This window comes from Salmo salar, chromosome 06, assembly GCF_965601325.2.
Source record: "Salmo salar chromosome 06, fSalSal1, whole genome shotgun sequence".
Classification (NCBI taxonomy): domain Eukaryota; kingdom Metazoa; phylum Chordata; class Actinopteri; order Salmoniformes; family Salmonidae; genus Salmo; species Salmo salar.
In genome coordinates, this window is record NC_138296.1 from 41330247 (window position 1) to 41399511 (window position 69265).

The window sequence follows — 69265 nt, forward strand, 5'->3', positions numbered from 1 at the left end:
TGTACTCTGAAAAAGAAAGCATGTTTTGGAATGGTACAGGCCCAGGCGCGAGCCCGGCAGGCGTGTTCCTTTTCAGCTCCCAGTTCCAAGTACAAGATGAGAGAGTAAATCGATTAAACGCCTTTAACAGGAAAACCTTTGGATGAGCATGTAAAAGAGTTGCGATTAATGCATAGTGAAGTTATAGGACGAATAGAGGGTAAAACTCAAGAGTAGAGTCCTTCAACATGTCCATACAGATAGCCCTGAGAGGAGAGAAATAAGCCTGGGACGCCAAACAAGAGCACTGGGTAAGGGTACACTGTTAGCACCTTTTTTTCTATCCAGAAACTAAAAGGTTTCTTCGGCTGTGTCCATAGGAGATCCATTTGAAGAACCCTTTTTGGTTCCAGGTAGAACCCTTTTGGTTTTGGGTAAAACCATGTAGAGCCCTTTTTCTGATTGATGCTCTAACTTTGTCAAAGCCCAGTTTGTGCATGTGCCAATAACTCTGTACAGGAAAATAAAACTATTAACAAAGTTGTCTGTTCATCCCTGAGGATGAATGTTATTTTTTTAGGCTTCTACTCACATTTATTCTGTGTCTCATACTCCTCTGGAGTACATTACAGCCTAAACCCCTGGAGTATGAGAAGTCTGGAGCAGATCAAGCTCTGGGCGATAGAGTAATAACACACCCACTTCCATCACCTCGCTTACTACACACTTTTAGATTTTTATTCACTGCTAAAATGCACTTAAAATCAAATTAGTTATTTTCTCATGAATGTATGGTTGGGGAGGGGTGAGAGAAAGAGAAGCATTTCTTGCTTTTCAACTTTTGTAGGTCAGCAATATGAATCATGAAAAGTTATTACAAATAATTTGTATGGAACAAAGGAAATGTGAGTCCTTTTCAATTCACTCGCAGGCTCGGTAATATACTTTGCGCTGCCTGAAATTCCATTTCTGTTGAAGAATTTAGCCCTCAAAATTGAAGAGGAAAAATGTAACTATTGTGTACGTTGGTTGTTCTTCACTCTGCTGGAAATCCTTGTAGACTAAATTATGATTAATTATGAATACATGCATTATAATGACAACAGTTGAGATATCTACGAGGAGGAATAAGAGAAACAAATAACTCAACCCGCTGAAGATGCTAGCTCTGCTGAGGACCGAAAATAGCTACTGTAAATGAAATGCTGGATCATTGCTGCATTGCAAAACTAAACCCTCCTGCAGCTACTGAACTAGATAGGCCTGCCTTTTTTCATCAGACAGATAGAGAGCTCACTGTGCCCTCTGGATGAAATGGATAGGGGATAGGACTGACCTGGATAAAGTTGAGCAGGAAACTGATAGACTTCAAATATGTCCTGGATTCCAGGAGAATCCAGCCGTGGGTGACTGTGCTAATTAGACTGCAATGTGAAAAGTACTACAGTAATGTAGTGATCCGTATCAATCACGTAATGAATTCTATAAGCAACAGTATTATTCACTTCCTTTGGTGGGCGAAGGAGGACTAATTTCCATACGAGTGCTACTTTCAATTACTGACTGGTACTTTCAATTACTTGGTTCAAAATAACATTTTGAACCAAGCCCTCTAACTCAATACTAGTCTCTTGTGACTGACGAAAACATTTGGTTCAGGTTGCCGAGATTAACCAAACAATAACCTAATTGTTATGATTTGACTGTCACTGCATTAACACAGTTCTTTTGTCAGATTTTAAAAGACAAATCCCTGTCATCATACTGGGAAGACAGACACCATGCTGTCGTCGACCAGTATGTCATCCTGTTGGTGCTCTCCCAGGCCCACAATGACTGGTATCAGACCAGGGCAGAGTGATCAACTGCTGCCATAGTAAAGATACCTTAATAGAAAATTACTCAAGTTAAAGACACCCAGTAAAATACTACTTGAGTAAAAGTCTGAAAGTATAATGGTTTTAAATATACTTAAGTATCAAAAGTAAATATAATTGCTAAAATATACTTAAATATCAAAAGTAAAAGTATAAATCATTTCAAATTCCGTGTATAAAGCACACCAGACGGCATCATTTTCTTGTTTTTAATTTTTTTACTTAAAGATAGCCAGGAGCATGCTCCATGTGTTTAGTGAGTCTGACAGTTCAGGACCAGTAGGGATGACCAGGGATGTTCTCTTGATAAGTGTGTGAATTAGGCAATTTGACTGTCCTGCTAAGCATTCAAAATGTGACGAGCACTTTTGGGTGTCAGGGAAAATGTATGGAATAGAATGTACATAATTTTCTTTAGGAATGTGGTGAAGTAAAAGTAGTCAAACATATTAACAGTTGTCGTAGGGTAGAGCGGACCAAAATGCAGTGTGCACTCATCTTCTTTTATATAAATGGACAAGAAGGTGAACCAAAACAACACGTACACAAAAAAACCACAACGACTAATAACAGGCCGGTAAGGCACAAAGCTATACACAGCACAATCTCCCACAAATACTAATACAAACACATACCTAATTTATAGAACCCTCAGAGGCAACGAGAAAACACCTGCCTCCAATTGAGGGTTCAACCCCCAATTAACTAAACATAGAAATACAAATAACTAGACTGAACATAGAAATACATAAACATAGAACAGTGCCCAAAACCCGGAATACTAAATCAAACACCCTACTAAACACACAACCACCCCGAACCACAAAACAAATTCCCCCTGCCACGTCCTGACCAAACTACAATAACAAATAACCCCTTCTACTGGTCAGGACGTGACAACAGTAAAGTACAGATACCCCAAATAACTACTTAACTAGTACTTTACACCACTGTACTGCGGTCTCACACACCAGAAATCCCCCAAATTATCCTCAATGCAGACAGTCTAAACCTAGATTATTTGTACAGAAACCCTGGCATTTAATCAATGATCTGTGTTCACAATGGTTTAACCCACATTACTGTAATTTCACACGAAGAATATTTAAATGGCCAAACATGACTATGCAATCTACTTAGCCAGCAGTGGAGTTCGTTAGTCTTGGTACATTTGGTTTTATCTCATTTTGCAAATCTGTTTAGAGAGGTCCCTAAACACCTGATTCAGTGTAAATAGAGTATCCCAGGCATTTTTTTTAAAGACAAGGTCCAACATAAGGTGTGAGTGATAAGGACAGTTTGGATCCTCTCAGTAGAGTTGTTTTTTTCTTTCATGTCATGTTCCCAGCGCCTGCTTCTGTCCGAGCCAGGGAAACCGGCCCAGAACTCATATCACAGGTGGACGGACCAGGGAGGGAAGTGTAAAGAGAACGTTAGGGCTCCATGACTAATCTGCTGTCTGGAGGATGACATTTCAGGACATTTTGTGCACAGAGGCCCTCAGACCAGTGGTGGAGAAAAGTAAAAAGCCCAAAGTGCCACATATTCAACCTCCTGCCTGCAAAGACCTGTACTACAATAGAGAGATGTAAAGCTCAGTGCTACGATAAATATTTGATTCACAATCAGGATCTGTCAAGCCCAACTTTTTAAACAATCATGAATCGGGTCCTTGGTGTGCAATTGCGGCAGCTGTGGAATGTCAATGAGGTGAAGGAGGGCAGGAATCAATGTGTTCCTGCCCAGGACACAGACAGGCAGACAGGCAGACAGGCAGACAGACAGGCAGACAGACAGACAGACATCTTAGCTAGCCATGGAACCGCTGGGACACAATGTGATTGATATGAGTGGTGATATGATAAACCACACCTCCTTGTTAAAAAGCAAATGGCATGAAATGACTTTAACCCCAAAATAAAAACCTAATAACAGTGAGACCACCGGGCTATGCACAGGACAGAGACAAATAATGAATCTAAAATGAAGGATGTAACAGGATAAACATCTAGCATAATTCATGTTTTAAGGTTGCCATCTAATCAATTATATTCATATTTACAAAAATACCAACTACTGACCATCAACCATCAAGTTTGGTATTTACAACAATAACATTTATTTACAATAACAACAAAAAAGTTAACATTCAAGGCCGTGGCATATTATGGATATTCGGCTTGAGGGAGTTGAATATTGGTACAGCCATGACAATATGTATAATATAGCATGGCCTTGAGGGCATTATCAGTTCTATAAAACAGACCCGCCAACAATTTCTTTCTAATGACTTATTAATTGTGCCAATTTATTCAATTTCTTTATGACATCTGTGAAGAGGTGACTCCAGAATGCTGGCCTTCTAGGCAGAGTTGCTCTATCCAGTGTCTGTGTTCTTTTACCCATCTTAATCTTGTATTTTTATTGGCCAGTCTGAGATATGTATTCTTCTTTGCAACTCTGCCTAGAAGGCCAGCATCCCGGAGTCGACTCTTCACTGTTGACGTTGAGACTGGTGTTTTGCGGGTACTATTTAATGAAGCTGCCAGTTGAGGACTTGTGAGTTGTCGGTTTCTCAAACTAGACACTCTAATGTACTTGTCCTCTTGCTCAGTTGTGCACCGGGGCCTCCCACTCCTCTTTCTATTCTGGTTAGAGCCAGTTTGTGCTGTTCTGTGAAGGGAGTAGTACACAGCGTTGTACGAGATCTTCAGTTTCTTGTCAATTTCTCGCATGGAATAGCCTTCATTTCTCAGAACAAGAATAGAATGACGAGTTCCAGAAGAAAGTTCTTTGTTTCTGGCCATTTTGAGCCTGTAATCGAACGCACAAATGCTGATGCTCCAAATACTCAACTAGTCTAAAGAAGGCCAGTTTTATTGCTTCTATAATCAGCACAACAGTTTTCAGCTGTGCTAACATAATTGCAAAAGGGTTTTCTAATGATAAATTAGCCTTTTAAAACTATAAACTTGGATTAGCTAACACAACGTGCCATTGGAACAAAGGAGTTGTCACGTCCTGACCAGTATAGGGGTTATTTTGTTATTGTAGTTTGATCAGGACGTGGCAGAGGGTATTTGTTTTATGTGGTTCGGGCTGGTTGTGTTAGTTGTAGGGTGTTTGATTTAGTATTCCGGGTTTTGGGCACTGTTCTATGTTTATGTATTTCTATGTTCAGTCTAGTTATTTGTATTTCTATGTTTAGGTAATTGGGGGTTGAACCCTCAATTGGAGGCAGGTGTTTTCTCGTTGCCTCTGATTGAGGGTTCTATAAATAGGTATGTGTTTGTTTTAGTATTTGTGGGAGATTGTGCTGGGTATAGCTTTGTTGCCTTACCGGCCTGTTATTAGTCGTTGTGTTTTTGTTGTGTTTGTTTTGGTTCACCTTCTTTGTCTGATTAATAAAAGAAGATGAGTGCACATTTCCCCGCTGCGTCTTGGTCCACTTTACCCTACGACAACCGTGACAGGAGTGATGGTTGCTGATAATGGGCCTCTGTACGCCTATGTAGATATTCCATAAGAAAAATCTGCCGTTTCCAGCTACAATATGCCTAATAATAGTAATTTACAACATTAACATGTCATGGAGATATCTTTTATTTATACACAACAAAATGTGGAATTAGTCAAGGGGTATGAATTCTTTCCGAAGGCACTGTATATGAAGAGACTCTAGTATTATGTAACCCTGGAGAGGAGTAGAGAAGAAGACAGAACAAACACCGGAAACAGCATCACACTTCACCTGAGAGACAAGAAACAAGAGAAACAAGTCAGATGTATACATCAATGATGTCACTCTTGCTGCTGGTGAGTCTCTCATCCACCTCTACGCAGACGACACCATTCTGTATACTTCTGGCCCTTCTTTGGACACTGTGTTAACAACCCTCCAGACGAGCTTCAATGCCATACAACTCTCCTTCCGTGGCCTCCAACTGCTCTTAAATACAAGTAAAACTAAATGCATGCTCTTCAACTGATCGCTGCCTGCACCTGCCCGCCCGTCCAGCATCACTACTCTGGACGGTTCTGACTTAGAATATGTGGACAACTACAAATACCTAGGTGTCTGGTTAGACTGTAAACTCTCCTTCCAAACTTCGGTGATGTCATTTACAAAATAGCCTCCAATACCCTACATCAACTGGATGCAGTCTATCACAGTGCCATCCGTTTTGTCACCAAAGCCCCATATACTACCCACCACTGCGACCTGTACGTTCTCGTTGGCTGGCCCTCGCTTCATACTCATCGCCAAACCCACTGGCTCCAGGTCATCTACAAGACCCTGCTAGGTAAAGTCCCCCCTTATCTCAGCTCACTGGTCACCATAGCAGCACCCACCTGTAGCACGTGCTCCAGCAGGTATATCTCTCTGGTCACCCCTAAAGCCAATTCCTCCTTTGGCCGTCTCTCCTTCCAGTTCTCTGCTGCCAATGACTGTAACGAACTACAAAAATCTCTGAAAGTGGAAACACTTATTCTCCCTCACTAGCTTTGAGCACCAGCTGTCAGAGCAGCTCACAGATCACTGCACCTGTACATAGCCCATCTATAATTTAGCCCAAACAACTACCTCTTCCCCTACTGTATTTATTTATTTATTTTGCTCCTTTGCACCCCATTATTTCTATTTCTACTTTGCACTTTCTTCCACTACAAATCTACCATTCCAGTGTTTTACTTGCTATATTGTATTTACTTTGCCACCCTGGCCTTTTTGCGTTTACCTCCCTTATCTCACCTCATTTGCTCACATTGTATATAGACTTACTTTTCTACTGTATTATTGACTGTATATTTGTTTTACTCCATGTGTAACTCTGTGTTGTTGTATGTGTCGAACTGCTTTGCTTTATCTTGGCCAGGTCGCAATTGTAAATGAGAACTTGTTCTCAACTTGCCTACCTGGTTAAATAAAGGTGAAATAAAAATAAATAAATAAAAGATACATCTCCATAACATGGCAATCACAACCCTCAGAAAAAAAGCAAAAAGGGATACGACCAGAATTAAAAGCGACATGACAGTTAGTCTCAAAGGACTGAGCGATTATCAACAAAAGCCCCGTTGTTGACAGCCAGCCTCAGACAGACAGAGCTAGTCCTCCTCGTTTGAGCTCACAGACACTTTCCTCTGTGCTCAGTGCTCGTGTCTCTTCATTGCCCTCAGGGCTTTTGTGTTTGAAGCCATTTTGCATTGTCAAAGTCATTACCTTCTGCAACTTCTGCCCCCTGTACATTATGACTAGGCTCCATGCTCATCTAGGTGGTTCTAAAATAACCCCAAATCAAACTAATCCCAATTGATGGGTAAAACAAGTCATTTTACAAATGTAATCTTGTTACTTTGAAGGAATGGAAGAGACTGGTAATAGTCTACCTTTATGCCAAAACAATGAAAGTACACTTATGCCATGTAATCCACAGCTTGTTCAACAGGAAGGCCCTCTAGTCATTCAATATAATGTTTTTATAAGTAGTGGGGATCTACTGTTCACAAACAAAGACACATTTGGAATGAAAGACGAAACTGTTGGACTGTGTTGCACATCTACATCATGTGGGAATCAGAGAGCTGAGTCATGAGCTAGTTTGCAACATAACATCCTGGCTGAATCTGTGAAGCCCAGTGCTTTATATAGGACACAGCTCGCACACAACGCCCACCGCAATCCTACATGCTCCATGGCTCTCCTGAGCTCAGCCCGCCAAGTGACATCTTAGCTTTTCTGTTAACATAGAGGGATTTCCTGCTCAATCACATTTACCAGCTAATTTGTCTTACAGTAACATGGAACCTGAAGAATAAAAAACATAAAAAACATGAAAAAAAACATAAAACAACAGTTTAACCTAATGCAGTCCTAGAGTATGCATGGACATTATATGGTAAATAGGTTTGCTTAATTTAGCTCTCCGGGTTTCTATGGAAATAGCAACTAGGTTAATAAGTATACCCTATTTTGTATGGTCAAGGTGAAGCTTCATTCAGGTTTACAGTCAGAGGAACAGAGTAGGCCTTTTAGAATAGGCTGACATTCCATAATCAACCTGCTCAGGATAACCCTCTGTAGAAGCTGTGCAGTGGGTAACTTCCACATGAAAGAGTGCAGGGGGTAATTTTCACATGAAAGAGAATGAAAAAGTGGACGGGGCACAACATCAAATCAAAGGTCAATCAAAAGGATGTCTGCCAGCGGCTGAATAGCTCTTGACAGGCCCAACTGACAGTAGCTTGGAATCATGGGATACCATAACAACTGGTCAGCATACAAAGAGAGAACACATTGGTCCACTGGAACTACTGTCCTGTTTTTGAGAAGTCAGAACTCAGAGTTGTGGCAGTCAGGACTGAAATCAGGTGGTAGCTACCACTCATGGACTATTTAGGACATGAGTAAACATGGTAACTCGTACACACAGACACACAGACACACACACACACCATATCACTTTCATGCTCTAAAAAACTGTCTTTGAAGGTTGAGGCGTTATACAGCTTTCTCCTCATGCATTTCAATATCACTGATAGTAGAAAGAGCCGGGGGCAAATTACATTAGTCTTGAAAGGAGAAAGGATGAAGTGTGGGGAAGTCATTAAATATTCAGGCCAGGGCAATAGGCAGGAGAAGATCAGAACTTGCTGCACACCTCTCTGTACCCCGTCTTTTCTTGGTATCGGTACGACAGTGAAAACATGACCCTGTTGTTTATTAACCACATGAGACCCCTGATGTGAAATTGAGCACAGAGAAGAGCATGAAAGGAGAGAATCAATCTAGCTATTCAAAAGGAGACACCCAGGCATCCATATTGTTAAGTTCAGGTCCAGATTGTGACGTTGAAGCTTTTTAAAAACCTGTTTTTTCACAACTCCCTAGCTCAGACACAAAGGATGCAGGTACTCAGGTGCGAAAGTAGCCTCCTTCCAGCTACCTGAACGCTGCTCCAAAAATACAGCCTCTTCCTTCATGGAGTCATTTTATTTTAAAACTCACTTTTTTTACTGCCCGTCTTCTCCTGACAAGTTTAAAAAAGACAGGCGCACCGGGAAAAAGCCACGGTGAAGAACTGTTGCTTGTTAATAAAACGAGACGCAAGTGTGTCAAAGGCACAAAAGAAAATGACATAGTTCATAGCACAGCTATTTCTGGAGCAACATACACATGGAGCAGAAATGCTGCTGACAGCCATTGTAACATAAAAACAGAGGAGCCATATGTTGCCCAGCTATAACAGGTATTTTTCTAGACCCCAGTGTCATCCTTAATTGTTGTGAACTGTGTGAATGTATAGCTATCTAGACAATAAGAAACATCATACTGCTGTTGGAATACTGGTCGGGCAATGTACTGTATCAATAAGAAACGTCATACTGCTATTGGAATACTGGTCGGGTCATGTACTGTATGCCTATGCCATTTCAACACCTTACTTTGAGCTATCAAAGCTCATAGGCCTAATGCTAATTTTGACATCCATGAAAATCATCTTTGCAACCCACGATGTACACAAGAGTATTCATCATAAACATAAGTGTTACTCTGATGAATTTAATGTGTTTTGATGATTGGGATTTTTTTTTTTTGCAAAAGGAGTGTCATATAAACTGTCACAGTATCTAACGAAGGTGGCGCCCCTCCTCGGTCGGGCGGCGCTCGGCGGTCGTCGTCGCCGGCCTATTAGCTGCCACCGATCGTTGTTTCTGTGTCTTTTGGTTTTGTCTGTCTGTCTATCTCGCACCTGTTTTTGTGTTTGTCATTAGTGGGGGGTTATTTAGTGTGTATTTTCAGTTGGGGTTCTCGTGCGGGATTGTTTATTGTCCACTCAGGACAGTTGGGATTGTAAATTGTCATTGTCGATTATTATTGCCGGGCTGCGCCCCGTGCGCTTTTTGTTTCCAGTGCGCTTATTTTGGGAAGGTGTTTTTCCCCCCTGGCAGACTTCGCCACGCGCCTGGTGCCCTACGGCTATTGCGTGTTACTAATATTATTAAAACACAGTTGCTCCGGCCCTCTGTCTCCTGCTCCTGATTCCACCTCTCCACTGGTCCTAGACAGTCGTGACATAAACATGACAAAACTGAACAACTTAATCAGATACCTTGATGTAGAAATACAAAAATGCAATATTATCCAGGAATTATAGGGACCTACCAATAGCTGACTTGTGATGCTCAAGCAGCAGATAAAACACACACCACAGTTGTTTTTCAGATGTCATGTGAAGCAAATGTGTACGAGAAGGCCTCCTGCTATACTCTTAGATCCCTGTGCTGTCCCATCTCCCAGTGTGTGTCCCACTGTGTGTCAAATAGAGTCTCTGTGACACCAGGCCTGACACTAGGCCTGACACCAGGCCTCCCAGGGTGCTTTTGGGCAGGAATCAGAGGGCATGGAGCCTTTGAGGGGCTCCGGGTGGCTGGGCCGGCCGTTGTGCAGCCCATCGGCAGTCGTGCAGAGCTGGCCCCCTTTATCTCGTTATCTGAGCTCCTGCTGTGCACCTGAAGGGAGGTCAGATCAAAAACCCAAAAGCGTGGAGCCAAGCCTCTTTGCTGCACAGCTATTCACTGCTTTAATACCCTCCGCCAATGACAGCATAGACATTCACACAGCATACAGGCTTGGACTTAAATTATACCCTGGGAAACATGAGACAAATTATAATACGAAGAGCTGGGAGAAGGTAGAAATGCAATCATGGAAGTAGGACAGAAGTATTCTTCCATTGTAATCCCATTGCTGAGACACATTTGTTGCTAGGGGGTCTCTAAGGTGTATGGACTAACAGACATGATCAGAATAAAAGATAATGTAGCTGCTACAAATGCATAATCCAGAAAATGTATTTATTAAGAATCGTTAGAATAAAGAGGGTATGCAAGATTAGATCATGTGCAATGTTTTTTTCCCCTCAACATCAACAAAAATGTACACCCAGTATGACACTGGTGACAGTGTCAGTCTCGCTCAGTGTCTCAGGTTGCTTGGCAAATGCTGTAGACTGTAATGTAAGGTGTCTTTCACACATCCTACATGTTGTGAGACAGTGTGGAGAGACAGACTGTAAGAAACCCCTGAATTAGCACTCCATGTGTTAGTGAATCAGTTTCCATTTTTACTCCAGGTTACACTGTCAGAGCGCTCCTCCTCTTGCCTGGCTACTCAAACTCCTTGCTCCGGTCAAATATTATGCCATTCCCACGGACTTTAGCTTCTGCTCCGCAATGAGTCTGGATCTGAGTCCCTCCCTGACGATTTCTAGAACGCAAACACATTCTAACCGTTCTGATTGGTCCCAGAAACCAAAGGGTTAGGTCAGACATCAACACAAACGACTTCAGCAATGGCAGTCTCAGACTGAAGTACGTAGCGAACATAGAGCTGCGGAAGAATTCAGTTCGAGTCATCAGGCAACTACTCCACATCAGACAACGCAATCATCTTTCTTATTTCCTGTCCCTGAGCCCAAACACAAGTCCAAAACAACCACAAGCCACTCTTTGAAGTCACATTAGTGCTTCTGAAAGTCCAGGGAATCTTCATTTAATGCTCTTACACGTTGCTCTAGGCACGCTCAAAAACTTAGAAAGTACTCACTAACTCCTTTGCAAAAGCCCTATGGCTGAAATGCCTACTGTTACATTTAAGAATGCACTTTTAAGTGAAGGGTGGGGACTCAAACTGCATGCGTGTTTTGAACAGCCTTAGGTGAACAAAATACTGTATCCCAATGTCTCGTAATTATTCCAGTTTTCAAAGTGAGAAACAAATAGGTTTCCGTCAGCAGAACAGCAGCAGTGAATCCCTGGACTAGTTAGCCTGGCTGGGTCTTGATCAAAGAACCAGATGAAAAGGGTAGAGGGGGTGAATGCAGGTTCCCCAGAGTTCTGTAACCATCTGAAAGCACATTAAAGTCCTATTCATTGATAATGAGCAGACAGAACCCAGAGAATCCCTCTGTGGAAACGTGATACCAGCCTGACCTGTGATCTTTCTCACTCTCGCAGATAATACACCTATTCTGTTGAGATGCACAACTAAAGGTTATAGCACACATTTGAACCCACCCACCCACTCCACACACACACACACATGCAGACACACGCACAATTAAAAGTACCCTGTAAAAAGTAGTTTTGACAGTTGCATGTCTTGGATGATGGTGTAAAGGCTTTATGCCTAAACAGAGAGAAGCTTACCACGTGTCCATAGGAAGATTAGGTTATTTCTGGGGGACAGACGGCTGACTCCAAGACTGAATCCCACAGCATCTGTTCTGTTCCCGCTCAGAAACACTGCAGTACAACTTATTTAGTTACAATGCCAGTGCATTCGTCATCATTTAGGTTTTAGGCATTCTCACCATTTTGAGTTTAATGATCTCTAAAACGTAGACCTACCCTGCTATAAAAAGTAACATTTCCTTAGTCTCTCCAACAAAGATGAACAGAAAGCTGTAAAATCTGGAAGGACAGGTAGGTAGGTGTGTTGAGTCATTTGGCATTAGACAGCCTAATTTAGGCTTAATATTTTGTACATCCTATAACAGAGTGAGACAGCCAGGTGCCTCTTACAGCGCTCTGTTGACAATCTTTCTTATTTTCCATTTTGCTTGTCAAGTTGTGCAGAGTCTAAACTCATGCTGTTTATAACAAATCCGACCCTCTTAAGAGCTACATTCACCTAGTCAATGCGGTCACAGCTCAATGCGGTCACAGCTCTGAAGTTCTTACATCGACCACTTTCACACACCTACCTTGAGCAAAAATCCTTATATGCATTTTCCCACACACTCAACTGGGCAGGGAAAGTTTTGAGATTGGTATTTGTTTACATCTAGGGACAAAATCAAAGAAAACACTAATATAGAACTTTATGATTAAAGTAGAAACAATCTTCTCTCTTTTTGGTAACAACAAACGCAATCCATGCCATCTGAATGTACTGTGCAGACTCTACATGGCAAGCTTCTAGCTCTATAATGGATCTCATGGCCCACGTTGCGTTCTGTGTTTATTTTAACCCCGTTCCTCTCAGTTTATCCCTCAGCAGATGGGCGCTAGGCGGAGGAGATTTGCTCCCACACTGACTCATCACACCTGTCGCCCGGCAAGGCGCCTGCCTGATACCCACAGATGACACCATACGTTGTAACATGGGCGTCTCCCACCAGAGCCGGGAGAAGGACTCTCCTGGCTCCACGCCCATAATAGCATACAGAACTAGGCCTATTCTTAGGTTGCACCTCCATCACTCGGTGGCGTCATGCCATTGTTATTAACGTTCCCAAGCCGCCTTAAAGTCGTGATAAGACCAGTCATTCTGGACGGAAGCTAACTACTGTTTAGTCTAAATTACACTATAGTGCTTGGAAACACAATGACATTGATAAAGTAGTCAAATGTTTAGAACGAAACAAGTTTGTCAGCATTATCATGTCGTCAAATTTACTTTAGACAGATGGCAATGTTGTCATTAGCTAGCAAAGTTCGTCAAAAAATAGCTACCAAGGCTAAAGGTAGCTAGCTAAAATCCGGTGTCCTCCCCTGAAACTTAGCTAATTAGCTAACATTATACTGCATCTAAAGTCAATCTGGCAACATCAAAATGATGACAAAAGGTTTTCCTTCTAATTATTTGCCTCCTTTAGAATGGCATTGTATTTCCAAGCCACTGTAATGCACTTTTGATGAAATCTTCATCAGCGCTCATTGACAATGCATTGAGTAGAATGCTCAAGTTGGGCATCAGTCCAAAATGAACGTTCAAAACAACATTGTGACGAAACATGCAACCCATGAATAGGATCTCTGTGACCACACATCCCTCTTGTCCCAGACCTTTCTGGAACTCCGACCTCAAAGACACAACCCAGGATCAAGGGCTAACACACCAATATCGTTTGCTGGCCGAGAGTACTTAACACATCTGAACGTAATTTGCGAACCAAGTGTGCACGGATTTTATATGTAGAATCGCATCAAAAATGTTGGCAGTCAGACATTTACAGTGGGTGGTCCTTAAAGCACAGGGTGCTGAACGATCGGCAGAAGAACACTAGATCAACATTCGGTGCGATGTGTGCGAGCCTTAAGAGAATGTTGAGATTCGTTTGGGATCCAAACTGACATATTTAATGTTGTCTAAAATGATTAGATATCATCAAAGACCACTCTTCTCATGTCTCTCTCACAATTGTTGTCCATGTCATATATCACCCTTTGATCTTACAGTTGTAGGATCTTAATTTGAGCCAGTTTGCTACAGCAGGAAAATAATCCTGCAGCAACAGGAAATGTGGACATTTATGTAGGGTTTGATACATTTTTGTAAGGGAAACGAAGTCTGAAATCTCAAAGGGGAAATTACAAACTTCAGAAGCCTTTTAAAACTTTAAATACACTACTGCATTGCAGGAAAGTTCTCCTGCAACAGGCTGATCAAATTAAAATCCTACATCTGTATGAAGTTCAAAGCCAGCCGGCAAATATGTTCCTAGAAATGTTCTCTACACTATTTGAAAGCCCCGAGCCTGCAATGTTCATCAAGGTAGTGAGAGTTGGGGACTGTATGAAACTGTCTGACTGAATCTGTTCCCACAGCATATGAGCCAGTCATAACCACTGACTCTTGTGTAACATCACAATATCTATCCATCAGGGATATCCACCAGTAGGTAGAGGGAAAGATGGTGACCCTGACAAGTGGTCCCCTTCAGTGTGTGATTGGCTAATATCCCCTGATAAGCACTTGTAGCCACAGGGGGCTTAGTGGGTGCAAGTGGCTCCAGTGCTGCAGCCTGGCTGCAGATCCCCAGGTAAACTCTCTCTCTGCTCATTAAATGGAATGAATAATGAGACTCACAGCTAGACAGTGAAAGAGTAGCAGCTACCGCCTGCCATTCTCAATTTCTCTCTATTTCTTGCCTCCGAGTGCCACAGAATGAGCCTGATGCACAATCCTTGACTTCAGCCTGGCAAGTAGTCTAAACAAGGCCCCAACCTGCATTTGACACTGACTGCGAATTGTGTATGTGTTTCTCTCTCTCTGTGTGTGTGTGTGTGTGTGTGTGTGTCTCAGCAGAGAGAGATACACAACACAGAGAGAAAATATTTCTTCACTCTACAATTATACACTATCGCTGTCCTCTCAATCACTTCTATGATGATTGTTGGATTAAGTTCAATCGTGAGTCACAGTGATTACGTACTTCAATTCACAAGTGTTTTCATACACTGGCGCTGTGGTTGACTACAATAAGAAATGTCACGAGCAACCTTTTGAATCAAGGGATGTATTCATGACCTGTAATCTCCCCCCAAGTAGGAGAACACAGCTTTCCTGACAATGCCATCATGGTAACCAACATGTGTTATCATCTAGCTCGACTGATGGGGCTTTTTGATTATCAGTAGCAAACTCACAGTGAGTGGGCATCTGCTGTTGCCGGCTGCTCAGTGGGTGACATATCACGTCTCCTGCTCCTCCTGCACACGCCCCCCTTAATGGCACTATGACAACATCTGCTTACCTCACACTCACACACTGACGCATACACTGAGACAACATTGAGACAACACTGCCATCCTGCCCCCAGGCAAACCACAGGCACTATATCCCCATAGGAGGGACCATGTTGGGGAGCAGAGATCCAACTTCTAGCTAGCCTACTAGTTCAACAAAACGGCTTGTTTATAACCACGGCGCTGGACCCAATTTTATTTAAATAGGTCACATCAGGGCACCAGATTTGCTGAATTAGGCAAAAAGATGGAATCCATTTGGAGAGTTGTACTAATGATTAAAATGACTAGCATTAAGGAAAGGTGGAAATGGCTGCATCTGTCATTGGGGGACGGAGGTGATGGGTGTGTGTGTGTGGGGGGGGGGGGTCAGGAGTCAGGATCAGATCTGCAGCTGGACTGTATGGAGTCACTCCTCTGATACTGTGGTGCTGGTGGTAAGGGATGAGAAAAGTTGGATGGACGAAACGAGAACATTTGGGCCTAGATATGTTTTTTTATTTCTGTATGCTTTCCTGATTTACAACATCAGCAGTGGAAACAGCATTGTCAAATATATCTACGGTTTAAATGAGCATTTTACATTTACATTTACGTCATTTAGCAGACACTCTTATCCAGAGCGACTTACACATTGGTGCATTCACCTTATGATATCCAGTGGAACAACCACTTTACAATAGTACATCTATATCTTTTACTTCTTTTTTTTTGGGGGGGGGGGGTGGTTAGAAGGAGTACTTTATCCTATCCCAGGTATTCCTTAAAGAGGTGGGGTTTCAGGTGTCTCCGGAAGGTGGTGATTGACTCCGCTGTCCTGGGGTCATGAGGGAGCTTGTTCCACCATTGGGGTGCCAGAGCAGCGAACAGTTTTGACTGGGCTGAGCGGGAACTGTGCTTCCGCAGAGGTAGGGGGGCCAGCACGCCAGAGGTGGATGAATGCAGAGCCCTTGTTTGGGTGTAGGGACTGATCAGAGCCTGAAGGTACGGAGGTGCCGTTCCCCTCACAGCTCCGTAGGCAAGCACCATGGTCTTGTAGCAGATGCGAGCTTCAACTGGAAGCCAGTGGAGTGTGCGGAGGAGCGGGGTGACGATTGAGAACTTGGGAAGGTTGAACACCAGACGGGATGCGGCATTCTGGATGAGTTGTAGGGGTTTAATGGCACAGGCAGGGAGCCCAGCCAACAGCGAGTTGCAGTAATCCGGGACGGGAGATGACAAGTGCCTGGATTAGAACCTGCGCCGCTTCCTGTGTAAGGCAGGGTCGTTCTCTGCGAATGTTGTAGAGCATGAACCTACAGGATCGGGTCACCGCCTTGATGTTAGCGGAGAACGACAGGGTGTTGTCCACTTTTAGACAAACTTACAAAATAAAATGCAGGCAGCTGTTTCCTCTAATGAATAATTAGAATCATTTATTTGATCGTGTTAAAGTCAAAGACTGCTTTCATGTTGAGGGCTCATATTGTTCTCTCCTCTAATGTTCCAGACAATAACCAGATCCCCTGAGATGCTCCAAAGTACGTACTGACTGTCTGGATAGAAATAGATCAAGTTACAACATCTGAAAATCAAGAGTTAAACTCTAGGTTAAGTGCCAATGCAGTCGAGTAATACTTTAATAATAACCTGTTAATAGATTTAACATTCACAAAATAATAACTAAAACCATACCTGTACAGTCCCAGTAAAAAGTTTGGACACACCTACTCATTCAAGGGGTTTTCTTTATTTTTACTGTTTTCTACATTGTAGAATAATAGTGAAGACATCAAAACTATGAAATAACACATATGGAATCATGTAGTAACCAAAAAAGTGTTAAACAGATTCTTCAAGTAGCCACCCTTTGCCTTTCCTTCTTAATGCATTTGAGCCAATCAGTTGTATTGTGACAAGGTAGGGGTAGTATATAAAAGATAGCCCTATTTGGTAATTATGGCAAGAACAGCTCAAATAAGCAAAGAGAAATGACAATCCATCATTACTTTAAGACATGAAAGTCAGTCAATGCGGAAAATTTCAAGAACTTCAAAAGTTTCTTCAAGTGAGTCGCAAAAACCATCAAGCACCATGATGAAACTGGCTCTCATGAGGACCGCCACAGGAAAGGAAGACCAAGAGTTACCTTTGCTGCAGAGGATAAGTTCATTAGACCTCAGAAATTGCAGCCCAAATCAATGCTTCACAGAGTTTAAGTAACAGACACATCTCAACATCAACTGTTCAGAGGAGAGTGTGTGAATCAGGCCTTAAATGGTCAAATTACTGCAAAGAAACCCCTACTAAAGGACACCAATAAGAAGAAGAGACTTGCTTGGGCCAAGAAACACGAGCAATGGACATTAGACTGGTGGAAATCTGTCCTTTGGTCTGATGAGTCCAAATGTGAGATTTTTGGTTCCAACCGCCGTATCTTTGTGAGACGCAGAGTAGGTGAACGGATGATCTCTGCATGTGTGGTTTCCATCGTGAACCATGGAGGAGGTGGCGTGATGGTGTGGGGGTGCTTTGCTGGTGAAACTGTCTGTGATTTATTTAGAATTCAAGGCACACTTAACCAGCATGGCTACCACAGCATTCTGCAGCGATACGCCATCCCATCTGGTTTGTGCTTAGTGGGACTAACATTTGTTTTTCAACAGGACAATGACCCAACACACTTCCAGGCTGTGTAAGGAATATTTGACCAAGAAGGAGAGTGATGGAGTGCTGCATCAGATTTTTTTCTTTATTTTACCTTTATTTTTCCTTTACCTTTATTTGACCTGGCCTCCACAATCACCCGACCTCAACCCAATTGAAATGGTTTGGGATGAGTTGGACCGCAGAGTGAAGGAAAAGCAGCCTTTGAAGAATCTAAAATCTAAAATATATTTTGATTTGTTTAACACTTTTTTGGTTACTACATGATTCCATTTGTGTAATTTCATAGTTTTGATGTCTTCATTATTATTCTACAATATAGAAAATAGTAAAAATAAAGAAAAACCCTTGAATGAGTAGGTGTGTCCAAACTTTTGACTGATACTGTATATGTACTGTTATCCCATTATACCAGGCCATTACAGTTGTAATATGGAACCTAACATTAATGCCCTGCAGGGTGAATAACACCTTGGGGAAAAGGGATCTCTTAGAGATCAATTCACAGGGGTCAACACCTCAGGCAACATGTCACCAGGGACGGCTAGATAAGATGTTGGTGGAGGGCAAGGTGAATATATAAATGGTTCATTTGAATTTCTAACAGGATACAAATGTTCACGGTAACTAAAATCAACCTGCAAGGAATTGCTTACGGGCCACTGCCATCTCACCTCACCACCACTCTCACTCAGCAGACATTAAATTGCAGGCACACTCACTCCATTTGTGCCACCACCAGCAAGTTGCCCAATATAACAAGCACCATCTCAACCCTGATTACTGCAACACTCTCAACCCCCGCTGAGTCCTGTTAACTGTATCTCCAGGAATGTCTGCTTCTATTACATATTCAGACGGTGACCTCTATACACATGCACGCTTTCTGACTTGACAGTCGAAGGATGCCGTCTGAAGATAAGTGTACGCAACAACCACCTTGATGATTCTTCACGGGACTAGACGATGAAGAAAACCCTGAGAGAGGAAGGAGAAGGAGAGGAAACAAACCCAGAAAGAAAAGCAACATCATTAACCCCTGGAAATGAAACAGTGGGAAGAAGTGTTTACAGGGATTTACCTGGACGGGAGGCACTTGGCTCAGCTTCCTTCACAAATCATCTGGAATAAATACAGAGAGTTTGGGGAAATTATTATCAATATGGTACAAGATGAGGGAATTTCCAATCTGTATGAAGGTTTTGAGGTGTTTGGCTCTTTCCCTAACCACATGTGGGAGTAAACAGGAAATAAGAACAAACTCTCTGTATTTACCCTTTCATCAAACACATGCACATTGTAATAACCAAGGAAATTGAGAAAATCACTTGATTTGTGATTTGTATAGACCGAGGAAGGGGAGAAAAGCACATCCTAGTCTACATTGGAAATATACCCATCAATCTGTGCCGTACATACACTGATGCTCTGTTCTAACTTAAGAGTCCATTAGAAAGCAGGTGCTGATGAATATTCTGAAGCCACTACCTGCTAGTTCCGATTGTGATCTGATTGGCCATTGATGTATGCCGACCATGAATATTTATAGAATCAGACACAATAAAGGATGAAGTCTTCAGCCAAGCTCCTTTGTACTAAGAGACAGGAAATAATTGCAAAGAAAGTAAGATCAATCAGATTTCATATTGTCTATAGACGTAAAACACAGACAAAAGTACAAAAGGCTAGAATTGTCTAAGAATGACTTGATGCAGAACCAGTGGAAAAGGATGCAGCATAACATGGAAGCGAGAGTTAAGCTTTGATGTGAATCTTTTACTCTTTAGTAAAGTTCTGAAAGCACACCAATTTAAACATCTACAAATATGTGCAATTCCAACTTGGCACATTTCCCCCAAACATTTTTCCCAGCGATTCGTCTTCAACAAACTCTTAACCCCAAAAACATAATTTTTCTATCAGCCTCATCTCTCGCCTCCTCACTCAAGAAATCATGAATATGTGATTCACCTCTGAAAAGCTGCAACCACCGAGGTCAGATACCATGCCACAGCAGCACAGCACTGAAGAATACACAAGACAGGTACACACCACCATTCAATATTCAGACTGAACTGTACTATAGTATGGCTCTTGCACCAGAGTCTACCATGGGGACCATCCCCAGCACATCTCATATCTGATACATTGAGAGTACATGAAAATACAGTTTTCAACGCAGTCACCCATTGAGTCTATTTATGGTGTGACTTTGAAACAAGACTATAGAAAAATTGGGAATTAATTATAAGCATGAAGGGAGCTAATTAAATGGGGGACGAGAGAGCTAATCGGTTTGTTACTCCTGCTCCCATCTGATTTATTGGCACGCGTTGTATCTACAGGAAGTGTTTAGGCCACAAGACACTGCTACTCTGTGTCTCTGAGAATGGAAAAGGCAGTGTTCATTCACTCTCTATTCTAGTCCGTCATAGTGCCTTATCTACTAGATTTATTTTCAACAAATTAGCCTTGCTGCAAAGTGCACAACCACAAAGTGCAACAACATTGGTGATTTCCCTCGAAATGCAGTCTATTGTTTCCTTTTGAAATGATGTGATGTTAGGTATTGTGTAGCACGGGAGTAAGGAATCATGCTTACAATACTATTAATTAAAAATGAACTATTCTGTCATAAATGTTACTTTTTGTGACCTTCTTTTACACACAACCCAAACTATACAGTAATTTCAAAAGTATACGGTCTAACTACTGACAGTCATTAATGTTAAAGGGTTGAAAGAGAAATATAGGGGAAGGTTACTTAACCGTCTATATCGTCAGTAGCTACTGTTCTTCACGCAGAGAAAAGGCACTTACATTTAGTAACAGGGGGTGGTAATGTTCCTCTTGTGCAGACACAGCTGAGCTAAATTTGGAAATAAAGAAAGCTGTAATTATTGTCAGTCTCTCATGTAGCTCCCCCTTAGCTAAACCTCCCGACCCACACAGCAGTAGGGAACACTCGTAAAAAGAAATATAAAAAAATAACAGTAGCTTTCCACAGGCTATGTTTCTTGCATTATTCCTTACACTTCACTCCCTGAACTACAGGAATAGATCAATTCACTTGAATATTTCATCATTATATACCACAATGCACAACACCCCAAAAAAACCTGCCTACAAATGCAACTTAATGGCACGTACTGTAGATCTGATTTACCCTTTGAGAAGCAGTCTCTTCCTGGACGATGTACTTTTTCAGTTTAAAGTGAATCCAAGTTAACTATCCAACTAGACTAGAAAGAGGAGCCATTTTGCTCTCGGTGTTACTTTCGTTATTGTCAGAAACCTGTACACATACATGGATACGCTTAGTGGCCAGTTTATTAGGAACAATGTGGCTTGCTATATAAAGCAGGCAGACAGGCATCCAGTTACTGTTCGACGAATGTTAGAATTGTCAAAAGCGACTTTGATCGTGGTATGGTCGTCAGTGCCAGGCGCGCCAGTTCCAGTATTTCAGAAAAAGCTGGCCTCCTGGGCTTTTCACACACGACAGTGTCTAGGGTTTACCGAGAACGGTACAACACACAAAAAACATCCAGTTAGCGGCGGTCCTGTGGGCGAAAACAGCTCGTTGATGAGAGAGGTCGAAGTAGAATGTCAAGAATCGTGCAAGCTAACAGGCTGGCCACAAACAGGCAAATAACGTTGCAGTACAACAGGCATCTCGGAACGCACAACTTGTCGGTCCTTGTCATGGATGGGCTATTGCAGCAGACGACCACACCAGGTTCCACTCCGATCAGCTAAAAACAAGAAGAAGTGGCTCTAGTGGGCATGCAGTCACAAACACTGGACAATTGAGGAGTATAAAAACATTGCATGGTCCTTCGAATCCCAGTTCCTGTTGCGTTATGCTGATGGCAGAGTGAGGATTTGGTGTAAGCAGTGTGAGTCCATGGTCCCATACTGCCTGGTGTCAAAGGTACAGGCTGGTGGTGGTGGTGAAATGACTTGGGGAATGTTTTCCTGGCACACGTTAGGTCCCTTGATACCAATTGAGCAATGTTTCCATGCCCCAAATAATTCAGGTTGTTCTGGAGGCAAAGGGGGGTCCGACCCGTACTAGATGGGTGTACCTAATGAACTGAGAATATAGGGTAACCATTTTGCATAATTGACGCCATATACCCATAATTCCAACACATTGACTAACAAAGGATGGGATTGCATCAACAGCTCATTTGCTGTAGTTTTAGTTTCATGTCCCCTGCTACTTGTGCTGTCAGACTCCCTCTTTGATCCGTCTCAGTGAAACTCTCTTTCCTTCCTGACTTCTGCTGAGGTGGGCTTCCTGGGAATAAAAACAGTCTTCTATGCAGAAACGGCAGCATGCAGGGTGACTGGCGTTATGATCGACATCATTGGGAGCGTGGGGAGAGGGTTGTAGTGAAATTAGTGAGGACTGACGGGGTGGGTGGTCCTATAGGATGGTTTTAAATGGGCAAGCTGCATTCTAGAGTGTCACACTATTGTTGTGAGGGCCTTGAAGGGAGAAAACAACAATAGTACCACAGAGGGAGGGTTGTTTCTCTATTAATTGGCCGTGTGATGGGGCTGACGTGTGACCACCATCACCGTGATAAGCTCATTATTACCGCATGCTTTAGTTTTGGGCACGCCAGCCAAATGACTGACACTGTAATCACATTAACATAATGATGACTAAAGGAGCTACTGTATAATGGTGAGGTAGGAGGAAAGGGATGAGGAGGATATGGTTGATTTTTGGATAAACATATCTGAGTGGATGGTGTGAATGAGTGACAAAGTGACACACTGTATTAACTTCTAAGTAAAGATTATCCATTACACAAGCCCTGTGACTTCTAGCATGATTAGGTCTTCTTTATAGGTTAAAGCCGCAATATGTAACTTTTTGGGCAACCCGACCAAAATCACATAGAAATGTGAGTTCTCATTGAAAACAAGTCTAAGAAGCTGTAGATCTGTTCTATTTCTATGCTTCCGTGCTTAAGTTCCATTTTTGTGTCTTTTCCTTTCGGTTTTGAACACCAGCTTCAAACAGCTGAAAATACAAAATGTTTGGTTATGGAAAATATATTTCACAGCGGTTTAGACGGTACAATGATTTTCTACACTATACTTTCTTGTTTTGTCACATAAACTGAAATTAGTCAAACTATTAGAATTTTTGCAACCAGGAAATGGCGCAGGTAGACGATTGGGTCTTAAGGTATAAGATTGCGTCTTTCTATGTTTAAAAGCTTTGGACTCAATATAAATGGGTTACGGAATCATAACAACGGTCTGTGTTTTATGTCATCCAGGAGGGGGTCGGCTCAGTAAAAACATAATGTAATGTTATTCATCACCCTGGGCAACGAGCTGAAGGGGGGGGGGGGGAGTAGAGAGGGGAGTGCTGCGTTTGATAAACAGGCTAAGAAAGTAAATCATTTTCCAGCTCGCTATGGCATTAATTATAACCCTTCCAGCTCATTCAAGTGCATCCCTCTCCATACACAGCGGTGGCCCTGAATATTCATACTGTTCAGAAAACAGCCTGCCTGATCATTGTGTTAGGCTGCCAAAAACAACACACCACATCAGGTCTGATGGTAGGATATTAGGATGTAGTCCAGCCAGGGCAAGCACTGGGCCCTGCCACTTTCTGGGGGCCTACAGGCCTTACGACTCTCACTACTGCCCTCTCTTAACTTACACCCCAACTTGACTATGTTTCATCTGAGGATCTGCCAATATGACATTACAAACAAGATCCTTCCTTATTCCATTGCACATCTCCATGTGTAGCCTGTGTAGCATCAGATAGATATAATGATGAAGATTTCCATGATCACTGTACCTTCTTCCACTACACATTAATGTGCCTGTCTGCCTGAAGCAACCCAATAGGGCTGCCAGGACAAGAGGAGTAATACAGTGAGTATGTAGGGAGAGCATATGTTCAGACAAGCCGAGCCACGGTACCACACGGCCCTGCCGTAGCCACAAGGGATGCAGGGATATTCATTATCATGGTTGGAGGTTTCGGAGTCGCTTGCTGGGATGCTAATAAGCCAAGAGATCAAAGAGAGGATGCTCAGTGAGAGTGGCTCCCGCAGAACTCTGTGGCCCATATAGCTGCTCTGTTCTGGGCTCCCACCTGCTCCTCTCCCCCTCTCCCTCCACCTGGTCCCCCCAGCCCACCACACACACACAGGCTACCAGCCAGGATAGAGACAGCCATGCCAGGGGCACCCAACAACAAGCAATCCCTAATTCCCTGTGCTAACAGGGTAACCTGGGCTGGAAACACAACCCATTTCCACATGAATAATAGCGCATTTGAGGTGGTTTCAGCTCTCGTTTGAGGGATGAATATTGACCCATAAAGTACTCTGTTTAATACCCTGTAATGTGCCTTGTGTACCGTACCTTTATAACCTCATTGAGTCCATTTGTGAAGTTTGAGCCACTTCACAGTTTTTTTACACTTGTGTTCTGAAGAGCTGCAGCACTTGCCTAATGACAGGAAGAGGTCTACACATTCCCAGATAGCCTACAAACAGTCTTATCCACCAAAGCTTTCATCAAGCACTTGCACCCTCTGGTGAGGGGATTAGACTTTTTCTGACAACAAAACAACATTTATATAAATAGCAGGAGAAAGTGAACACAGACGACTGGAAAGTGCCAGAAATCAACTGGAAATAAACTTTAATAATACATTGTAAGATGAAATTTGTTCAAAGTTCAATCTGGATCAAAACCACTGAGTTACTGCACTTAAGCGAGACAGAACCAATTTTCTAGGATGTGGGCCTTGGATAAGTCTTTGTCAGATCAATGCGCCGTTAAACAAATCAATGCTCTGCTGACTTAGACATGAAGGGTGTAAAATAAAAGCCTGTGCGTGTGTGTGTGTGTGTGTGTGTGTGCATATTGATGGGTCTTAAAGATAGAAAGGTGGTTCAGCTGGTTGCATTTCACTTGAACTTTGTTATCAGAAACATCAATGGCAACTTTCCCTTTACCATGGTCATCCATCTGTCTCGTTGGAAATTACATTGCATTTTCAAAACAGACTGTTTGCGAGAAAAAAGACCGGCTCTAAAGAGAACTGACGTCAGCACTGAACATGATGAAAACAAATATTCAGGAATTCAGAAAAATCTGTAGCAAGATTTAACTGATACAGCCCAAAAAACTTGGTTGGAAACAGCACACCCCTTTGGAGGGCAGGGCTGATTGTGTATAGGCTAGTATACATAAGTAATGTCGGCCTAAGCAATGTTTCAGTACTGAAGAATTGAGAAACTAAATGTCATACTCCAATTTGATATTTTTTTCTCTCTAGCAGGTCTGTCATCATAATGAGGGTCCGGGACAAGGGATGACCCTGGCTTTCCTCTAACATCATCATTCAACTGGTGTACAGCACGGATTCTGTGCTGCCTGGTTCCACAGAACAGGCATTTGCATTAGGCCAATATCTGAATTATTCCTTGTCTGTGATTTGACCTATTCAGACATGACTCCCTAGTGTCCCTAGTTCACTAACACATTAGTGAGTGTGTCTCTCTGTGACTCCTCAGAGGTTCCCTTCTCACTGACAGGACAAGCGTGTTAAGTGATTCGACAGCTCGGTGCATATCAGATGAACTTCAGTACATGGTGCTAAAAGGGGATAAAAGGGTCTTACTGGTGAGCTAAATGAGTTTCCATTGCTCTGTGTTAGTCAGTCAATCTTTCATCGTTAGTGAATAATTGTTAGCGTTAAAAATAAAAATGTGTTTATTAGTTGTAGTTCCTCATGTCCTGACTGAACTGGAAATGGTTTAGAGCAGTCCGACCCTTACTGGCCATAGGAACATGACACGTTTACTTGGTTGGCTGCCTCTCTTGGCTGGGTGCCAATCATAGAGGAACGCCACATGTAAACTAAGTGTTTGTGACATGAATCAGATAATCCTGTCTCACAGACACCCTCGTCATTTTACAACTCAAGTCAGCTAGGGTTGCTAGCCAAAGGGACACTCACTCCAGGAATATATCTCCAACTGTCAAAACCTATTATCGGCATGTAGGAACAAGATCGATTCTGACGTAAGGCATGACACTGGCTTAAGCTGAAGGACAGGAGACAAGCAAATGCAAGGACTGGTATGAAATTACTGTGCGACGTGTGTTACACCAGATAGAGGGAAATTCACATTCACCCACGGTCACCCTATCTTTTTAAATGTATCCTGAATAGTAAGCAATCTTCCCCCATAGAGAATATTCCAAATGGCATCTAGGAGTGGCTCTTTATTGAGAAAAGAGTGGAAATAATGTCAACCATTTAAGCACGCACAACTCATTTACTCATTAATTGAATAAACAGATGGCTTAATAACGGCCATACGTCTGGGTACACCCATCAGACACGCTTCACTTGGTAGATAAAGAAGGATGAGCGATTTCTGAAATTGCCCTACACACCTTGGGATGCTTCAAATAGGCCTACCCATAATGCAAATGTCCTTCCAGAACTCTTGGAGATAACTCATCTGAATAAATGTATGACTGAACTGGAATTGATTCCTGTCCTATTTTATTCTGTTCTATTTCAATCTAAAAATAGGGTACGGCCATGTTTTATGAATCAGGTCCTCTCTCAGGTCTAATTTGAATAAGAATAGTCCCCTTGCCTGTGGGTGTTGATTGGAAATCCAAGACGTTCAGGTCACTCGTAGTGATAACAGACTCGGAGAGAGCTGAAACCTGGAATTACTGAGCAAGACTGGTAAATATGAGAGGGCAACTTCAACCATAGGTATCTGAAAACTGCCTGCGACCAAATTCAATTTCATGAAACACTTTCTCTAAATTGCCCTGCCCACCAACATTCAAAAAATATTTGAAGGGAGATTGAAATTACACAGGGTTAAGGGAACAAAGTCTAAAGTAATTTCCAAACCTTCTTATCTTTACTGGTAATTCATTTCCCTCTTTGAAGTGAAATAAAATTCATATTTTCAGTGACTCACTCCTATAACAAAAATGTGTGAAGAGATTTACACACTGAGACAAGCATCTAAAGTGCACAAAGAACATAGAAACACATTGAACATTCAAACTATAGCCTTATACCGTAACTATAATCAGAATAGCCTTTCAATTTTGAGGGGGAAAACGTGTTCCATATATTTGATGACAGGAGAACAAATTTCAGATGCTGAAAGAAACACTATATAGACGTAGGATCTTAATTTGATCCAGTTTGCTACGGCAAAAAAATAAAAATAGAAGTAAAATAATCCTCCTGGGGGAGCTGAGGAGTATTTTGTCCTCTCTGCTGACCAGTATTTTTCTCCACTCATGAGTAATAAAGGCCTCGATCACACATTTTGTGGAAATGTTTCCACACATAAAACCCCAGTAATCTCAGCTAAACATCATCATAAGGTCCATGTTTGAGTGTTCATAAACAGATAGCAAATGGTAAAGCATCAAAATCTATGTAAAGCCTTAGTCAACTGCAATCTTAAATCAGTATCGTGTTGACTTACAAATGTAGGGTATAGCCTAATCATTACTGACGTAAACCTTATATCACTTGTGGCCATAACAACATCTGCATAATGGATTATTATCTGCTAACAGCTGCCCACTGCACTGAAATAGTCCTCTACTGTAAAGTTGAATGAATCTACTGGCCCTGTTAGGTATGGAAGCCCCATCCTGCAAAGCAGATACTCCACTGGGGATAGAGCACAGTACATCACAGCCCTACCCAGACCAGCCTGAGGGTGGAACAGGGGGAAGAGAGCTACTCTCTCTATGTATTAGTCTCATCTCAAGGGTGTTACACCAGAAAGTAGCACCACAGGAAACAGTGAACCAGTGTCTGTCAAGTCAGATGTGGAGAGCGTAACAAAGTTCCACCACTGAAAGGACCATGATGAGGCTTGGCGCCTCTGGGCAGGTATAACTTTTTATCTTCCTGCTGCGTAAGCCAGCGCTGAAATAGTCTGATCAGTCTCTGCCTTCTTTGTCAGATTTCTTTAAGGATGTATAGGTGTTGACATAATTCCAAGGTACTTCCAGATCAGAAAGGGAGCTGCAAATAAGATGCTCTATTCTAGGTGGTGCCCAAACTGCTTATTATTGATATTAACACATATTTTACTTTTTCTCCTGGTCAATTGCATTATATTTGCTATGCTTTGAAACAAAACACAGAAGTAAGAATGATTTAATCCGGCGTTTCTACTTTCCAATGCTGCAAACGAAATCCATGTACTGCCCATCTCCTGAGCAGGAAGAGATGTCAGGGATGCATCCTCTCCCACACAGCTAATTGGCCGATTCAAGGGTCCTAATTGGGTCCTCAGCTGCGTTGATTTGCTGTGGTTACAACGATCCGAACGGCTGAGTTCCGGTGCCTTCCAGATGTCAAGACAAAGCCAACGCACATCTCTCATTTCCTGGAGCTCTCCTCACCAGGGCTGGAAGGGGGCTGAGACGGGGTATTTATATCTGGGTGACAGCGCTGCAGGGGGGGGGCGGGAGGGAAGGGAGGGGGGTCTTTAACTGTCAGCGGGACTGAGGTGGTACTGTATGCCAGGGTTTAGACCAGCTCTCCTTAACACGATATTGGAGCGAGAGTTACTTAGATGGTATTCTAATCTAAAATACCTCCTAACAGTGGATGGCACTGTTGATCTGGTGGTGGTGATGCATAACAAAAGAGAGAGAAATGGGTAAATGGGTTATGGGGGCATTCAAAGTCAACACTGACAGAACAGAGAGGACTCAGAGCAGGAGAAGTTTCCCCACATGGTTTTACATTGGTTTTGCTGTCTGTATAAGACTCCTTGTGTCTCAGAGCACTGTGAAGGCTGTAACTGTTTTCCATTTCCTACTCGTTCTTTGAAGTTAATTATAGCAAAATTAACATAGGGGAGATTGGGGTAAGTTTAGCCATTTTTTACATTTAGCATCACTCAGTCAAGGGAAATATAGTATTCTTTCTAACAAAGATATCTACACATGTTTCAGGAAATTGTGTATCCCAGGAAATGATCAGAATTCATGTAAACATTACAGTTTAAAAACATAGCTTGTCCAAATAGTGGTCTCTTGGCAAAACTTACCCCACCTTGCATTATGTCTGGGAAGAAAACATTTCAATTTACTCATCTTCCCATTGGCAACATCTTAAAATGATCTACTTTCGTTTGATACAAGCATCATGAAACCTCTAACACAATAAATTAATTTGGCTTGGTGAAAATCAAGCTTACCACTTCTTCTATATGGTTTCTTCCTTCACAGACTCCATGAAATGATGACCTCATCCTAAATATTTGGTCAAATTATTCATTTTGTGTATGGTTTCTTAGACACAATGGTGGCTGCTCAAAAAAGCAGCAGCAACAGACAAGCACTAAACTCAAAAGAGTGCAAAAGAAAGAAATGTAAAAATGTATCATATCTAGGCCTCATCCTTGTTGAATGCAATGACATGACTCTTCCGATTCTTCTGTGTCTTCCACAAAGGCTTCATTCTACTGGTGAAACTGCACTGTTTTCTTCACACTTTTATGACAGAGCAAGGACAGAAGAAAACAATTAAACTAAATCCAACCACGGCAATAACAGTGGAAAGGAAAAAAACAGGTCCTCTTTGTAGCTTCGGGGGAGGGAATAAAATGGCGCCGGAAGAAATGGCAGCAGTTTTACGGGCACCTAACCAATTGTGCTATTATGTGTTTTTTCTCACGTTATTTGTAACTTACTTTGTACATAATGTTTCTGCAACCGTATCTTATGGAAAAAAGAGCTTCTGGATATCAGGACAGTGATCACTCACCTCAGATTAGACAAAGATTTTTTCTTCAACAAGCAGGACGCACAGGACATTCTCCGAACACCCGACAAGGCCAACATCCCAGTTATTTGCAAGAGGAAGAGACGCAGGTACAGAGGACGAAGAGCCGGGTGCCTCGTTAGGATCCGCAGAAGGCGAGTGGGAAAGCTTCCATTACCGTCAATACTACTCGCCAACGTGCAATCATTGGACAATAAATTAGACGAGATACGATCACGAATATCCTACCAACGGGACATCAAAAACTGTAATATCTTATGTTTCACGGAATCGTGGCTGAATGACGACATGGATATTCAGCTAGCGGGATATACGCTGCACCGGCAAGATAGAACAGCACACTCCGGTAAGACGAGGGGGGGCAGTCTGTGCATATTTGTAAACAACAGCTGGAGATTTTGCTCGCCTGAAGTAGAGTATAGTATGATAAATTGCAGACCACACTACTTGCCTAGAAAGTGTTCAGCTATACTTTGTGGCTGTTTATTTACCACCACAGATGGATGCTGGCAGTAAGACTGCACTCAGTCAGCTGTATAAGGAAATAAGCAAACAGGAAACCGCTCACCCAGAGGCTGCGCTCCTAGTGGCAAAAATTAAAGCAGGAAGCACCAGTGACTCGGTCTATAAAAAAGTGGTCAGATGAAGCCGATGCTAAACTACAGGACTCTTTTGCTATCACAGACTGGAACATGTTCCATGGTTTTTCCCATGGCATTGAGGAGTACACCACATCAGTCACTGGCTTTATCAATAAGTGCATCGAGGACGTCGTCCCCACAGTGACTATACGTACATACCCCAAACAGAAGCCATGGATTACAGGCAACATTCACACTGAGCTAAAGGGTAGAGCTGCCACTTTCAAGGTGCGGGACTCTAACCCGGAAGCTTATAAGAAATCCTGCTATGCCCTCTGACGAACCATCAAACAGGCAAAGCGTCAATACAGGGCTAAGACTGAATCATACTATACCAGCTCCGATGCTCGTCTTATGTGGCAGGGCTTGCAAACTATTACATACTATAAAGGGAAGCACAGCCACGAGCTGCCCAGTGACACGAGCCTACCAGACGAGCTAAATCACTTCTATGCTCGCTTCGAGGCAAGCAACACTGAGGCATGCATGAGAGCATCAGCTGTTCAGGACGACTGTGTGATCACACTCTCCGTAGCCGACGCGAGTATGACCTATAAACAGGGCGTGTGCTCGAGGCATGTGCTGACCAACTGGCAGGTGTCTTCACTGACATTTTCAACATGTCCCTGATTGAGTTTGTAATACCAATATGTTTCAAGCAGACCACCATAGTCCATGTGCCCAAGAACACAAAGGCAACCTGCCTAAATGACTACAGACCCGTAGCACTCACGTCCGTAGCCATGAAGTGTTTTGAAAGGCTGATAAGGGCTCACATCAACACCATTATCCCAGAAACCCTAGACACACTCCAATTTGCATACTGCCCAAACACATCCACAGATGATGCAATCTCTATTGCACTCCACACTGCCCTTTCCCACCTGCACAAAAGGAACAGCTATGTGAGAATGCTATTCATTAACTACAGCTCAGCTTTCAACACCATAGGACCCTCAAAGCTTGTCACTAAGCTAAGGATCCTGGAACTAAACACTTCCCTCTGCAACTGGATCCTGGACTTCCTGACGGGCCGTCCCCAGGTGGTGAGGGTAGGTAGCAACACATCTGCCATGCTGATCCTCAACACTGGAGCCCCCTAGGGGTGAGTGCTCAGTTCCCTCCTGTACTCCCTGTTCACTCACGACTGCATGGCCAGGCACAACTCCAAAACCATCATTAAGTTTACAGATGACACAACAGTGGTAGGCCTGATCACCGACAATGACGAGATAGCCTACAGGGAGGAGGTCAGAGATCTGGCCGGGTGGTGCCAGAATAACAACCTCTCCCTCAACGTAACCAAGACTAAGGAGATGATTGTGGACTACAGGAAAAGGACGACCGAGCATGCCCCCATTCTCATCGACGGGGCTGTAGTGGAGCAGGTTGAGAGCTTCAAGTTCCTTGGTGTCCACATCACCAACAAACTAGAATGGTCCAAACACACCAAGACAGTTGTGAAGAGGGCACGACAAAGCCTATTCCCCCTCAGGAAACTAAAAACATTTGGCATGGGTCCTCAGATCCTCAAAAGGTTCTGCAACATCGAGAGCATCCTAACTGGTTGCATCACTGCCTGGTACGGCAATTGCTCGGCCTCCGGCCGCAAGGCACTACAGAGGGTAGTGCGTACGTCCCAGTACATCACTGGGGCTAAGCTGCCTGCCATCCAGGACCTCTACACCAGGCGGTGTCAGAGGAAGGCCCTAAAAATTGTCAAAGACCCCAGCCACCCCAGTCACAGACTGTTCTCTCTACTACCGCATGGCAAGCGGTACCAGAGTGCCAGGTCTAGAACAAAAAGGCTTCTCAACAGTTTTTACCCCCAAGCCATAAGATTCCTGAACAGGAAATCAAATGGCTACCCGGAATATTTGCATTGTGTGCCCCCCCAACCCCTCCTTTACGCTGCTGCTACTCTCTGTTTATCATATATGCATAGTCATTTTAACTATACATTCATGTACATACTACCTCAATTGGCCCGACCAACCAGTGCTCCCGCACATTGGCTAACCGGGCTATTTGCATTGTGTCCCACCACCCACCACCCGTCAACCCCTCTTTTACGCTACTGCTACTCTGTTTATCATATATGCATAGTCACTTTAACCATATCTACATGTACATACTACCTCAATCAGCCCGACTAACCGGTGCCTGTATGTAGCCTCGCTACTTTTATAGCCTCGCTACTGTATATAGCCTCGCTACTGTTATTTTTCACTGTCTTTTTACTGTTGTTTTATTTCTATACTTACCTATTGTTCACCTAATACCTTTTTTTGCACTGTTGGTTAGAGCCTTTAAGTAAGCATTTCACTGTTGTATTCGGCGCACGTGACAAATAAACCTTGATTTGATTTGAATTGATTTCTATGTGGTGGGCATCCTTTAAGTTGCTGATGTGGAAGAGAGAGAAAGTGTCCCTAGGGCTCTCTCCTAGCTGTGACTGTCCCCAGGGCTGGGCACAACTGCTGTGCTGTGTCCCCCATGCTCATAGCACATCATGCAACAAATGAGTCCAACAGGATGGTCTGACAGCATTTATGCCCCAAAGGCCCACTGCACCAAATACAGAAGATGGGAAGCTATATAGTCTGTAGTGTTATTGCTCTGTCAGGCTGTTATCAGCCTATAAAACACTTAATTCCAAGGTTCTGTTAAACACATGCAGCTGTTAGGTTTTATGTGGATGCTAAGTGTTAACAAGGGACAGGGGTACAGCTCTGGAATCTGGTAATGGGGAAGGGTTGACTAGGGTTATCAGACTGAGTAAAAGCTCTAGACAACATGCTCTTATGGATCCCCCAAGCACTGTCTGCTTATCACATGGTGATTTAATGGCTGACAATAGGGGAAGTGGCTGTCATGGGTCCCACAGAAGAATCGCATCTCATTACGTATGGTGCATTTACATTTACGTCATTTAGCAGACGCTCTTATCCAGAGCGACTTACAAATTGGTGCATTCACCTTATGATATCCAGTGGAACAACCACTTTACAATAGTACATCTATATCTTTTTTTTTTGGGGGGGGGGGGTTAGAAGGATTACTTTGGTAATACACACAATCCAGGGTTTCATTAGACCTGCCAACAGCAACAGTGTCCATGGGGCTCTGTCTGCTCCACCGGTCTATTAGAAACTCTGAGCTTTAAGGGGCCGCTGGTAGTTTGAAAATGTGAATGCCCCCTCCTTTTTCAATATAGGCATATGCAAATTCATACTGTAGGCTATTATGTGTACTTATATGGCCTCATGAAAAACCTACTGGGAACTCAATATTACTGTGACAAATGAATCTCATCAAGAAGCAAAAAACTGTAATAAAAAAGGATCTGAAAACAGAGACTGAAAGGGAAGTGTAACACTCCATGTTGCAGTTCAATCTGTAACACCAGGGGCTTGTGTTTAGAACACTGAAGTCATATGTTGTAAGCAGAGGGTGGATGCCAATCAACTAAATGGTGGCTGGTTGTATCTATGAGGGTGCACCTCAAGCATGTCTACTTAATAATGGGTGAAAGTATGTAAATGAGTCTAAAATGGGAAAATGTCTGTCTATATGAAGTTTGGCAAATTCACTCTTCTGCATATTACATTTTCCTAATAATTATCTCCCATTGTCCTGTACAGCATACTAATCAGGTAATCAGGTCCACTGTAGCTCAGTTGGTAGAGCATGGCGAAGCATAGTGAAGTCAGGAACCACTGTACTCAGTCAGTTAGGAAAGCTAAAGCTAGCTTTTACAAACAAAAATGTTCTTCCTGTAGCACTAATTCCAAAAAGTTTTGGGACGCTGTCAAGTCCATGGAGAATAAGAGCACCTCCTCCCAGCTGCCCACTGCACTGAGGATAGGAAACACTGTCATCACTGATAAATCTACGATAATTGATCATTCAATAAGAATTTTTCCACGGCTGGCCATGCTTTCCACCTGGCTACCCTTACCCTGGCCAACATCTCAGCACCCCCTGCAGCAACTTGCCCAAACCCCCGTCCCCGCTTCTCCTTCACCCAAATCCAGACAGCTGATGTTCTGAAAGAACTGCAAAATCTGGATCCCTACAAATCAGCTGGGCTAGACAATCTGGACCCTTTCTTTCTAAAATTATCCACCAAAATTGTTGCAACCCCTATTACTAGCCTACTCAACCTCTCTTTCGTATCGTCTGAGATCCCCAAAGACTGGAAAGCTGCCGCTGTCATCCCCCTCTTCAAAGGGGGAGACCCTCTAGACCCAAACTGTTACAGACCTACATCCATCCTGCCCTGCCTTTCTAAAATCTTTGAAAGCCAAGTTAATAAACAGATCACCGACCATTTCGAATCCCACCGTACCTTCTCCACTATGTAATCTGGTTTCCGAGCTTGTCATGGGTGCACCTCAGCCACGTTCAAGGTCCTAAACGATATCACAACCGCCATCGACAAGAGACAGTACTGTGCAGCCGTCTTCATCGACCTGGCCAAGGCTTTCAACTCTGTCAATCACCACATTCTTATCAGCAGACTCAATAGCCTTGGCTTCTCAAATGATTGCCTCGCCTGGTTCACCAACTACTTCTCAGATAGAGTTCAGTGTGTCAAATCGGAGGGCCTGTTGTCCGGACCTCTGGCAGTCTCTATGGGGGCGCCAGAGGTCTCTGGCCAACTCTTTTCTCTGCATATATCAATGATGTCGCTCTTGCTGCTGGTGATTCTCTGATCCACCTCTACGCAGACGACACCATTCTGTATACATCTAGCTCTTCTTCAGACACTGTGCAAACACACCTCCAAACGAGCTTCAACGCCATACAACACACCTTTCGTGGCCTCCAACTGCTTTTAAATGCTAGTAAAACTAAGTGCATGCTCTTCAACCGATTGCTGCACCCTCCCGCCCGACTAGCATCACCACTCTGGATGGTTCTGACCTAGAATATGTGGACAACTACAAATACCTAGGTGTCTGGTTAGACTGTAAACTCTCCTACCAGACTCACATTAAGCATCTCCAATCCCAAATTAAATCTAGAGTCGGCTTCCTATTCGCGACAAAGCCTACTTCACTCATTCCGCCAAACATACCCTCGTAAAACTGACTATCCTACCGATCCTTGACTTCGGCAATGTCATTTACAAAATAGCCTCCAACACTCTACTCAGCAAACTGGATGTAGTCTATCACAGTGCCATCCGTTTTATCACGAAAGCCCAGTATACTACCGACCTGTCTGCTCTCGTTGGCTGGCACTCACTACATATCCAAACCCACTGGCTCCAGGTCATCTATAAGTTTTTGCTAGGTAAAGCCCCGCCTTATCTCAGCTCACTGGTCACCATAGCAACACCCACCCATAGCACGCGCTCCAGCAGGTATATTGCACTAGTCATCCCCAAAGCCAACACTTCCTTTGGCTGCCTTTCCTTCCAGTTCTCTGCTGCCAATGACTGGAACGAATTGCAAAAATCTCTGAAGCTGGAGTCTTATATCTCCCTCTCCAACTTTAAGCATCAGCTGTCTGAGCAGCTTACCGATCACAGTACCTGTAAATAGTACACCCGACTACCTAATGTCCCATATTATTACTTACCCTCTTGGTCTTTTGCACCCCAGTATCTCTCCTTGCACATCATCATCTGCACCCATATGTAAAATGTATGCCTGCTAAATGACATATAATTATATTAAGTTTATTATACTATATAGTATTATTATATTAAATGGTAGATGGCTCTTGTAGACAATGGAACAAAAATGTGCTATAATGTAAAAGGTTTTTCCATTAACTCTGCAGCACCATGACAAAGGTCAGATAAGAACACTGTTATTAGAGGCTATTAGAGGCTAGATACTCACAAAACGAATGACTCTCTAATGGACTATTATCAAAGGCCAAATAGGGTTTGCTTATATTTGGCCTGTTTCACTACATGTACAGGTGGGTAACCTGTGCGAGTGTGAAATGTGTTTTTTGCATATCCCAACTACCCCTGAGACACATACCTTGCTTGCCAACCCATGTACCATACCCAGCAGCGCTATAACATATGTCCATTTAACATAGAACACAGCTTGTCCACAATTACGTTATGGCCTATGAGCATAGGACACTATTAATAAAAGGACATAAATTGGTCTTGCAATTTTACAGTCTAATTGGTCTGCGTATCTAAGCATAACATTTTGTGTTTTATGCACCCAACAAGCAGAGAGCAACGAAGCCTCCTGTATTCAACAGACATTCTGGGTATTAAAGAGTGGAGGTACAGTATGAGTAATCATGGGCATATCCTGACTAGTGGGTCTGGGGGTTTCCGATATGAGGCTTAAAGATCAACTCAGCTGCTAATGTGCTAATGAACATTTCAATCAGTCTAGCCTACTTATAAAAACACATTTTAATACCAACCCTCAATGCTTTGTCCTCAGAGCATGCGCAGACCAGCTGGCTGGTGTGTTTACAGACATATTCAATCAATCCTTATCCCAGTCTGCTGTTCCCACATGCTTCAAGAGGGCCACCATTGTTCCTGTTCCCAATAAAGCTAAGGTAACTGAGCTAAATGACTACCGCCCCGTAGCACTCACTTCCGTCATCATGAAGTGCTTTGAGAGACTAGTCAAGGACCATATCACCTCCACCCTACCTGACACCCTAGACCCACTCCAATTTGCTTACCGCCCCAATAGGTCCACAGACGACGCAATCGCAATTACACTGCACACTGCCCGAACCCATCTGGACAAGAGGAATACCTATGTAAGAATGCTGTTCATCGACTACAGCTCAGCATTTAACACCATAGTATCCTCCAAACTCGTCATTAAGCTCGAGACCCTGGGTCTCAACCCCGCCCTGTGCAACTGGGTCCTGGACTTTCTGACGGGCCGCCCCCAGGTGGTGTGGGTAGATAACAACATCTCCACCCCGCTGATCCTCAACACTGGGACCCCACAAGGGTGCGTTCTCAGCCCTCTCCTGTACTCCCTGTTCACCCATGACTGCGTGGCCATGCACGCCTCTAACTCAATCATCAAGTTTGCAGACGACACTACTGTGGTAGGCTTGATTACCAACAACAACGAGACGGCCTACAGGGAGGAGGTGAGGGCCCTCGGAGTGTGGCGTTGTACCAGCTGTCTTCAGAAATGGACCAAGGCGCAGCGGGAATGTGAATACTCTTACTTTTAATGGATCAGAGTAAAGCATCCACAGGAAAACCAATAATAACCAAGACAGCAACAGTTTTGCAAGCTATCAAACGCAGTGCAAAAACAACTATCCACAACCCCAAAGAAAAACACACTCCTATATAGGACTCCCAATCAAAGGCAACTCAACACACCTGCCTTCAATTGGGAGTCCCAATCACCAACACAACCATTCACACACACAAAACCCCTGCCACATCCTGACCAAAACTAACACCATTACGCCCTCTGCTGGTCAGGACGTGACAGGTGTCAGGAAAATAACCTCACACTCAATGTCAACAAAACAAAGGAGATGATCGTGGACTTCAGGAAACAGCAGAGGGAGCAGCCCCCTATCCACATCGACAGGACAGTAGTAGAGAGGGTGGAAAGTTTTAAGTTCCTCGGCGTACACATCACGGACAAACTGAAATGGTCCACCCACACAGACAGCGTGGTGAAGAAGGCACAGCAGTGCCTCTTCAACCTCAGGAGGCTAAAGAAATTTGGCTTGTCACCAAAAACACTCACAAACGTTTAGAAATGCACAATCGAGAGCATCCTGTCGGGCTGTATCACCGCCTGGTACGGCAACTGCTCTGCCCATAACCGTAAGGCTCTCCAGAGGGTAGTGAGGTCTGCACAACGCATCACCGGGGGCAAACTACCTGCCCTCCAGGACACCTACACCACCCGATGTCACAGTAAGGCCAAAAAGATCATCAAGGACAACAACCACCCGAGACAGTGCCTGTTCACCCCGCTATCATCCAGAAGGCGAGGTCAGTACAGGTGCATCAAAGCGGGGACCGAGAGACTGAAAAACATCTTCTATCTCAAGGCCATCAGACTGTTAAACAGCCATCACTAACATTGAGTGGCTGCTGCCAACATACTGACTCAACTCTAGCCACTTTAATAATGGAAAAATGTATGTAATAAATGTATCACTAGCCACTTTAAACAATGCCAATTTATATAATGATTACATACCCTACATTATTCATCTCATATGTATATACTGTACTCTGTACCATCTACTGCATCTTGCCATCTTGATGTAATAAATGTATCACTAGCCCCTTTAAACAATGCCACTTTATATAATGTTTACATACCCTACATTACTCATCTCATATGTATATACTGTACTCTATACCATCTACTGCATCTTGCCTATGCCGTTCGGCCATCACTCATTCATATATTTTCATGTACATATTCTTATTCATTCCTTTACACTTGTGTGTGTATAAGGTAGTTGTTGTGGAATTGTTAGGTTAGATTACTTGTTGGATATTACCGCATGGTCGGAACTAGAAGCACAAGCATTTCGCTACACTCGCATTAACATCTGCTAACCATGTGTATGTGACAAATAACATTTGATTTGATTTGAGATAGGCCTATCTCCCATCATGCATTGGTTGAGTTTGCATTGTGTGGACAGGTTTGGGGTGAATGAATGCCTTGGAAACCTTTAGAGGGTTTGAAACCTTATATGAAAGGCAGATTTATTTTTTTCTCTAACAATCAGACAGACCACACACCAATCAGCATCAATGTAAAAAGGTCACACCTCAGATTTGGGTTCTTTGTTGCTCTCTGAATCACGCCTCTACCAACGCTTGATAGATTGCCTAATGGTCAGAGGCACAGGTTACAGCATGTGACAAGGGTTAAAAATCATCCAGGGATATGAAAGGGTATGTGAGAAATGTATTAGCTAAGGCTTACATGGATTCAAAGTGGGCTAAATTTGACCAATTCAATGTCCAAATGAATTGGGTTCCTATTTGAATAGGGTTGTGTGGATCTCCTTTCTAATCTGATCAGCAATCAGCTTGGTATGGTACCAACAAAAATAAATCATGAACGAGAGAGCATAGGTAGTCACAATCATTTTCATCGCACCATGATATACCTCCCAAGCCGAGCATGAGGCTGAATGGTATGATTCCAGTCACTAATGTTTCAAATGGTTCAAATGGCTTTGGCTCACACAGCTGGACATTTCAGAGCTCTTGAATGGATTGGTTTCTGTCAGACGTTTTCATACCACAAACCGGGAGTCAATTTAATTGTGTATCACGAAGGAAGGCCTCTGTTCTTATTAATTGTGAAAAATTGCCTCCATCCAGTTAGAAGGAATTAATTAGTGCCAATCAATGTTCCCTTTAAACTGCGCGTGTGCGCGAACGCGCACCTCCTCCAGGACTGCTGTGCAGAAGAAATGCCAGGCCGCACAGAGACGCAAGAGATTGAACTTCACTGAGTTCACCCCATTAGATTCGACTATATAGATCAACGTTTTTTTTCTGTGATCGAATCAACATTATATCAGCAAAACAAATCTACCTTTGCAAGATGTAGTCTTGCAAAGGATGTAGCGCAAAGGAGTAGAATTATATTGGCGGGGGTAGGCCACGAGCGGTATTTCAATCAGTCGCGAGTGAATGCCCTTTTCAGATCAGAGCGCAGAGCCGCACATTTGTTGATATTCTTTGCTAGTTAGCGAGTTATTAGCCCAGTTATAGATAAGTATAGGTCTGCCTTGGGGAGTTACTGCTTCCTACAAGAGCACAAAACATGTAGGCTACATTTCAAGTAGTCTTTGAAAAGCCAGTTAGGTAAAAAGCTTACGTCTTAATTAAAGGGCAGTGATGTATTTTGACGCAGGGCGAATTTGCAAATAAGCCAATAGGCAGAGCGGTAGCCTATATTGTCTAATTCTCTGTATGGTAATAATAATCCCTGTTATTTTGTAAAGTGGTTTCTTGCATCATATAATACAATGCAATTTACAGTCACCTATTTGGCCCAGGCGTTACAGAACAAACCCTAGTAAAAAAATCAATGTCAAGCCCTTCAGAATGTAAAACCGTTATTAAAAGTGTCCTACAATGTAGGCCTGCATTGAACACCAAATATAGGCTATATCATAGAAATCAAAAGCTATCCCCATGTAAAAATGTTATGTGATTTGCTCCATTGGTTTTGTTGGTAGGCCTACATTATGCTCAAATAGCCACAATAGCCTATTGGCTACTGTCTAAAACTGTAAGGGTACAGCCTCAGTGATCACTGAGCATCAGTGCCGGAATTTGCATATAATTCTCACAAGGTTCAAGTTTCCGCTCACAAGACCTAAACTTTGCTCAGTGCCCCAAAACATTAGATGGAACATTGGTGCCAATAAATCCATTTGTTTGAGATTGAGGCCTGCAGGTTTCATCTAATGCCTATAGGCCTAGTGGGATGTACCCAACAGATGGCGTGCGATATGGACTCATCTCAACAGCAGACCAGTGGGTCAAAGTAATGTTTACTGATTCAAGCATTTAAAATCATACAAGTTAGTTCATTCCTACAAAGTATTTTCTGTGCTACGGCTTCATTATTCTTTACCTTTGATTCAGATGGAGATCATGGCCCTTTCTGACAGTTTCTCTCCATTTTGAGACAGGTTGGGGCATCATTTTCAATTTTACAGGAACATCCTTTTCAAGTGAATAATCTTACATCTTCAGGGAAGATTAGTCTTATCTTGAGGGCAGAAGAATCTTGTCTTCGGAGAGTAATAATAAATCTCTCGAGGGGATTATTTCATGTTCTGAGTCGATTAAAATACTTTTTTGTAACACGATAATACAATTAATCCCTGAAATAATGAAAAAGTTCCATGGTTATTTCATATTACCTTGAGGTAAACTCTTCTTAGCCTATGTCTCCCACGGCTCAACACAAAGCCGCTAGCCTACCTTTTATTCAGTACTGTTCTATCACTGTGAAATAGAAATAAGCTTGTTCCACTTCACCTGTGTAGTTGTAGGCTACAATCTACTGCAAACCAATTTTTACAACACATTCCTTGACTCTAGCCCCTCTACATACATAGCCTGTATAAAGAGAAAGGAAATGACTTTAAACTTCTATGCCCCCTCTCACTTGTCAGTGGATTGGGTTTGATATCATCTCTTGCAATATTCATGCAAAAGTACCCGGAGGAATGGTAATGTTCTTTTATGAAATTATACCTATTATCTGCTCCCTACATCTGGAGAATCCAATATGCCAGCAGCATATGTTATCCCAGGGAAGACGACATGCTAGATTTCATACAATATGGCTGCCGCATGTGATCTTAAGGTACCTGTGCCATTAGGCTACCTTCGACAGCCCTGCACTATACACAAACCCCACATATAATGTATTTAGTTAGCTTACAATCTGTATAATAAGCCAGCTGTAAAAAATAAGTCTGTGCAACTGGCAAAAATATTCTTTTCTCTATTATCGTAAAATATAACATAGCTTTGCACCATAACCAGCAATCAAAACAGTGTCAGGTTGCACGATTACACAACAGTTAGCCTAATGGAGGTAGGCAGTATTCTCTACTGTTGGGATAGAATTTGGAAGGCAGTAGAGTGCACTTGCCCCTCTGGGCATTCATTCTCTGACAGACAGTCATGAGTAGCAGAAGGAATAACAAAAATATAAGGAAGATGCGGTATTGTAGCTATCAGCACGGATCCTCCAACACACACTGACACGGTGCCCTTCAGGTCTGTTCACCACTGAGGAAGCTCTCAACTTTTCCACTGCTAGTTATGTGACTGAGGAGTTTATCTATTCCTCCTGTATATAAACACGGACTCCCAGCAGAGCCCAAGACATTGCTCTACATTCACTACCACTGCATCTGGGGCTCTGTCACTCACTATGAAGCCTCCTGTTCTCCCGGTGCTGACAGACCTGGGAAGGGAACCTTTGTGCTGGTTGAGTGCAGGGGAGTGAGCCAATTAGAGGTGTTTGTCTGGGGAGCAGGTTTTGTTAAAGACGCACTATGGCAGATTTCCCTCCGGTACAGGGAATTACACTCCTTCATGAGACCCATTCCCTTCATTTCTTAAAAATAGGATAAGTAAATAAACTGGTATATCTTTTTGTGATGGCTCATTAATCATTCTAACAGCATAAAACTCAACAATGTTCTTCCATATTATTTTAATTTTACACCATGCTGTAGCAAACAAGGGCCTCCTCTGCTAGAGCAGAAATGGAAGTTCTGAATCAAACTTGAATGAAACATTGCCATGACAGATTGTATGTGGTAAGGTGGCTAACTTGTTGGACTAATTCAAAGTAAAACAACATCTCAAAACATGTAAACACCTACAAACAGATTGGGATAACTGGATTGTATGCTGAAGGGTCTTTTCTTTCAGAGAAAGTGAGCTTTCGGATTCCTTCAACATGTCTCATTTGCCTAGATAACAGAGCAGCAGTGTTCTCTAGTGGTGAAAGAAGTGAATAGCACCACCAATTATAAAAATGAAACTGCTTAAATATTAGGGATGCTTTACCTATCTAGCACCTTTCAGGCAAGTCTCATGTTGTTCACTATCATGGAACAATCACAATGTGAAAGGAGAAACTTGTTGAGCTAAACAGAGAACTAAGGTGGCAGTTCTGTGTCAAAATGATGACTTTGTGTCTTAAAACCCTGATATATTTACTTAAGTCTAGGTTTAGGATATCATTTAGTGACTAAAATGTTCAGTGTGACAAAACAATGTCATTTAATGCCTGCCAGTATTAGAGAAGGCATTACACAACATACCCATGTCTTTTCTTAACCGCCAGTCTGTCAAAGTCCAGGATTGTCCAGCCAATGATCACGTATTCTGTTAGATTTTATTGAATTTGGACGTCCTTAGGCACACGTCCGGTTCTGGGTAGTCCAGTAAGTTCACAAAACCAGGCTACAGAGAAAGAGAATGAAGTGAAAGTCAACCCACGTTTAACATCAGAGTCTGTTTGCTGGTCAATGTGTGTGCTGTGAGATTAGAAACAGCTACATTTCCCTATACCTGGGATAATGATTAGCTACAGTGCACTGATATCAAGACATCATTCTGACAAAAAAAGATCTAACAACTCTTAATACTGAGCTTTTACGCACATTGCTAGTACAAACCTAAATCTCTTTTTGTAATATAGTTGAAGTCAGAAGTCTACATACACTTAGGTTGGCGTCATTAAAACTCGTTTTTCAACCAATCCACAAATTTGTTGTTAACAAACTATAGTTTGGTCCCGTGTGGCTCAGTTGGTAGAGCATGGTGTTTGCAAAGCCAGGGTTGTGGGTTTGATTCCCACGGGGGACCAGTACGTAAAATATGTATGAAATGTATGCATTCACTACTGTAAGTCGCTCTGGATAAGAGCGTCTGCTAAATGACTAAAATGTAAAAATGTAAATAGTTTTGGCAAGTCGGTTAGGACATCTACTTTGTGCATGACACAAGTAATTGTTCCAACAATTGTTTACAGACAGATTATTTCACTTATAATTCACTGTATCACAATTCCAGTGGGTCAGAAGTTTACATACACTAAGTTGACTGTGCATTTAAACAGCTTGGAAAATTCCAGAAGATGATGTCATGGCTTTAGAAGCTTCTGATAGGCTAATTGACATCATTTGAGTCAATTGGAGGTGTACCTGTGGATGTAGATCAAGACCAACTCTTTGCTTGACATCATGGGAAAATCAAAAGAAATCAGTCAAAACCTCCACAAGTCTGGTTCATCCTTTGGAGCAATTTCCAAATGCCTAAAGGTACCACGTTCATCTGTACCAACAATAGTACGCAAGTATAAACACCATGGGACAACGCAGCGTCATACCGCTCAGGAAGGAGACGCGTTCTGTCTTCTAGAGATTAACGTACTTTGGTGCGAAAAGTGCAAATCAATCCCAGAACAACAGCAAAGGACCTTGTGAAGATGCTGGAGGAAACAGGTACAAAAGTATTTATATCCTAGTTTTAACTAGTTCTATATTGACATAACCTGAAATGCCGCTCAGCAAGGAAGAAGCCACTGCTCCAAAACTGCCATAAAAAAATCCAGACTACGGTTTGCAACTGCACATGGGGACAAAGATCATAATTTTTGGAGAAATGTCCTCTCGTCTGATGAAACAAAAATAGAACTGTTTGGCCATAATGACCATCGTTATGTTTGGAGGAAAAAGGGGGAGGCTTGCAAGCCGAAGAATACCATCCCAACCGTGAAGCACGGGGGTGGCAGTATCATGTTGTGGGGGTGCTTTGCTGCAGGAGGGCCTGGTGCACTTCACAAAATAGATTGCTTCATGAGGATGGAAAATTATGTGGATATATTGAAGCAACATCTCAAGACATCAGTCAGGAAGTTAAAGCTTGCTCGCAAATTGATCTTCCAAATGAACAATGACCCCAAGCATACTTCCAAAGTTGTGACAAAATGGCTTAAGGACAACAAAGTCAAGGTATTGGAGTGGCCATTACAAAGCCCTGACCTCAAGCCTATAGAAAATTTGTGGGCAGAACTGAAAAAGCGTGTGCGAGCAAGGAGGCCTACAAACCTGACTCAGTTACACCAGCTCTGTCAGGAGGAATTGGCCAAAATTCACCCAACTTATTGTGGGAAGCTTGTGGAAGGCTACCCAAAATGTTTGACCCAAGTTAAACAATTTAAAGGCAATGCTACCAAATACTAATTGAGTGTATGTAAACTTCTGACCCACTGGGAATGTGATGAAAGAAATAAAAGCTGAAATAAATCATTCTCTCTACTATTATTCTGACATTTCACATTCTTAAAATAAAGTGGTGATCCTAACTGACCTAAGACAGGGAATTTTACTAGGATTAAATGTCAGGAATTGTGAAAAACTGAGTTTAAATGCATTTGACTAAGGTGTAAGTAAACTTCCGACTTCAACTGTACATTTCAAAATGCCATTGCTACTTTTCAGCCAGCACAGGTTTATTGCACCAGGTTTGTCTTATCTCTCAGCCATGCTGTCTGTGTCAGTCAGAATCTACAGTAAATGTACTCAGAGAAAGGACCCTGGCTTTAGTAAACAGCAAAAGGCTACTTGAAAGTCAGACCACCAGACCATAGGTACAGTAGACATTCATATAATATGAATTTTAGGGGTATTAATGATGTTATGTAGTATGACAAATCTGAATTTAAAACTAAGAACCAATAGAGAGATAAGAGGTAACTGAGGTCATGGGGGAAAAAAATGCATTTTGTTTATTAAATTCTTGAACATCAAATAGTTAAGAATGTTCACTCAAAATGTGCTTATAAAGATACTGATAGGTTTGTATACGTATAAAAAATATATTTGAGAGAGATAAGACCATAGTCTCATTGAAAGACTGATGATGATGCTGGTCATAGGGTATGAACAGGTTAATTCTGAGAGTTCAGTGGGTCTGACTTTTTCTAGAAAGACTAGGCAGGTTTTCCGTTCCAAATACAAATACACACGTCCTTCGTTTAGTGGGTGGCTGTCTGTCGGTCTACCTCAGTCAAAATCGCTGAAATATAAGGTAAGGTAAATTATTCTGATTCAATGAACTTTCATATTTTAAAATGACACATAACAGAAATGAATGTACACTTTATAGTAGCTTTGCATATGTTAGTAATGAATGTTTGCAGTAAAAAAAATATATAATAATATTGGAAATAGGCCTAAGCATTGCCTATACTATTGATCTTAAATTGGTTCACGTAAAATCTGAGTACATATGTTAATTGATTGGCTTTCAGGGAGGACTTAAAATGTGAGAAAATACATGTTAATTACAAAGAGAATAAGCTTATTAAGTAGTTTGAGATTAGGAGCACCGACATTGAGCTTACTTCCTCTGCTCTCTACCCCCAGCTGTTATGCACACCATTGTGCTACTGGTGTTGTGGGTACTGGGGACGTCGCTGGTGGTGCCAGACCCTGACACAGGGGGAGAGAAACCTACTGAGGAGCCCATTCCTTGTTCCAAGGGCTGCACTTGTCTGCATGACGACTACAGTCTAGAGCTCAATGTCTACTGCAGCGCACGCAACTACACCCAGGCCCCCTCTGACGTGCCAGTCTCCACTCGCTCCCTCTGGCTGGATGGAAACCTGTTCACCACTCTGCCTGTCACCGCCTTCAAGGATCTCAGCAACTTGGATTTTCTGAATCTACAGAGCGGTCAGCTGGTGTCCCTTGACTCCCAGGTGTTCAGAGGGCTTAAGTCCCTAGCTCACATTCACCTGGAGCGCAACCGCATCCGTTCACTGCCGGGCACTATCTTCCAGAACACGCCTAACCTCGCCTCGCTTAGTCTCCATAACAACCAACTTTCCCGCATTGAGGAGAAGTTGTTTGCTGGCCTCCCACATATGTGGCTTCTCAACTTGGGGTGGAACACATTAGCAGTGTTGCCTGAGACTGGGTTCCATGACCTGCATGGCCTGAGGGAGCTGGTTCTTGCTGGGAATAGGCTGGCTTACTTACAGCCACAACTCTTCCAAGGTCTTACCGAGCTGAAGGAGTTGGACCTCACCGGAAATTACCTGAAGGTCATTAAGGCTAATGTGTTTATGAAGCTCCCAAAACTGCAAAAGCTTTACCTGGCTCAGAATCAGATAGTGACGGTGGTACCCAGAGCCTTTGTGGGTATGAAGTCCCTCAGATGGCTGGATCTCACAAACAATAAACTATCAGTGCTCCACGATGAGACTTTCCTTGGTCTTCACAGCCTCCATGTGCTGCGGCTCTCCAACAACTCCATCAGTGGACTAAGGCCCAGGACTTTCCGTGACTTGCAGTATCTTGAAGAACTGCGTCTGAGCTACAACCGGATCCAGGCCTTGGGGGACAGGATCTTTGAGGGGCTTGGGCACCTGGAGGTTCTGGAGCTGGAGCACAACCAGGTGCAGGAGGCCCGGATGGGCACCTTCATGGGCCTCTCTCACCTGGCTGTCATTAACCTGTCTGGCAGCTGTTTCCGCAGTCTTCCAGACCAAGTGTTCAAAGGTCTCTCCAAGCTCCACAGTCTTCACCTGGATAAGGGCTGTCTGACCAGGGTCACGACCCAAGCTTTCATTGGACTATCGGGTCTGCGACGGCTCTTCCTTCAAAACAACAACATCTCTGTGGTGGAGCGCCAGAGCTTCGTGGAACTCTTGGGCCTACAACAACTAGACCTGAGATTCAACAAGCTCGAGGTCCTAACCTCCCACACCTTCTACGGCCTGAAGAACCTGGATTATCTGCTGCTGTCCAGCAACCTGTTCCGTCAACTTCCCTCTGAGGCCCTCATGCCCTTGAAGCATCTCTCGTGGCTGGACCTCTCAGCTAACAGGCTGGAGATCCTGCACAATGGTACCATGCAGCTGCTGCCTAGGCTACGCTATCTAAACCTGAAAGATAACGCTCTTAGCAGCATTCCACCAGATATCCCAGACACCCTACACCAACTGTGGCTGACAGGGAACCGTTGGAATTGTGACTGCAGTGTCCTTCCCCTTAGAGACTACAGCTTGAGGAGACCACAGACGGTGCCCCGGCAAGTGGAAACCCTGGCTGAGGGAGAGGAACCCCACACTATTGTCACCATCTACAACAATATAACATGCAACAGTCCTCCAGGCTTGGTTGGCCATGACCTGAGGGATATCAGCAACGAACATTTCAACAACTGCTGAAGGGGTCAAAGACGCCAGACATTTGGAAGACAATAATTTCAAAATAATTGTTATTAGCCTACAATTTTCCCTGTACATTCAATGATTTAGCCTATATTAACTATTTCTCAAAATATGTAATGTAACAAAATATTTTTGCTACTGTGGTAATTAGGCCCTACATGTTGCAAGTATGTAGCTTTTGCATCATACACTTTTAGTTAGTTTCATATTTCATGAAATGTTCATTAAATCATTGCACAAAAAAATTGCAAGTAAGCCTACTAGAATACACAGTGTACAGTACATTTAGCTTTTAGGACATGTTTCAAAGCAGTCCACTTTTGAATGGGTGACTATTAAACTCCTCCTTTGAATAAACACAAGTCATGTTTGTTTTTGTGCTCTGAATAAATATTTAAGAGACAGATTTGCTCAACAAGGAATTGGTCACACAACCAAATATAGATATAGGCCCTAGGTAAACAATAGCAGTCTTTACCAATTAAAGGTGCAGAGGCCCAGCTATTGAGGGGCCAGATGGACCATGTGTGTACACAAGGCAAACACTTCCTCCTGTACCATAGTGGTCCAGAACTCTAAGCAGAGGGAGAAGTAAACCTTCAGGGCCTACATATAACGACACTATAACGTTTTCATTTTGAAGAAGTGGGCAGGAGCAATTTTACAGCAGCACATGTCCAATACAGCTTTGACTGCAGGATTCATAGACCGCAGAACTTGAACGGTTCATACATTACTTAACTCGCAGTCGCATCACAGATGTTGCCATGATCATGTTGACCATCTTCCCCAGGCCCCATCTCATCTGCACTGCAACACGTGCTCCTCCCTCTCGCAGTTCAGTTGTTATGGCAACCAACAGTTTGCCAGTTGTTGTTAGCAGCTATTTAACTTTAGCTAACTTAGTGTAGCTGACTGCTACTGCTTTCACATAAGAGTGGTCTATCTTGATGATTATAGATGCATTAGTTTATGTCAATATGGACACGGATCCTTCAACGCGTTGGAATGCACTTTTTGACAGCTTCAAACCCCATATTCCGTCCATTGATTCGGATTCTTCATCAGTGAGTTTGATTACTGCACTTATCTAACGTTAGCTAGCTAACAACAAGTGCAGCAGTAAGACAACGTTAGCTAGCCCTATGAAAAACCCTTAATTCGTATGGACTTTGCTACTTACTTGCTGTTCTACAAGAGTTTGAATTGTGTTTGCCACAGTAAATCTAGATAAATGTATAGCTGAAATTTGTCTAATCTTACTCTCCAGTCTGAAAATGTTAGCTGAAATTTGTCTAATCTTACTCTCCAGTCTGAAAATGAAGAAGACATATCCATCTTTCGCCGACCAGTAGCCCTTCTTCCTAAACACATAGAGGGCCTAGAGTGTCTGTCATTGGAGGACTCTGAAATAGAGGTAACGTGAAGTAGCTAGCTAGCCGAGCAAGTGTACACCAATTGGTGACGAGTCCTTATTAACAAGGTTACTGTGTGTGTATCTGTGTGTATCCCAAACAGGAGCTTCTAATATCTATGGCACAGCCACAACTGTGTTTGACAGAGGAAACCTTTTGCCCTCATAGAGAGGCTAGAACTGAACCCCATGGAGTTTATCAAGCCACTGATTTAGCCCAGCAGGGCACACTCCAGGAGCTCAGTCCCATAAGTAATAAGGTAAATGAGATATGCAGCCATGACTCTATTAGAAATGCAGCTTGGGCAGGAGGCCATCCATGCAGCAACGTTCCTGTGGAGATGAAAGGGGACACCTCAGCGCACCACAGCCATGGCACACTAAACAGACAAAAAACAACTGAGTCCACATCGCCACACCCTTCACATAACACAGCTTGTGAAGAAAACACATTGGAGTCACCCAATGCTTTGAGAAAGACACAGAGAACTGAACCAAATGGCTCTATGAAAAAGCCACTACAAAATAGTCAAACTGTTTTGTCTTTTGAGGTGAGTTTAAGTTTCCTGTTATAAATTGAGAAGGTACTACATAATAACTAATGTATTTGTTGACCTCTGGTCATTTTTATTCTGCAGTTAGATAGATACTGATGAAGTGTTATGTCCTACAAATCAGTACCTTTGTGTTTTTACCAGCCACTGGAGCACTGGGATCTGGACCAGATTCTTCTGACTCTTCAAACAGATAGACTCTTTTTAGGAGGCAGTGTGTCTGACGAACCTATGGAAATACAACCAGGTAGACAATAGGGTAACTCTAAGGTATCACTGATACAGTTGAAGTTGGAAGTTTACATACACTTAGGTTGGAGTCATTAAAACTCGTTTGTCAACCACTCCACAAATTTCTTGTTAACAAACTGTAGTTTTGGCAAGTCGGTTAGGACATCTACTTTGTGCATGACACAAGTAATTTTTTCAACAATTGTTTACAGACAAATTATTTCACTTATAATTCACTGTATCACAATTCCAGTGGGTCAGACGTTTACATACACTAAGTTGACTGTGCATTTAAACAGCATGAGAAATTCCAGAAAATGATGTCATGGCTTTAGAAGCTTCTGATAGACTAATTGACATCATTTGAGTCAATTGGAGGTGAGCCTGTGGATGTATTTCAAGGCCAACCTTGAAACGCAGTACCTCTTTGCTTGACATCATGGGAAAGTCAAAAGAAATCAGCCATAACCTCAGAAAAAAAATTGTAGACCTCCACAAGTCTGGTTCATCCTTTCGAGCAATTTCCAAACGCCTGAAGGTACCACGTTCATCTGTACCAACAATAGTACGCAAGTATAAACACCATGGGACCACGCAGCCATTATACCGCTCAGGAAGGAGACGCGTTCTGTCTCCTAGAGATGAACATACTTTTGTGCGAAAAGTGCAAATCAATCCCAGGACAACAGCAAAGGACCTTGTGAAGATGCTGGAGGAAACAGGTACAAACGTATCTATATCCACAGTAAAACGAGTCCTATATCGACATAACCTGAAAGGCTGCTCAGCAAGGAAGAAGCCACTGCTCCCAAACCGCCATAAAAAAAAGCCAGACTACGGTTTTCAACTGCACATGGGGACAAAGATTGTACTTTTTGGAGAAATTTCCACTGGTCTGATGAAACAAAAATAGAACTGTTTGGCCATAATGACCATCGTTATGTTTGGAGGAAAAAGGGGGAGGCTTGCAAGCCGAAGAACACCATCCCAACCGTGAAGCACCATGTTGTGGGGGTGCTTTGCTGCAGGAGGGCCTGGTGCACTTCACAAAATAGATGGCATCATGAGGATGGAAAATTATGTGGATATATTGAAGCAACATCTCAAGACATCAGTCAGGAAGTTAAAGCTTGCTCGCAAAAGGGTCTTCCAAATGGACAATGACCCCAAGCATACTTCCAAAGTTGTGGCAAAATGGCTTAAGGACAACAAAGTCAAGGTATTGGAGTGGCCATCACAAAGCCCTGACCTCAATCCTATAGAAAATTTGTGGGCAGAACTGAAAAAGCGTGTGCGAGCAAGGAGGCCTACAAACCTGACTCCGTTACACCAGCTCTGTCAGGAGGAATTGGCCAAAATTCACCCCAACTTATTGTGGGAAGCTTGTGGAAGGCTACCCAAAACGTTTGACCCAAGTTAAACAATTTAAAGGCAATGCTACCAAGTACTAATTGAGTGTATGTTAAACTTCTGACCCACTGGGAATGTGATGAAAGAAATAAAAGCTGAAATAAATCTCTCTACTATTATTCTGACATTTCACATTTTTAAATAAAGTGGTGATCCTAACTGACCTAAGACAGGGAATTTTTACTAGGATTAAATGTCAGGAATTGTGAAAAACTGAATTTAAATGTATTTGGCTAAGGTGTATGTAAACTTCCGACTTCAACTGTATAGCTACTGCTGAACAACTAGTAGATGTAGAGTAACCAGTGTGCACCAAGCATGTCATTCACACTCAATGCTATTATCATAATGATGTAATCAATTCATTCTCAATTTGGTCACAGATGGAGACAATGTAAGGTCACAGGATACTATATTGGAGAGGCTGGCTGCTTTCTGTAGGACACAGTCAAGTGGAGATGCTGAAGAGGAAAGAGAAACTGCGCCAGATAAAACTTCTGGTGTGCCTCAGAAAGCACCTGTCCAACATCCTACCAATTTCAGGTAAAATATATGATCAAGTTGTGTGGGTTTCACATGATTATGAATAATGTAATTAATTAACATGAACGTTTTGTTTACTGCAGACAAAATGGTGGATGGAGAAAGTCTTTCAAAAGGATGGCATTTGAGTTGCAGCCAAGCCGCCAGGAAGCGCCCACCGTTTATATTGATTTACGTAACCCTGAGCCTCCCACGAACACAACCAGACCATGTAACAGCACTTCATCACAATCCATGAAACTGACCAACCCCAACCTACACGACGAAAACCAATCTGATGAGAAAACAGACAGTAATATACGGTCTGGTTTACTGAATGGAAAAGAGTAAATATTGCCTTGAATAACTGACCCATTGTAAAGCTCTAAACATTATTACATAAGTTTGTAGATATACAGTACTATAATGGCTCTGTGTCTGTGAACTATGTACCAGTTTTACTCCTTCCTGAGTTACTGTTTTTTCTTTTTCTTCTCCCAGGGAAGTAACTGGAAAGAGCCTGTTACTCAGAATGTTACGCGAGGCGAACAGAAACAGGAGAGAGCCGGACAGGAAAGATCCAGTTCCAGCAGATTCGACATGCAGAACCCCCAGAAGAGTGGCCTTGAAGGACAAGCTGCCTGAGGCTAACAATGAGATAACATCTCTGCTTCCAGAGGTGGACAACCAAACCACATCTCCCATAATGAAGCGTGACCAAAACAGGCCGCCAGTTGAGAGAACACCTGCTATTCAGCAGAGTGCTACTACCGGGCAGCCAAAGAAACAAAGGTAGATAACATGTTCATTTTAGGGGACTTTGTCTCATATACTGTATCTTGAATCTTAGTCACAGTGGCTCACACAGGAGGTTGGTGGCACCATAATTTGGGAGGACGGGCTCGTGCTAAAGGCTGGAGTGGAATAGTATCAAATACTGTACATCAAACACATAGTTTGATGCCATTCCATTCGCTCCGTTCCAGAAATTATTATGAGCCGTCCTCCCCTCAGCAGCCTCCACTGGTGGCTGAACACCTGTTTTGTGACCTGTCAGTGACCGAGAGCAGAGAGAGCAACAGAAACAGAGAGCACAGCGCCAGCAACAGCTCCAGAAACAGCTGGAAAGCTTTAGACCAACAAGGTCTGCCGGAGACAGGGAGCCTGCCGCTGAGAAGACTGATGTTCTTTATGACGCTGTAAGTTCATCTGGAACAGAGACTCAGTGCTCACAATTCAATAGCTCTCCACTCAGTCTTCTTTGTCATTGTCATTCCCTCAGCGTTACCCCTACATATATAATATTTTTCGTTCTTTTTTTTCAGGAGGCCTCTCACCTACAATCAGTTAATATTCTGCCTGCTGATATGGAGGATAAGGAGTGCTTGCTGCTGACTGTATGCCTCTCCAGTCCAGGCCTGGTAGCCAGCAGCAGTCATCATTGGAAAGCACCAACAGTGGAGTCAGCCACAACCAAATCCCATATATACAATGCTCTGGTTGCTTGGTTTCTGTCTTTGGTGAGTATTTATTTGACTAGTTCTTGACAACGTCATTCAACTGAGATCATCTGATTATTTTTACTCTGTTTGAGATGGAGTCCATGTCTTACTGAGGCCTCAAACTTGTGTGTTTTAGGTTGGAGCACCAGGCCCTCAAGGTAGTGATGACAGGGCTGCTGTACCTTTTTGGGTGGCTGGCCTACAGCAGCTGTGGACAGAGGATGGACTGGCTCTACACATCTGTGCTGTGTCCCACGGAGAGAGCCTACAACTTGTCCAAAAACCCCGGGTGAGAGGAATGAACATGGAGATCCTTTTAAATTACTAATTATTAGTAGTGGTAGTATTCTAATTCCCAATTCTATGTGAATGCACCCAAACATTTCCTCTGTTCCTCCACCACCTTTTCTGCAGTTAAGTGATTTTCCTTTTTCTTCTTCATAGAAACGGGGTGTGGATAAGGGCCATAGTGTGTTCCAGCAGCGTGTCTGCAGGTTCCTCTCTCAGACCTCCCTCAGAGCCATCACCCATTGGCTGCCGCAGCTCAGGAGCCTATTAGACCAACAGGCCTATCCCCCAACCGTCCACATACCTGCCTCCTGCCTGGACAGCTTTATCTCTGTCAACTCAGACAAAATGGTAGGTAGTAGGTACAGGTGAATGCTTAGAATCTGAGATTGACTTGATGATGTGGATCTGTTCCCTGTAATGTGCTGTATAATTTGCCCTGTGTCTCAGGCTGTGAAGAGGACCTTTGGTCTGAACCCAGGCTTCTACTGGCAGACTGTTGAGACTCAGGAAGTCAGCTGTCAGAGGCCTGAGACCATGTGCACTCAGCAGCTACACACAGAGGTAAGAACATCCTGTCTCAGCTGTTCCTAAGCTCCTTGGTATCGTCTAACCTCAGTGTTAATACCCCATGGTCATGACTGTTGGTATAAGATGAGGAAATCAACCATACAGTTTTTTTTCTTCTTCTCCTCACAGGTAGCTGTTGCTCTGGGATACACGTCTTTGTTCCTGCATCCCCTGGTGGTTCACCACACCCTCCAGCTTCTCCACAACTCAGGCCTGGATGTGTGTGGCCTCCGCCTCCTTTACCCTCCTCCTGGCCTTCTGACCAACAGCGCCGGTAAAACGTTTATCAACTAATAAATTTCTATTCTGTTATATTCTTATCTAGTCTGCAGATCTTCAGTGGCCTAGACTGGAATGATTCAGTAAGTTATAGTAATTCTGTCTCTGATTCAGGCAGAGTATCCTACGGGCAGGGAGACGATGGGGCCGATCAGCCCGTCCTTGCCCTGGCTGTCCGAGGGCCTCACGCCCGCACCGTGTGGCAGGATGTAACAGGCCCTTCAGACCCCCTGCTGGCTAGGAAGACAGACCCGGCATCCATCAACGCCCTGCACTACAGCAGCAAGAACTTGCCGCTCCTCTACTCCCCACGCCTGGCCAGCAGTGTGCACAGGGAACTGGTCACGTGGTTCGCAGGGAGAGTTCCAGGAAATAATTCCCAGAACCCTGACCAGGCTCCAACTGACAGGTGTGTTTGTAGTCCAGCACCATCATGATGTCTCACAACCATCACTCAAACATTACAAATAGAAAAACAAACACATTACTACTACTAATAATAATTTATTGAACTTTTATAGCGCTATACCTTACATAACGAATCTCAAAGCGTTGTAAAGCAAAAGCAACAAAACAACAAGCAATTTAAAAAACAACATCATTAATCATCATGAGTAGATGGAAGGTCAAGAGACTGAAGGTTTACTCAGTAAACATTGATTGATACATTTGTTTTCATCTTCTTGGGCTATATATATATATATACACACACACACACAACACAAACAGTAGTCAAAGTATTTCACAAAAAACATGATTTTCTTCCAACACTCTCAGCTCTGCCCATGGTGGAGAGGGAAGCAGCCCCTTGTATTTAACCAGGTCCTCTACCACCCTGTGTGCTACTGTTAAAGGTAACTCAGAAACAAGTACCCACTTGAGGTAAACAATGTCAGAGTTATGTATGGCTTAATGCTTTACTCTAGTCTAGATCCCAAGTAGATCCCAAGAAGTTTCAAAATGTCTTACTGTGGATCTGACTCTTCCCTTCCCACCTCATAGTGGACGTGTTCTTGATAGTGTCTCCAGCGGTGGCGCCATGCTGCTACAGCCAGGTTCTGTCTGTGTGTGAGGGCAGAGGGTTCAGTCTGAGGGGGGTCCAGAGGCTGCAGCTCCCCACCAAACGAACCCAGGCACTCGGACTCACAAGTCAGCAGGTAACGACCCCACCTCCACCACACTGTCTCCAGATCAGTCACACCACACTGAATTGACAGCAAAGCGCCTGAGAGGAGCTGGCGAGATCAGTGTTGACTATGCCCTTAAAAACTTGTCTTTCTTTTTGACAAGGTGTCAGTGTTCTGCAGTCCGCCCACTGTTACTGTGGATGAGAAGAAGGTTGAGCTGTCTTCCCACTGCTTGGTCTTACTTCTGAGGAGAGAGAGTGGCCTGCGTCACTGTGCCAGCCTGCCTGCAGGTATAGCACGTAACCCTGTAATACCTAATATCTCTGCTTCTATCACCTCAAAAGTACACTGAGTGTACAAAACATTAGGAACACCTTCCTAGTATTGAGTTGCACGCCCTTTTGCCCTCAGAACAGCCTAAATTCGTTGGGGCATGGACTACAAGGTGTTGAAAGCGTTCCACAGGGATGCTGGCCGATGTTTACGCCAATGCTTCCCACAGTTGTGTCAAGTTGCCTGGACGTCCTTTGGGTGGTGGACCATTGATACACACGGGAAACTGTTGAGCGTGAAAAACCCAGCAGCGTTGCAGTTCTTGACACTCAAGCCTGGCACCTACTACCATACCCCGTTCAAAGGAACTTAAATATTCTGTCTTGCCTATTCACCCTCTGAATGGCACACATACACCTTCATCTACACTGATTGAAGTAGATTTAACAGGTGACATCAATAAGAGATCATAGCTTTTACCTGGATTCACCTGGTCAGTCTATGTCATGGAAAGTGTAGGTGTTCCTAATGTTTTGTACAGTCAGTGAATAAAGAACATATCTTCCCATTTGAGCTTGTGACATCAATGTTCAGTCTATTGACACATATTCCTCTTTTTGTCAGCCCTTGTGAAAGAGTTGGAGAAGCAGAGGTTGTTGGGATATATCCACATCAGACTGTCAGATGAAGGAAAGCTGGACCCAAGCAGCTGCTTTCACATGTTGCCCTTCAGAGAGAGCCTGCTCCATAGCTTTGGTAAAGGAAGAGTTAACACAGTCTGTCAATAATGACCCCCTCCTTGGCTTCCTGGTCTAATTGAGTTTATGTTCATGCTTGGTTCTCAGGTGGGCGAATGTGGGCCGTACCCAACCCCTGCAATGTGGTGCTGTCCAAACACAGGTGTCCATCCAACCCAGAGCTGGAGCAGGTAGTGGTGCTTACGCTGGCTGGAAGGGACATCAGTCAGGGCCTGAGCCTGCTAAACAGGCTCTGGACAGGGGACACAACAGGTACTTTACCCCACATTAACCATTCCCACAACACAGCCCATGTAATGAAATATATTTCAAATGCATAATATTTTTCATAGTACCAATATTGTACTTGCAATTCAGCTGTAGCGCTGAACTCCTCACCTACCTAACCTTGCCCTGCGTTTCTCTCCTTTCTACCCTGTTTCTCCATCAGGCAATGTCGGGGAGGATGGATTCGAGCTGCTGGCCCTGAAGTGGCTGCCCACATTGTCCCGGCAGCAGGCGCGGGAAGTGAGCCCCTACGAGGTAGGAGACCGGCTGTGGCAGAGCAGCCTGGTGGGCCTGGCCTCCTCCCCTGCCCTGGTGTGTGCCCTGAGGAGGGTGGACGCCTTCGCCACTCTACGGCGGCTCCTGCCACGGGACTACCCCGGGAATCTGAACATACTGGTGTCTCCCACTCCTGAACTGGCCTTCAGACAAGCATCCCTCTTCTTCTCCCTGGGAGACATGATCCCTGGTAAAAAACGAGTCAGTGCAAGCTAGGTACTATTTCACTATACCCTATATCTGGGGTAATCATGTCAAGGATAGCTGGATCTATGTGGATTTTCTCTCATCTTCAGATCACAGTGTGCGCCCATTACTGAAGTTCCTACCCCCACCTCGCATTAATGTAGCTGGTATGTGTCACCGGGTCTTCAGCACATTCAAACGACTCTCTCACCCACCTCCCTTCTGACTTGTGTTTAATGTTCCTTACAGGTTCCCAGTGTGAGTCATTGTTAAACTGCATGGTGCAGGGTGAGTTTGGAAACGGGTTTATTTGGATGAACTTTGACCTTTAAATAGTATGATGTAATGTAGGATGTTTTATTAAACATTGGTTACTTGCAAAGTCGATTACTTAAACAATGGTTACAAATATCTAAGCACCCTGTTTGCCACTCTTATGTTTCCATCAGGCTCCCAGCCTCTGGTCACACTGTGTCTGTTCAAGCCTGGAGTGTGGAGCCATGCTCTGGGGAAAATCCTCAGCAAAGTCCAGCGGAGTGGCTTCACTGTGGTGGGCCTGCATGTGCTGGTTCTGGACAATAGCACAGCTGTGTCACTGGTGTCTGCTGCAGAGCATCAGGCAACTAACATATTCCTACCTACCTAAACCAGGCCAGTGGACAGATTGTTACATTGTTTTAAATGCATTGGCTTAGCTCAGTTTTCCTCTTGTGATTTCCTCTAGGACCCCTCTGCTGTAGAAGCCCATGTCCAGTACTTGAGCTCTGGGCCTTCCCTGGCTCTGTGCCTGCAGAGGGAGAACGCTGTGAAGAGGCTACTGGACATGCTGGGACCTGAGGACCCTGCCCAGGCCCGCGGTCAGGACCAATTCCTCTGGAGGGCCTATTACACCTCGGACCAGCTACACAGCGGCATCTATGGTCAGTCAGTGGCCCTTGCCCCCGCACCATACTGGGCCACCTTCCAGGCCCTGCCAGACAACATAGATCAATCAGTTACAGAGTGGCTGAGACTGGCTTTGGAACAAGGCTTTAATGTTTCAGATGTAATGTTAGTAGCTCATGATGAATGATATAATTCTATGTTTTAGGATCAAGGAGCTATCAGAGAGCTGTTCAAGATGTGAAGAGGCTGTTCCCTCAGGGCCTATGCTGCACAGAGACCAACACCATGAGACAGGAGCAGGTACATCACACAGTGCTACAATAGACATGATTTACTATTCCTAGATGTATAGCCGTCTCTTATGCCGTGTTTAATAACGAACACATGTTGTGTCTGTTGTCACTCACTGTTCACAGATACCCAGTGTACATTCAGACCCTTTGGCTTGTCTGGCCCGTGAACAGAGCCACACTCTTGCTGCTGCGAACAAGCCATCTTTATCACACCTTATGGCTTCTGGACTGAATGGAGGTGAGGTCTAGTTTTGAATGTTTTAGCCTAGCTGAATCTTTGTTGTTGAATCGCTTATTTACTACTTTTATGTGGATACAAAACAGGTCCCTTAATCATTGACTTTTTATTGGGACGTTGCCGATGATTGGTCTGGGGCAACTGTTGTTGTGTTTAGTTGATGCGGTATCAACAGCAGTTGAACTTTGTAAACGTGGCTGTTTGTGTGTGGGTGGCAGCAAGGCTCTTGGTCCGCAGTGCTCTCTGCCAAACCACCTGCCTGCTGCTGCCCAACAGTGTACTGGGCCCAGCCCCCATCCACCTGGACCTGCTTGAGCAGCTGCTGAGGACAGGCTGCCACCTGGTGGCCGGGAGGATGACTGTCCTGGATGAGACCCAGAGATGTCACATAGCTGAGACACTGATGCTACCCTCTGAGAGGGATGGGAAGGTGAGGAGTGGGTATCTGCCATGTAGAAGGAGTTTGATAGTTGCGCAATAGCAGCATGCAGTGGTCACTCACTGTAACACTCAGCTTGTGGCATTGACTATCTCCTCTAGATTTGTGCTCTACCCGAGGGCCCTTGTCTTATCGTTGTTCTACAGAAAGATAACGTTGTGACCTGCTTTGACTCCATGCTTGAAAGGTAAGGAAATGGGCTACTCAAAAACATGTACCAGTTAGTGTTTTGCATTTTCTTCTTTGCATCATAATGGAATGCATAGATTAATATGCTATGGTTTATTTCTTTTGCACTATAGTATTTCCAGAGAGAGGTCTAACCTTGCCGAAGTGGGGAAAATGCTGATTTATCCCAGCACTGAAAAAAAAGTAAGCTTGTTCTAACTGCAGAAACATTGTGTTGTAGTACCAAATAATGGCAAAATGGACCCTTATGTTTAGTTAACAGGATCAAGTGACCTCGATAAAACAAGATTGTGAGTGAATGTCTATGAAGAAAGCACTATTGATAACAAGCATGTCTGAGAACATCTCTTGTCTGTTTTGGCTCTAGGCATTGCAGCTTCTGTGCTATCTATTTGATGTCCTGTCTCCTGATAGTCATCATGCCATTGTACCACAGCAATCTGAGTGAACCTTAATGCTATAGAGCATTACCAAGAAGGCCAACCTATTTTCTGGAATTCTGTACCAATCTTTGATTATAATCCATTTGATACATTCCAATACTGTATAAAGAAAATATTGAATTGGTTGTGGTAAGAAACCTTTATGTAACCCCCTCCCAAAAAGTAAAAACAATGGTTTTTCATGTGAAGAAAATAAATACTTAAAATGCTGGTTCATGTTTCAGTTATTGCAAGATTATACTTGTCAAGGGGCATTAATCGTTGGAGTTTAGTGATCTAGAAGTACATACTTTCATTACTACCTTGTTTTAAATCCATGAAACAAATATTCAACACATTTAAGATCAAAAATGGTTTTAATTCCCAAGATGATACAAATTGTGAATTCTGTAAACCATTGCATAATGTTGCAGTACAATTGAACAAGTTAATGATACTCTACAAGCAAAAGATTCAATACCTCCTACTTAATTTTGAGTAAAGTCAAATCCAGCCTTTCTTTGATTCCATAAAGAGGATCAACTTTAACACAGGGGAACTCCCATAATTTATATGGGGTAGCTGAATACTAATTCAATATACAATGTCCTATTTGTCCATACTTTATTGTAACAAAATAAAGGATATGTTTCTCATTCGTAATACAAATGTCTACTTCCGTCGACATCAGCGCAAATACATCTATGAACTACAGTTCACAATTTAAGAACCTTATCCTACAGTCATAACCGAAACCCTGAGAAAATAAAATGTATCCCCCATCCCCTTAATCATTACACTGATAAATACAGAGACCGGAAAACTGCATGTGTTTAAGTCTTACATTTATTTCATTATATAGCAATTCACAAAACTAGATGCTACATCATAGCTAACGGATGAACTGCTCTCCATATTATTCCAGTGACCTATTAAATATCTAATTTAGAGCGGTACATTCAATATTTCAGGGTTTCTATGTTAAATGAACATTTTGAACTATTGGGAACAATTAAATCTTTTTACAAAAGTTCTATGCTGCAATATGCATTTTTTCTCTCCATACTAAATTGGAACAGCGTCATACATTTATGTATGTACAAGATTGCATAAAATCTTCAGGTTCCATGATCACAATATTTAATAAAACAAAGAAACAAACACTTCACAAGAATGCAAAATAGATTATGCTAATCCACTGCAGAGCATTGTTACATCTCAATTACATTTAATTTACAAAACAAAAGAGTCGTACTTGGTGCTTTTCTTTAACAGTAATTGTCTTTTCTTGTGCCAATAAAGTTGAGTACAGAAGGAATCATATTTATTGGTGGTAGGTATTGTGGCATGTTATGAAGACTGATATGGCAAATACAGAGTGAGATAAAGAAGCAGTATTCATCATTCTAAGGTTGCCCTAAGCCTCCCTTACGAAACATGCAGTCTGGTTCAAAACGGCCTTTCTCTGATCACTTACGAATGCTAGCTCTTTACATAGAATTCTTAACTTTTCAGTTTTACTGTAATATAACAATTTACCCTCAATGAAGTCACCCCTCATTAAGAGCAATACTCTTCAAATGCCAGTTAAAATATGACATTTTAACATAAGGCACAGATTTATTTTTTTTAAAAAACTAAAATTGGTCCATAGTAAAAGAACATTAGTGTAATATGGCCATAACATTGAATGATTTAGAGCCATATTTATAAAATATGAGCTTATGTTTTTTCTTATTCAGTGTAAAAGGGAGATGTATACTTAGTATGCCACATTGAAGAGGGGTTAAGGACCAAGAACGAATGAGTGATAAGAGTTGCTCCTTAAACTTATGTCTGTATCTGCCATTGATGCTGGTTTAAATAAATCAAGTTGTCATTTCACCCGTCAATGACTCACTCATATCTAACCAATAAACAAATGATACACTATTGCCATCTTTCCAATGACTGCAGTAAATTGTGAATTAAAATGTGAAGAAAACACCAGTCAAATTAAAATGAAAGAAAGCACATTACAGTCAGTGTACTCTATACTCCTGACAGCATACAAGTAGTGCACAACCATCAATATTTAAAACTGATTAAGAGATTTTAGCTGTAAAGTGAAAAGAAAAACATACTTCAAAATAGTACTCATCACAGGAGGTTGGTGGCACCTTAATTGGGGAGGACGGGCTCGTGGTATTGGCTGGAGCAGAATGGTATCAAATACCATTCCATTCGCGCCATTCCAGACATTATTATGAGCCGTCCTCCCCTCAGCAGCCTCCACTGGTACTCATCTATATGGCCACTTAACAATATTAACACGTCACTAAACAACTAGAATTGTGTATGCTGCTAACCACAGTCATTTGTTTTACAAAAAAAGGATGCCATTAGTTTCTGTAAATGCACACCAATCTATATAAGGTGTTAGGTTTGGTTTGTTTCAAATCAGGTTTTTAACGATTTGCTTAGATTACTGAAATTAAGTTATAAAAAAAGGAAACATAGCAATAAAGATCTTTGGTAAAACTACAAATGGGCTTTAAGTCCATCACTATTGTCAGCAAAAGCAGTTGGCATAGTTCTTTCTGTCATTGAACCATTGAAGAGAATGTTATACTAATTGTACATTTCAATACATATTTTTAAATGTAACTACAAGAACAAAACTACACCACCACTTTGGTTCATTTGAGTCAAGTCCACATTAACTTAGTTGGCATCACAGGAAAAATAAAAAACCTGTGGTATATTAAAAATTGGTGTGAGCATTTACTGTAGCCCAGTAGCTTTATTAGGATTCTCCAACAACCAATTTAAGAATCGAGACATTCTACAGCAGTACATTGATTGACCTGTAACAATGTTTCGAAGATTAACAAAAGTACCCGAACTTGCGACTGACAAAAAAAAAAATTAGAACAATTTAATCAAACGAGTCTTTGTTTAAGTGGTACTTTACTTGAACTATGACATTATAGAAGTTATAAACTTGGTATACCAAATTTTAGACACCATGACATGTCTCTGAATGTCAGGTAACAATTGTTATGCCATTTTGATATATATTAAGTAAAACGTGTTACTGCTTAACGTGTGTGACAATTTGCGCTACCGATGTCTGAAATCTGAACTGTGTATGCACAATAACATTCAAGAATGTAAATGCATTACAACTACATGTATACATCTTTCTTTCAGCAGCAGCAAAGCTTGCAAAAGTGAAGTGATCGACTCTACAGTATGCTAGACTGACAATACAAATATATCTGGCAGTGATCTAGATTTGTAGCTGGTTAACGTATAACGCGTATAAGACATGCAATAAAATTGTTTCGCCTGCCATTTTAACATGATAAACATGAGGGAACACAATACCTTTTTTATTTTAGGAGAAACACAAGTTTTGTTTTTCTGAGTTTCTGAATTACCATCCATGTAAATGTAAACAATTTTATTTCTAAATTTGTATAACTAAGTTACAAATCGTGTACCTGGGAATATATATGGTTCTTTCTACTGAACATACTAATTGCTGTAAATATTAAAGGACCAAGATATAGAGTGAGGAAAAATACATGTTTTGAACACAGTAGAAGGTCATTTCAATTAGATTAACCTAGCTAAGCACATTACACTGTCATATTTGAAAACACAACTTACAGGTTCAACACCAATGATGCATCTTACACCAAACATCAGTCTAAAATGTATAGCAGAGCCTGTTTTTATCTTGTTTACAAACAAGACCAGTGTTGTTTCCTTGCTTGCATACTCCCAAACACTAAATCAAAGATTTAAATCAAAGCCGCACCAAAAAAAGCACCAATGCCTGTTTAGACAAGGAAAATATATTGTTTGTAAGCATGAAGTCAGGACACAGGCACTGACAAGATTTATATCATCATACAACTATAATCTGAGGAAATAATTTGACATAGGATTGGGCAATACACTATGGCATATACATATGATGCAAAGTAACAAAATTAAGTAGACATATATGCAGAAATGTGTGCAGAAGCTTTGACTACCTGTGTCTGCTTTTACAACAATCCTCTAAGCATCGATGCTCATGGTTATCATCTAAGGCAAGGCACTTGAGACTAGAATAGAGGCCAAGTATCAGATATGTTTGAGAGCTAGTAGGAATCCTATCAAATTCACCATGTCAGACTTATGTACATCAAGACATGCTCCTCTAACAACTACATAATGAACATTTCAGTAAGTCACTAAAAGACACAATTGATTTCCTAACTGCTTTAGCATAAATGTGCCTTACTGACATTACAGCTGCTGGTTATGCCTAAAATGCATTCGAACGTGTGTACTTATTTGATGGAAATGTGAAAAGTAGAAACTGTAGTTTAGTACTTTTCTATGAAAACTAACAAGATATATAGAACTATACCATGATTTAACAATGGGAAACATGAAATATTCTAGTATGTTTCACAGTACACACAAAAGCTCGATACATTAGCATATTAAGAAAAATATGTAAATCTAAGAAACAAAAACAACAAAGCTAATTTCTAAAATACCCTTTAACAAATTCCCAGGTCAACAAAGTGCTTTACGAGAAATCAATCTTCACAAAGATGGTTGCAATACTAATAATAATGTCTGACTGATGTGTTTCAGTGATAAAGTCAAATTAGGCCCACTTGAACTATGGATGCCCAAACTTTTTGGAAAATGTAAGTGATCCATTACAATACAAAATAACATACTACATTTAAGTACTTGATTTATCAAACACCATTTATGTAGTTCAAATTAAACTATTAATTGAATTACTATATGAATACTGAAACACAAAATGCTATTTAGAAAATGTAAGCATACTATATGTATTAGTAGTTCTTCAAAGGGCAAATTCCTTAAGTAGTACCTTGAATAATTGTACATCACCACTTCAATATTTTTGTCTTACAGTATGGACATTCTGATTTACTAGGTGCACAGTTCTTACAAAGTACATAATGTTGGCAAGGCTGCAGGACTATGCAACGATCATGCGTTTGGCAAACTATACATTTCTTTGACTGAAGCTGATATATTACCTGTGTTGGGAAGAGAAGAGGTTGTATCAGAAACTACTCGCAACAGAATAACTCAATACAATGATTCCAAGCAAGATCTTTAAAAAAAACATGCTTCACTAGGCTAAATAGTCTGCCATAATGTATATCCTGATCACTATAAATAAGAATGCGTTTAGTATCTGGCCCTTCTTACCCCGTCTATAAGGTCTAGGTCAGTGCGCAGCTGGCTCTGGATGGAGTGGAGCTTTGGTAGAGGGAGCTGGTCCAGGTCTCCATAGCTTCTAAGCAGGGGTGTGCCAGGGGAGCGACACAGCACGTCAAAGTCCCCCTGGAGCTCCTTCAGCTTGCACTCCGTGTCCTCTCGCTTCTGCTCTGCCAGCTGCCGCTCTGCCTCGGCCGACTTTGCTTGTTCTTTTGCATCATGGGAGTCTTTCTGCCAGGCCTCACATGCCTGGAACAGACAGACATGTCAAATATATAAATTGGTTTAACAAGGGTCAGGATGTATTGCTTACTGAGGCAGTGCCTTTAGTTCATGTCATAGTTCTTGCATGGGACTAGTGTCTGACCTGCTTGACCTGGTGCCAGGCGTCTTCCCATTGCTTGATCTTCCTCTTTGCCTCGTCCAGCTCCCTGAAGAGCCGGTTCAGGTCAGCGCTGCTGCTCACAGTGGTGGAGCCCAGGCTGCTGAAGACTGGTGATGGGCTGGGAGAGAAGTTGCCACTCACAAAGTCCCATATGCTGCTAGCTCCCCCATTCAAACCTACGAGGTGGGATCAGGACAATTGTTTAATGTCAAAGCGCAACAACAAAAACAGTGGAGTGATGTATTTATTAATTGTTGATGATGCCTCAAAGGTAAAAGAATAATGCTTACTCTTGCATGTTTATCAAGATTGCTAGTAAATATTCTATTGTTAACTTACCCAGAGAGTTCTGAGAGGAGGTAGGTGTTCCCAGAAGACCATGCTCAGGTTTGGTTAGCAGGCCCTGAGGCTGAGTCTGCTGTGGAGTCATTCCTGACAACAGGCACTGGGACAGGGACTGGGAGAGGGAGCTCAGAGGGGAGGCAGAGAGCGAGGAGTTGGAATTCAATGAAGAAGACCGTGCAAGGGAGCCAGGAATGTTGACCGGAGCGGATCCTCCCAGCATCCTTTGACCTAGAGGGCAACAGGAAGCATAAATCAATTTCGCAATTTAAAAACGCAGAACACACTTAAGTCAATTGTGTTCAATGTTTCAAACAAGGTTTGCTTACTTAAACCAAGAGTGTTGTTTTCTTGCTCCTCAAACTCTTTATCAAGAGAGGCAACATTGATGTCACAAAAATTCAGGTCAAGAGCAGAACCTGAAATAAAAGGCAAGTTGTTTTTTTATTTTATTAGAAAAAAAAGTATTCCTTGTATGAAGAGGTACATTCACCCCTCAAACAAGTTTGCACAATACAAGTACACTTACCTATAACTGACTCCACAGTATTGCTCCCAGGATAGAATGGGGTTGCTTTTGCATTCATTGTTGATAAGGTGGTGGGTGAGGAACTATCCGATCCAATACTGGAGGCCAGGCTAGATTCTATACTGGAGGTTATGCTGGATGCCAGAGGGTTCATCCCAGAGAATACACTATTGTGTGTCTGTAAAAGAGGGGTACATAGTAAGGTATTGTTTCATTAATAGTGTCAATTTGAGCAATACTTAGCTTTACTACATTGGTGCTTGGTTAAGAAGTAAGACAAGCCACAGATACCGTGCCTGGTCATATGCTTTAGATGGGAGACCATGAATAGGCCTTTTTTTAATCAAGTCGATTGGACGGGTCCCAATGACTTTGAAAACAGCAAAACCCTTTTGCCTCTACATGAATACCTTTAAATATAAAATCTTCTACATATCACTAGCGGTGTTTACCCTATGATTTTTTTTCAGCAGAGGCAGCAAAATTGAAATTCTACACATTTTGCCATGGCTTATGCTATCAGTGACTCAAACATTAACATATCAATGGGGGTCCGATGGCATTTTGGGAATTTTAGATTCTCCCTGACTGTATAGTTTTTATTTTGGTGATTGTTAGTTCTCAAAGATTAACTTGTTTAAAAAAGATATATATAGCTCCATTATCTTTTCTACATACTTTATATCTGGTTTTAGTCATTTAAGTTTACACTTAAAATGATTCTCCATAAATCATGTTTTTTGGACCGGCTATAAATTAATATTAGGGGGAACTAGCTTCTAGGAATACAAAGGCAGTGGCAAATGCCTTAGTTATTCACCTGCTTGTCTTGGTCCATCTTTTGATCACTATGTCCCTTATAGTTCTTTATCTGAAAACAGACAGCACATTCACATGACCCAACACTTAAACCCAGCAATGGGCTGGGTCTTAGAAAGCCAACACCTTTCTTAAAAGTGAAGAAAATTCAGTTAATACATCAGTCATCTGCAGCCCTATCAAATGAGAGAAAATGTCTAATGTTATCACCACAACCCATTAAGACAGTCTAAAACTAAATAAGCAGACATTTGTTTTATAACTAATAGATAACATGAACACAAGTTCCATATCCAAACATAATGTCTAATCTACGTTCAGAAAATGTTAAGCAAAACACAGAATTTGACCTGGAACGGGTAAACTATTATTTATTTTGCCTTGGTTGTTAATTTCAGTATTCACCTTAGTCATCACAAATTTATAGAAAATGACGTAACATAAAAAAAGTGACTGACAAATAATTTAATATGGAAATAAATCTAAATTCTGAATCAAAAGAATGGAAACTATGACCAAAGTGTGTTTAGCAGTGGGTCAGGCCCTACACTAAGCTGAGTACAGGGGTCTTCCCGTAAGGACGGTGAAAGAGAGAGAGCAGTCTTATTGTAGTACCTGATCCTCGCGTTCAAAGCCCGGCGCTTTGGGATAGTTAGACGTCAGAGATGACACACTTGACGTGGTGGACTCTGAACATAAGCTACCATTAGTTAAGCATTTGGACCTGCCGATGGGTCCGATTGGGGACAATGAACTGTTGCTTCCTGAGCATGGCGTTACAGTCGGACTATTAGAATATGAAACCTGAGGGAGAGAAGTACACATGGTCTTAATAGGGTTTTAGAGCCAGCCAAACAAGCCCAGCTTTCCAAACGAGGCCAGAGAGCAGATGATAACTGAAGATGTTTAGATGGAATATTGGCTTCAGAGAGAGAGAGGGAGAGAGAAAATGACACTGAATTGTTAAGGTTTGGTTTCTGTTGAATCCTATATTCAATTTACACTGTATGTTTCTTGGTGCACTAGTACTACCAGAAACAAAATGATGTTCCAGACTAGTGAAATACAAGGCAAGTACAGAAAACAGAAGAACGTAAACAGAAAATGACAAGAATATACAAAACAAAGGTGTGACATAAGGAAAGTTAACAGTTTAAATATCTATTCAGGGTCTAATCTATAATTGTATCTAATCTATTGACAGCATGTTTTTCATACAAACTGAGATGCCCTTGTAAAAGACAGTGGAGAGAAGTAGAGAGGGAGTAGTAATCAGATCCCATACATTCCCCACTTGGCCGTTGTTGATGCTGCTGATGGAGTGTGCACTGCTGCCCCACTCGCTGGCCGGACACTCTGAATACTGCTGAGAGCCCAGCTTGGCCTGGGAGCCCGACTGCATCGCTGTTAGCAACGAGTTCATGGTCTCTTCTGTGGAGGGAATTCCTGAAAAAGTACACAATCACAGACAGGAGGTTTTAACTTTGAAAGTTTGCCAACAAGCAAGATAGCAGTGACTTATTTTGAGGAGCTTCACTTACTTTCTACATGC

The 69265-nt window shown here is 42.5% G+C and overlaps 3 protein-coding genes across 6 annotated transcripts in view; 2 read left to right on the forward strand and 1 right to left on the reverse strand.

The window, feature by feature from the left end:
* The first annotated feature begins 45964 nt into the window (after positions 1–45964).
* Positions 45965–48633, forward strand: LOC106607361 (uncharacterized). The gene is made up of 2 exons (XM_014204263.3): positions 45965–46122; positions 46461–48633. Exon 2 carries the CDS (start codon positions 46466–46468, stop codon positions 48266–48268), a length of 1803 nt encoding a protein of 600 aa, XP_014059738.2. The 5' UTR covers positions 45965–46122; positions 46461–46465; the 3' UTR covers positions 48269–48633.
* A 479-nt stretch (positions 48634–49112) lies between these two features.
* On the forward strand, positions 49113–60626 carry LOC106607235 (dynein axonemal assembly factor 8). Its single transcript, XM_045720520.2, has 30 exons — positions 49113–49338; positions 49584–49688; positions 49790–50236; positions 50384–50486; positions 52264–52423; positions 52507–52749; positions 52904–53194; positions 53460–53601; positions 53728–53922; positions 54041–54193; positions 54349–54543; positions 54643–54756; positions 54892–55036; positions 55156–55450; positions 55819–55895; positions 56044–56198; positions 56332–56458; positions 57066–57197; positions 57287–57451; positions 57630–57932; positions 58039–58095; positions 58178–58216; positions 58378–58547; positions 58653–58848; positions 59019–59113; positions 59230–59344; positions 59563–59774; positions 59885–59970; positions 60086–60155; positions 60340–60626. The coding sequence occupies exons 1-30, from the start codon at positions 49222–49224 to the stop codon at positions 60418–60420; spliced, it is 4785 nt and encodes a 1594-aa protein (XP_045576476.2). The 5' UTR covers positions 49113–49221; the 3' UTR covers positions 60421–60626.
* Positions 60627–61222: 596 nt separating this feature from the next.
* The window catches only part of LOC106607360 (putative E3 ubiquitin-protein ligase UNKL), a 14572-nt gene continuing 6529 nt past the window's right edge, over positions 61223–69265 (reverse strand). For 2 of the 4 annotated variants that reach the window (XM_014204258.3, XM_014204256.3), the window contains exons 7-16: positions 69255–69265; positions 68999–69159; positions 68329–68517; positions 67715–67765; positions 66895–67072; positions 66695–66784; positions 66363–66596; positions 66006–66199; positions 65630–65887; positions 61223–65454 (exon numbers count right to left, since the gene is read on the reverse strand). The exon at positions 69255–69265 is cut by the window's right edge and continues 74 nt beyond it. In XM_014204258.3, the coding sequence (XP_014059733.1) occupies positions 65299–65454; positions 65630–65887; positions 66006–66199; positions 66363–66596; positions 66695–66784; positions 66895–67072; positions 67715–67765; positions 68329–68517; positions 68999–69159; positions 69255–69265 (1522 nt within the window). In that variant the 3' untranslated portion in view covers positions 61223–65298. The remainder of the gene's footprint in view (positions 65455–65629; positions 65888–66005; positions 66200–66362; positions 66597–66694; positions 66785–66894; positions 67073–67714; positions 67766–68328; positions 68518–68998; positions 69160–69254) is intronic. The other 2 variants (XM_014204259.3, XM_014204261.3) reach the window with 2 other exon arrangements.

Excerpts from the sequence above, each read along its gene's own strand:
- LOC106607361 (XM_014204263.3), top strand. The coding sequence starts at position 46,466 with ATGCACACCATTGTGCTACTGGTGTTGTGGGTACTGGGGACGTCGCTG.
- LOC106607235 (XM_045720520.2), top strand. The coding sequence starts at position 49,222 with ATGATTATAGATGCATTAGTTTATGTCAATATGGACACGGATCCTTCA. Across the intron at positions 55,037-55,155 it reads CCTTCTGACCAACAGCGCCG|GCAGAGTATCCTACGGGCAG; the intron begins GTAAAACGTTTA and ends TCTCTGATTCAG. Across the intron at positions 55,451-55,818 it reads GACCAGGCTCCAACTGACAG|CTCTGCCCATGGTGGAGAGG; the intron begins GTGTGTTTGTAG and ends CAACACTCTCAG.